This window comes from Triturus cristatus, chromosome 10 (genome assembly GCF_964204655.1).
Source record: "Triturus cristatus chromosome 10, aTriCri1.1, whole genome shotgun sequence".
Lineage (NCBI taxonomy): Eukaryota > Metazoa > Chordata > Amphibia > Caudata > Salamandridae > Triturus > Triturus cristatus.
This window is the reverse complement of record NC_140593.1, coordinates 591,251,592-591,323,680: the sequence shown is the minus strand read 5'-3', so window position 1 is coordinate 591,323,680 and position 72,089 is coordinate 591,251,592.

The following is a 72,089-nucleotide window of genomic DNA, read 5'->3' as shown; positions in this document are numbered from 1 at the left end:
GAGGCATAGGATTGAGAGAAGTGTGCTAGGTTGAAATTAAACTGGAGAATAGAATTTTTAGGGAACTTTGAATTTTTACAATATTACAGACGCTATTGTACTAATTATTAATGCTTTATGAAAATAATGTTATTTTGTAGTGTTGTCTTTAGTTTGGAAATATTCAAGTTCTAATAATGGACTAACAGTGGACTTTTCCATCTGCAGATTATATTGAATGGCCAGCAGAGGCAGTGTTGCAGAGGAGAATCTCTCTGCGTTGCTGAGACAAAAAAAAAGAAATCAAATTCATCAGCCTTCTCCATGCCTCTATCAATTTATATGGTAAGTTAAACTCACGTTTTATCATTTTGCTCTCATTAAAAGAAGTTCATAACATCTGATGGCTTTCAGGACCTTTTAGTGGGGTCTTCCGCATAAATATAAATTTTCAAGACGCTAGCAATATAGACTAACTGATGGGGATGTGCTAAAATAAAGAGGTTAGAATCTGTTACTCATAGTTTTTATTATTTCCACTATACTGTAGCATAAATCTTCCTCCCTTAACTTATCAGATCACTGAATTGCTATTGGTGTACCATAACCTAAAAGAATTCCAGTGAGTAGGGTACGCTGTCACTTGGCTGCTAAAGAGTTCTTTCTATCTATGTCCTCATATAGGTGCTAGAGTTTTGTAGAGAGTCGTAGCCAATGAGGCATAGGATTGAGAGAAGTATGCTAGGTTGAAATTAAACTGGAGAATAGAATTTTTAGTGAACTTTACATTTTCACAATATTACAGACGCTATTCTACTAATTATTAATGCTTTATGAAAATAATGTTATTTTGTAGTGTTGGCTTTAGTTTGGAAATATTCAAGTTCTAATAATGGACTAACAGTGGATTTTTCCATCTGCAGATTATATTGAATTGCCAGCTGAGGCAGTGTTGCAGAGGAGAATCTCTCTGCGTTGCTGAGACAAGAAAAAAAAGAAATCAAATTCATCAGCCTTCTCCATGCCTCTATCAATTTATATGGTAAGTTAAACTCGCGTTTAATCATTTTGCTCTCATTAAAAGAAGTTCATAACATCTGATGGCTCTCAGGACCTTTTAGGGGGGTCTTCCGCATAAATATAACTTTTCAAGACGGTAGCAATATAGGTTAACTGATAGGGATGTGCTAAAATGAAGAGGTTAGAATCTGTTACTCATAGTCTTTATTTCCACTATACTGTAGCATAAATCTTCCTCCCTTAACTTATCAGATCACTGAATTGCTATTGGTGTACCATAACCTAAAAGAATTCCAGTGAGTAGGGTACGCTGTCACTTGGCTGCTAAAGAGTTCTTTCTATCTACGTCCTCATATAGGTGCTATAGTTGTGTAGAGAGTCGTAGCCAATGAGGCATAGGATTGAGAGAAGTGTGCTAGGTTGAAATTAAACTGGAGAATAGAATTTTTAGGGAACTTTGAATTTTTACAATATTACAGACGCTATTGTACTAATTATTAATGCTTTATGAAAATAATGTTATTTTGTAGTGTTGTCTTTAGTTTGGAAATATTCAAGTTCTAATAATGGACTAACAGTGGACTTTTCCATCTGCAGATTATATTGAATGGCCAGCAGAGGCAGTGTTGCAGAGGAGAATCTCTCTGCGTTGCTGAGACAAAAAAAAAGAAATCAAATTCATCAGCCTTCTCCATGCCTCTATCAATTTATATGGTAAGTTAAACTCACGTTTTATCATTTTGCTCTCATTAAAAGAAGTTCATAACATCTGATGGCTTTCAGGACCTTTTAGTGGGGTCTTCCGCATAAATATAAATTTTCAAGACGCTAGCAATATAGACTAACTGATGGGGATGTGCTAAAATAAAGAGGTTAGAATCTGTTACTCATAGTTTTTATTATTTCCACTATACTGTAGCATAAATCTTCCTCCCTTAACTTATCAGATCACTGAATTGCTATTGGTGTACCATAACCTAAAAGAATTCCAGTGAGTAGGGTACGCTGTCACTTGGCTGCTAAAGAGTTCTTTCTATCTATGTCCTCATATAGGTGCTAGAGTTTTGTAGAGAGTCGTAGCCAATGAGGCATAGGATTGAGAGAAGTATGCTAGGTTGAAATTAAACTGGAGAATAGAATTTTTAGTGAACTTTACATTTTCACAATATTACAGACGCTATTCTACTAATTATTAATGCTTTATGAAAATAATGTTATTTTGTAGTGTTGGCTTTAGTTTGGAAATATTCAAGTTCTAATAATGGACTAACAGTGGATTTTTCCATCTGCAGATTATATTGAATGGCCAGCAGAGGCAGTGTTGCAGAGGAGAATCTCTCTGCGTTGCTGAGACAAAAAAAAAGAAATCAAATTCATCAGCCTTCTCCATGCCTCTATCAATTTATATGGTAAGTTAAACTCACGTTTAATCAGTTTGCTCTCATTAAAAGAAGTTCATAATATCTGATGGCTCTCAGGACCTTTTAGGGGGGTCTTCCTCATAAATATAACTTTTCAAGACGGTAGCAATATAGGTTAACTGATAGGGATGTGCTAAAATGAAGAGGTTAGAATCTGTTACTCATAGTTTTTATTATTTCCACTATACTGTAGCATAAATCTTCCTCCCTTAACTTATCAGATCACTGAATTGCTATTGGTGTACCATAACCTAAAAGAATTCCAGTGAGTAGGGTACGCTGTCACTTGGCTGCTAAAGAGTTCTTTCTATCTACGTCCTCATATAGGTGCTAGAGTTGTGTAGAGAGTCGTAGCCAATGAGGCATAGGATTGAGAGAAGTGTGCTAGGTTGAAATTAAACTGGAGAATAGAATTTTTAGTGAACTTTGAATTTTTACAATATTACAGACGCTATTGTACTAATTATTAATGCTTTATGAAAATAATGTTATTTTGTAGTGTTGTCTTTAGTTTGGAAATATTCAAGTTCTAATAATGGACTAACGGTGGACTTTTCCATCTGCAGATTATATTGAATGGCTAGCAGAGGCAGTGTTGCAGAGGAGAATCTCTCTGCGTTGCTGAGACAAAAAAAAAGAAATCAAATTCATCAGCCTTCTCCATGCCTCTATCAATTTATATGGTAAGTTAAACTCGCGTTTAATCATTTTGCTCTCATTAAAAGAAGTTCATAACATCTGATGGCTCTCAGGACCTTTTAGTGGGGTCTTCCGCATAAATATAACTTTTCAAGACGCTAGCAATATAGGTTAACTGATGGGGATGTGCTAAAATGAAGAGGTTAGAATCTGTTACTCATAGTTTTTATTATTTCCACTATACTGTAGCATAAATCTTCCTCCCTTAACTTATCAGATCACTGAATTGCTATTGGTGTACCATAACCTAAAAGAATTCCAGTGAGTAGGGTACGCTGTCACTTGGCTGCTAAAGAGTTCTTTCTATCTATGTCCTCATATAGGTGCTAGAGTTGTGTAGAGAGTCGTAGCCAATGAGGCATAGGATTGAGAGAAGTGTGCTAGGTTGAAATTAAACTGGAGAATAGAATTTTTAGGGAACTTTGAATTTTTACAATATTACAGACGCTATTGTACTAATTATTAATGCTTTATGAAAATAATGTTATTTTCTAGTGTTGTCTTTAGTTTGGAAATATTCAAGTTCTAATAATGGACTAACAGTGGACTTTTCCATCTGCAGATTATATTGAATGGCCAGCAGAGGCAGTGTTGCAGAGGAGAATCTCTCTGCGTTGCTGAGACAAAAAAAAAAAGAAATCAAATTCATCAGCCTTCTCCATGCCTCTATCAATTTATATGGTAAGTTAAACTCGCGTTTAATCATTTTGCTCTCATTAAAAGAAGTTCATAACATCTGATGGCTCTCAGGACCTTTTAGTGGGGTCTTCCGCATAAATATAACTTTTCAAGACGCTAGCAATATAGGTTAACTGATGGGGATGGGCTAAAATGAAGAGGTTAGAATCTGTTACTCATAGTTTTTATTATTTCCACTATACTGTAGCATAAATATTCCTCCCTTAACTTATCAGATCACTGAATTGCTATTGGTGTACCATAACCTAAAAGAATTCCAGTGAGTAGGGTACGCTGTCACTTGGCTGCTAAAGAGTTCTTTCTATCTATGTCCTCATATAGGTGCTAGAGTTGTGTAGAGAGTCGTAGCCAATGAGGCATAGGATTGAGAGAAGTATGCTAGGTTGAAATTAAACTGGAGAATAGAATTTTTAGTGAACTTTGAATTTTCACAATATTACAGACGCTATTGTACTAATTATTAATGCTTTATGAAAATAATGTTATTTTGTAGTGTTGGCTTTAGTTTGGAAATATTCAAGTTCTAATAATGGACTAACAGTGGATTTTTCCATCTGCAGATTATATTGAATGGCCAGCAGAGGCAGTGTTGCAGAGGAGAATCTCTCTGCGTTGCTGAGACAAAAAAAAAGAAATCAAATTCATCAGCCTTCTCCATGCCTCTATCAATTTATATGGTAAGTTAAACTCACGTTTAATCAGTTTGCTCTCATTAAAAGAAGTTCATAATATCTGATGGCTCTCAGGACCTTTTAGGGGGGTCTTCCTCATAAATATAACTTTTCAAGACGGTAGCAATATAGGTTAACTGATAGGGATGTGCTAAAATGAAGAGGTTAGAATCTGTTACTCATAGTTTTTATTATTTCCACTATACTGTAGCATAAATCTTCCTCCCTTAACTTATCAGATCACTGAATTGCTATTGGTGTACCATAACCTAAAAGAATTCCAGTGAGTAGGGTACGCTGTCACTTGGCTGCTAAAGAGTTCTTTCTATCTACGTCCTCATATAGGTGCTAGAGTTGTGTAGAGAGTCGTAGCCAATGAGGCATAGGATTGAGAGAAGTGTGCTAGGTTGAAATTAAACTGGAGAATAGAATTTTTAGTGAACTTTGAATTTTCACAATATTACAGACGCTATTGTACTAATTATTAATGCTTTATGAAAATAATGTTATTTTGTAGTGTTGTCTTTAGTTTGGAAATATTCAAGTTCTAATAATGGACTAACGGTGGACTTTTCCAACTGCAGATTATATTGAATTGCCAGCTGAGGCAGTGTTGCAGAGGAGAATCTCTCTGCGTTGCTGAGACAAAAAAAAAAAGAAATCAAATTCATCAGCCTTCTCCATGCCTCTATCAATTTATATGGTAAGTTAAACTCGCGTTTAATCATTTTGCTCTCATTAAAAGAAGTTCATAACATCTGATGGCTCTCAGGACCTTTTAGGGGGGTCTTCCGCATAAATATAACTTTTCAAGACGGTAGCAATATAGGTTAACTGATAGGGATGTGCTAAAATGAAGAGGTTAGAATCTGTTACTCATAGTCTTTATTTCCACTATACTGTAGCATAAATCTTCCTCCCTTAACTTATCAGATCACTGAATTGCTATTGGTGTACCATAACCTAAAAGAATTCCAGTGAGTAGGGTACGCTGTCACTTGGCTGCTAAAGAGTTCTTTCTATCTACGTCCTCATATAGGTGCTATAGTTGTGTAGAGAGTCGTAGCCAATGAGGCATAGGATTGAGAGAAGTGTGCTAGGTTGAAATTAAACTGGAGAATAGAATTTTTAGGGAACTTTGAATTTTTACAATATTACAGACGCTATTGTACTAATTATTAATGCTTTATGAAAATAATGTTATTTTGTAGTGTTGTCTTTAGTTTGGAAATATTCAAGTTCTAATAATGGACTGACAGTGGACTTTTCCATCTGCAGATTATATTGAATGGCCAGCAGAGGCAGTGTTGCAGAGGAGAATCTCTCTGCGTTGCTGAGACAAAAAAAAAAGAAATCAAATTCATCAGCCTTCTCCATGCCTCTATCAATTTATATGGTAAGTTAAACTCGCGTTTAATCATTTTGCTCTCATTAAAAGAAGTTCATAACATCTGATGGCTCTCAGGACCTTTTAGTGGGGTCTTCCGCATAAATATAACTTTTCAAGACGGTAGCAATATAGGTTAACTGATGGGGATGTGCTAAAATGAAGAGGTTAGAATCTGTTACTCATAGTTTTTATTATTTCCACTATACTGTAGCATAAATCTTCCTCCCTTAACTTATCAGATCACTGAATTGCTATTGGTGTACCATAACCTAAAAGAATTCCAGTGAGTAGGGTAAGCTGTCACTTGGCTGCTAAAGAATTCTTTCTATCTATGTCCTCATATAGGTGCTAGAGTTGTGTAGAGAGTCGTAGCCAATGAGGCATAGGATTGAGAGAAGTATGCTAGGTTGAAATTAAACTGGAGAATAGAATTTTTAGTGAACTTTACATTTTCACAATATTACAGACGCTATTCTACTAATTATTAATGCTTTATGAAAATAATGTTATTTTGTAGTGTTGTCTTTAGTTTGGAAATATTCAAGTTCTAATAATGGACTAACAGTGGACTTTTCCATCTGCAGATTATATTGAATGGCCAGCAGAGGCAGTGTTGCAGAGGAGAATCTCTCTGCGTTGCTGAGACAAAAAAAAAGAAATCAAATTCATCAGCCTTCTCCATGCCTCTATCAATTTATATGGTAAGTTAAACTCACGTTTTATCATTTTGCTCTCATTAAAAGAAGTTCATAACATCTGATGGCTTTCAGGACCTTTTAGTGGGGTCTTCCGCATAAATATAAATTTTCAAGACGCTAGCAATATAGACTAACTGATGGGGATGTGCTAAAATAAAGAGGTTAGAATCTGTTACTCATAGTTTTTATTATTTCCACTATACTGTAGCATAAATCTTCCTCCCTTAACTTATCAGATCACTGAATTGCTATTGGTGTACCATAACCTAAAAGAATTCCAGTGAGTAGGGTACGCTGTCACTTGGCTGCTAAAGAGTTCTTTCTATCTATGTCCTCATATAGGTGCTAGAGTTTTGTAGAGAGTCGTAGCCAATGAGGCATAGGATTGAGAGAAGTATGCTAGGTTGAAATTAAACTGGAGAATAGAATTTTTAGTGAACTTTACATTTTCACAATATTACAGACGCTATTCTACTAATTATTAATGCTTTATGAAAATAATGTTATTTTGTAGTGTTGGCTTTAGTTTGGAAATATTCAAGTTCTAATAATGGACTAACAGTGGATTTTTCCATCTGCAGATTATATTGAATGGCCAGCAGAGGCAGTGTTGCAGAGGAGAATCTCTGCGTTGCTGAGACAAAAAAAAAGAAATCAAATTCATCAGCCTTCTCCATGCCTCTATCAATTTATATGGTAAGTTAAACTCACGTTTAATCAGTTTGCTCTCATTAAAAGAAGTTCATAATATCTGATGGCTCTCAGGACCTTTTAGGGGGGTCTTCCTCATAAATATAACTTTTCAAGACGGTAGCAATATAGGTTAACTGATAGGGATGTGCTAAAATGAAGAGGTTAGAATCTGTTACTCATAGTTTTTATTATTTCCACTATACTGTAGCATAAATCTTCCTCCCTTAACTTATCAGATCACTGAATTGCTATTGGTGTACCATAACCTAAAAGAATTCCAGTGAGTAGGGTACGCTGTCACTTGGCTGCTAAAGAGTTCTTTCTATCTACGTCCTCATATAGGTGCTAGAGTTGTGTAGAGAGTCGTAGCCAATGAGGCATAGGATTGAGAGAAGTGTGCTAGGTTGAAATTAAACTGGAGAATAGAATTTTTAGTGAACTTTGAATTTTTACAATATTACAGACGCTATTGTACTAATTATTAATGCTTTATGAAAATAATGTTATTTTGTAGTGTTGTCTTTAGTTTGGAAATATTCAAGTTCTAATAATGGACTAACGGTGGACTTTTCCATCTGCAGATTATATTGAATGGCTAGCAGAGGCAGTGTTGCAGAGGAGAATCTCTCTGCGTTGCTGAGACAAAAAAAAAGAAATCAAATTCATCAGCCTTCTCCATGCCTCTATCAATTTATATGGTAAGTTAAACTCGCGTTTAATCATTTTGCTCTCATTAAAAGAAGTTCATAACATCTGATGGCTCTCAGGACCTTTTAGTGGGGTCTTCCGCATAAATATAACTTTTCAAGACGCTAGCAATATAGGTTAACTGATGGGGATGTGCTAAAATGAAGAGGTTAGAATCTGTTACTCATAGTTTTTATTATTTCCACTATACTGTAGCATAAATCTTCCTCCCTTAACTTATCAGATCACTGAATTGCTATTGGTGTACCATAACCTAAAAGAATTCCAGTGAGTAGGGTACGCTGTCACTTGGCTGCTAAAGAGTTCTTTCTATCTATGTCCTCATATAGGTGCTAGAGTTGTGTAGAAAGTCGTAGCCAATGAGGCATAGGATTGAGAGAAGTGTGCTAGGTTGAAATTAAACTGGAGAATAGAATTTTTAGGGAACTTTGAATTTTTACAATATTACAGACGCTATTGTACTAATTATTAATGCTTTATGAAAATAATGTTATTTTCTAGTGTTGTCTTTAGTTTGGAAATATTCAAGTTCTAATAATGGACTAACAGTGGACTTTTCCATCTGCAGATTATATTGAATGGCCAGCAGAGGCAGTGTTGCAGAGGAGAATCTCTCTGCGTTGCTGAGACAAAAAAAAAAAGAAATCAAATTCATCAGCCTTCTCCATGCCTCTATCAATTTATATGGTAAGTTAAACTCGCGTTTAATCATTTTGCTCTCATTAAAAGAAGTTCATAACATCTGATGGCTCTCAGGACCTTTTAGTGGGGTCTTCCGCATAAATATAACTTTTCAAGACGCTAGCAATATAGGTTAACTGATGGGGATGGGCTAAAATGAAGAGGTTAGAATCTGTTACTCATAGTTTTTATTATTTCCACTATACTGTAGCATAAATATTCCTCCCTTAACTTATCAGATCACTGAATTGCTATTGGTGTACCATAACCTAAAAGAATTCCAGTGAGTAGGGTACGCTGTCACTTGGCTGCTAAAGAGTTCTTTCTATCTATGTCCTCATATAGGTGCTAGAGTTGTGTAGAGAGTCGTAGCCAATGAGGCATAGGATTGAGAGAAGTATGCTAGGTTGAAATTAAACTGGAGAATAGAATTTTTAGTGAACTTTGAATTTTCACAATATTACAGACGCTATTGTACTAATTATTAATGCTTTATGAAAATGTTATTTTGTAGTGTTGGCTTTAGTTTGGAAATATTCAAGTTCTAATAATGGACTAACAGTGGATTTTTCCATCTGCAGATTATATTGAATGGCCAGCAGAGGCAGTGTTGCAGAGGAGAATCTCTCTGCGTTGCTGAGACAAAAAAAAAGAAATCAAATTCATCAGCCTTCTCCATGCCTCTATCAATTTATATGGTAAGTTAAACTCACGTTTAATCAGTTTGCTCTCATTAAAAGAAGTTCATAATATCTGATGGCTCTCAGGACCTTTTAGGGGGGTCTTCCTCATAAATATAACTTTTCAAGACGGTAGCAATATAGGTTAACTGATAGGGATGTGCTAAAATGAAGAGGTTAGAATCTGTTACTCATAGTTTTTATTATTTCCACTATACTGTAGCATAAATCTTCCTCCCTTAACTTATCAGATCACTGAATTGCTATTGGTGTACCATAACCTAAAAGAATTCCAGTGAGTAGGGTACGCTGTCACTTGGCTGCTAAAGAGTTCTTTCTATCTACGTCCTCATATAGGTGCTAGAGTTGTGTAGAGAGTCGTAGCCAATGAGGCATAGGATTGAGAGAAGTGTGCTAGGTTGAAATTAAACTGGAGAATAGAATTTTTAGTGAACTTTGAATTTTCACAATATTACAGACGCTATTGTACTAATTATTAATGCTTTATGAAAATAATGTTATTTTGTAGTGTTGTCTTTAGTTTGGAAATATTCAAGTTCTAATAATGGACTGACAGTGGACTTTTCCATCTGCAGATTATATTGAATGGCCAGCAGAGGCAGTGTTGCAGAGGAGAATATCTCTGCGTTGCTGAGACAAAAAAAAAAGAAATCAAATTCATCAGCCTTCTCCATGCCTCTATCAATTTATATGGTAAGTTAAACTCGCGTTTAATCATTTTGCTCTCATTAAAAGAAGTTCATGACATCTGATGGCTCTCAGGACCTTTTAGTGGGGTCTTGCGCATAAATATAAATTTTCAAGACGCTAGCAATATAGGTTAACTGATGGGGATGTGCTAAAATAAAGAGGTTAGAATCTGTTACTCATATTTTTTATTATTTCCACTATACTGTAGCATAAATCTTCCTCCCTTAACTTATCAGATCACTGAATTGCTATTGGTGTACCATAACTTAAAAGAATTCCAGTGAGTAGGGTACGCTGTCACTTGGCTGCTAAAGAGTTCTTTCTATCTACGTCCTCATTTAGGTGCTAGAGTTGTGTAGAGAGTCGTAGCCAATGAGGCATAGGATTGAGAGAAGTATGCTAGGTTGAAATTAAACTGGAGAATAGAATTTTTAGTGAACTTTACATTTTCACAATATTAAAGACGCTATTGTACTAATTATTAATGCTTTATGAAAATAATGTTATTTTGTAGTGTTGGCTTTAGTTTGGAAATATTCAAGTTCTAATAATGGACTAACAGTGGATTTTTCCATCTGCAGATTATATTGAATGGCCAGCAGAGGCAGTGTTGCAGAGGAGAATCTCTCTGCGTTGCTGAGACAAAAAAAAAGAAATCAAATTCATCAGCCTTCTCCATGCCTCTATCAATTTATATGGTAAGTTAAACTCACGTTTAATCAGTTTGCTCTCATTAAAAGAAGTTCATAATATCTGATGGCACCTCAGGACCTTTTAGGGGGGTCTTCCTCATAAATATAACTTTTCAAGACGGTAGCAATATAGGTTAACTGATAGGGATGTGCTAAAATGAAGAGGTTAGAATCTGTTACTCATAGTTTTTATTATTTCCACTATACTGTAGCATACATCTTCCTCCCTTAACTTATCAGATCACTGAATTGCTATTGGTGTACCATAACCTAAAAGAATTCCAGTGAGTAGGGTACGCTGTCACTTGGCTGCTAAAGAGTTCTTTCTATCTACGTCCTCATATAGGTGCTAGAGTTGTGTAAAGAGTCGTAGCCAATGAGGCATAGGATTGAGAGAAGTGTGCTAGGTTGAAATTAAACTGGAGAATAGAATTTTTAGTGAACTTTGAATTTTTACAATATTACAGACGCTATTGTACTAATTAATAATGCTTTATGAAAATAATGTTATTTTGTAGTGTTGTCTTTAGTTTGGAAATATTCAAGTTCTAATAATGGACTAACGGTGGACTTTTCCATCTGCAGATTATATTGAATGGCTAGCAGAGGCAGTGTTGCAGAGGAGAATCTCTCTGTGTTGCTGAGACAAAAAAAAAGAAATCAAATTCATCAGCCTTCTCCATGCCTCTATCAATTTATATGGTAAGTTAAACTCGCGTTTAATCATTTTGCTCTCATTAAAAGAAGTTCATAACATCTGATGGCTCTCAGGACCTTTTAGTGGGGTCTTCCGCATAAATATAACTTTTCAAGACGCTAGCAATATAGGTTAACTGATGGGGATGTGCTAAAATGAAGAGGTTAGAATCTGTTACTCATAGTTTTTATTATTTCCACTATACTGTAGCATAAATCTTCCTCCCTTAACTTATCAGATCACTGAATTGCTATTGGTGTACCATAACCTAAAAGAATTCCAGTGAGTAGGGTACGCTGTCACTTGGCTGCTAAAGAGTTCTTTCTATCTATGTCCTCATATAGGTGCTAGAGTTGTGTAGAGAGTCGTAGCCAATGAGGCATAGGATTGAGAGAAGTGTGCTAGGTTGAAATTAAACTGGAGAATAGAATTTTTAGGGAACTTTGAATTTTTACAATATTACAGACGCTATTGTACTAATTATTAATGCTTTATGAAAATAATGTTATTTTCTAGTGTTGTCTTTAGTTTGGAAATATTCAAGTTCTAATAATGGACTAACAGTGGACTTTTCCATCTGCAGATTATATTGAATGGCCAGCAGAGGCAGTGTTGCAGAGGAGAATCTCTCTGCGTTGCTGAGACAAAAAAAAAAAAGAAATCAAATTCATCAGCCTTCTCCATGCCTCTATCAATTTATATGGTAAGTTAAACTCGCGTTTAATCATTTTGCTCTCATTAAAAGAAGTTCATAACATCTGATGGCTCTCAGGACCTTTTAGTGGGGTCTTCCGCATAAATATAACTTTTCAAGACGCTAGCAATATAGGTTAACTGATAGGGATGGGCTAAAATGAAGAGGTTAGAATCTGTTACTCATAGTTTTTATTATTTCCACTATACTGTAGCATAAATCTTCCTCCCTTAACTTATCAGATCACTGAATTGCTATTGGTGTACCATAACCTAAAAGAATTCCAGTGAGTAGGGTACGCTGTCACTTGGCTGCTAAAGAGTTCTTTCTATCTATGTCCTCATATAGGTGCTAGAGTTGTGTAGAGAGTCGTAGCCAATGAGGCATAGGATTGAGAGAAGTATGCTAGGTTGAAATTAAACTGGAGAATAGAATTTTTAGTGAACTTTGAATTTTCACAATATTACAGACGCTATTGTACTAATTATTAATGCTTTATGAAAATAATGTTATTTTGTAGTGTTGGCTTTAGTTTGGAAATATTCAAGTTCTAATAATGGACTGACAGTGGACTTTTCCATCTGCAGATTATATTGAATGGCCAGCAGAGGCAGTGTTGCAGAGGAGAATCTCTCTGCGTTGCTGAGACAAAAAAAAAAGAAATCAAATTCATCAGCCTTCTCCATGCCTCTATCAATTTAAATGGTAAGTTAAACTCGCGTTTAATCATTTAGCTCTCATTAAAAGAAGTTCATAACATCTGATGGCTCTCAGGACCTTTTAGTGGGGTCTTCCGCATAAATATAACTTTTCAAGACGCTAGCAATATAGACTAACTGATGGGGATGTGCTAAAATAAAGAGGTTAGAATCTGTTACTCATAGTTTTTATTATTTCCACTATACTGTAGCATAAATCTTCCTCCCTTAACTTATCAGATCACTGAATTGCTATTGGTGTACCATAACCTAAAAGAATTCCAGTGAGTAGGGTACGCTGTCACTTGGCTGCTAAAGAGTTCTTTCTATCTATGTCCTCATATAGCTGCTAGAGTTGTGTAGAGAGTCGTAGCCAATGAGGCATAGGATTGAGAGAAGTATGCTAGGTTGAAATTAAACTGGAGAATAGAATTTTTAGTGAACTTTGAATTTTCACAATATTACAGACGCTATTGTACTAATTATTAATGCTTTATGAAAATAATGTTATTTTGTAGTGTTGGCTTTAGTTTGGAAATATTCAAGTTCTAATAATGGACTAACAGTGGATTTTTCCATCTGCAGATTATATTGAATGGCCAGCAGAGGCAGTGTTGCAGAGGAGAATCTCTCTGCGTTGCTGAGACAAAAAAAAAGAAATCAAATTCATCAGCCTTCTCCATGCCTCTATCAATTTATATGGTAAGTTAAACTCACGTTTAATCAGTTTGCTCTCATTAAAAGAAGTTCATAATATCTGATGGCTCTCAGGACCTTTTAGGGGGGTCTTCCTCATAAATATAACTTTTCAAGACGGTAGCAATATAGGTTAACTGATAGGGATGTGCTAAAATGAAGAGGTTAGAATCTGTTACTCATAGTTTTTATTATTTCCACTATACTGTAGCATAAATCTTCCTCCCTTAACTTATCAGATCACTGAATTGCTATTGGTGTACCATAACCTAAAAGAATTCCAGTGAGTAGGGTACGCTGTCACTTGGCTGCTAAAGAGTTCTTTCTATCTACGTCCTCATATAGGTGCTAGAGTTGTGTAGAGAGTCGTAGCCAATGAGGCATAGGATTGAGAGAAGTGTGCTAGGTTGAAATTAAACTGGAGAATAGAATTTTTAGTGAACTTTGAATTTTCACAATATTACAGACGCTATTGTACTAATTATTAATGCTTTATGAAAATAATGTTATTTTCTAGTGTTGTCTTTAGTTTGGAAATATTCAAGTTCTAATAATGGACTAACAGTGGACTTTTCCATCTGCAGATTATATTGAATGGCCAGCAGAGGCAGTGTTGCAGAGGAGAATCTCTCTGCGTTGCTGAGACAAAAAAAAAAAAGAAATCAAATTCATCAGCCTTCTCCATGCCTCTATCAATTTATATGGTAAGTTAAACTCACGTTTAATCAGTTTGCTCTCATTAAAAGAAGTTCATAATATCTGATGGCACCTCAGGACCTTTTAGGGGGGTCTTCCTCATAAATATAACTTTTCAAGACGGTAGCAATATAGGTTAACTGATAGGGATGTGCTAAAATGAAGAGGTTAGAATCTGTTACTCATAGTTTTTATTATTTCCACTATACTGTAGCATACATCTTCCTCCCTTAACTTATCAGATCACTGAATTGCTATTGGTGTACCATAACCTAAAAGAATTCCAGTGAGTAGGGTACGCTGTCACTTGGCTGCTAAAGAGTTCTTTCTATCTACGTCCTCATATAGGTGCTAGAGTTGTGTAAAGAGTCGTAGCCAATGAGGCATAGGATTGAGAGAAGTGTGCTAGGTTGAAATTAAACTGGAGAATAGAATTTTTAGTGAACTTTGAATTTTTACAATATTACAGACGCTATTGTACTAATTAATAATGCTTTATGAAAATAATGTTATTTTGTAGTGTTGTCTTTAGTTTGGAAATATTCAAGTTCTAATAATGGACTAACGGTGGACTTTTCCATCTGCAGATTATATTGAATGGCTAGCAGAGGCAGTGTTGCAGAGGAGAATCTCTCTGTGTTGCTGAGACAAAAAAAAAGAAATCAAATTCATCAGCCTTCTCCATGCCTCTATCAATTTATATGGTAAGTTAAACTCGCGTTTAATCATTTTGCTCTCATTAAAAGAAGTTCATAACATCTGATGGCTCTCAGGACCTTTTAGTGGGGTCTTCCGCATAAATATAACTTTTCAAGACGCTAGCAATATAGGTTAACTGATGGGGATGTGCTAAAATGAAGAGGTTAGAATCTGTTACTCATAGTTTTTATTATTTCCACTATACTGTAGCATAAATCTTCCTCCCTTAACTTATCAGATCACTGAATTGCTATTGGTGTACCATAACCTAAAAGAATTCCAGTGAGTAGGGTACGCTGTCACTTGGCTGCTAAAGAGTTCTTTCTATCTATGTCCTCATATAGGTGCTAGAGTTGTGTAGAGAGTCGTAGCCAATGAGGCATAGGATTGAGAGAAGTGTGCTAGGTTGAAATTAAACTGGAGAATAGAATTTTTAGGGAACTTTGAATTTTTACAATATTACAGACGCTATTGTACTAATTATTAATGCTTTATGAAAATAATGTTATTTTCTAGTGTTGTCTTTAGTTTGGAAATATTCAAGTTCTAATAATGGACTAACAGTGGACTTTTCCATCTGCAGATTATATTGAATGGCCAGCAGAGGCAGTGTTGCAGAGGAGAATCTCTCTGCGTTGCTGAGACAAAAAAAAAAAAGAAATCAAATTCATCAGCCTTCTCCATGCCTCTATCAATTTATATGGTAAGTTAAACTCGCGTTTAATCATTTTGCTCTCATTAAAAGAAGTTCATAACATCTGATGGCTCTCAGGACCTTTTAGTGGGGTCTTCCGCATAAATATAACTTTTCAAGACGCTAGCAATATAGGTTAACTGATAGGGATGGGCTAAAATGAAGAGGTTAGAATCTGTTACTCATAGTTTTTATTATTTCCACTATACTGTAGCATAAATCTTCCTCCCTTAACTTATCAGATCACTGAATTGCTATTGGTGTACCATAACCTAAAAGAATTCCAGTGAGTAGGGTACGCTGTCACTTGGCTGCTAAAGAGTTCTTTCTATCTATGTCCTCATATAGGTGCTAGAGTTGTGTAGAGAGTCGTAGCCAATGAGGCATAGGATTGAGAGAAGTATGCTAGGTTGAAATTAAACTGGAGAATAGAATTTTTAGTGAACTTTGAATTTTCACAATATTACAGACGCTATTGTACTAATTATTAATGCTTTATGAAAATAATGTTATTTTGTAGTGTTGGCTTTAGTTTGGAAATATTCAAGTTCTAATAATGGACTGACAGTGGACTTTTCCATCTGCAGATTATATTGAATGGCCAGCAGAGGCAGTGTTGCAGAGGAGAATCTCTCTGCGTTGCTGAGACAAAAAAAAAAGAAATCAAATTCATCAGCCTTCTCCATGCCTCTATCAATTTAAATGGTAAGTTAAACTCGCGTTTAATCATTTAGCTCTCATTAAAAGAAGTTCATAACATCTGATGGCTCTCAGGACCTTTTAGTGGGGTCTTCCGCATAAATATAACTTTTCAAGACGCTAGCAATATAGACTAACTGATGGGGATGTGCTAAAATAAAGAGGTTAGAATCTGTTACTCATAGTTTTTATTATTTCCACTATACTGTAGCATAAATCTTCCTCCCTTAACTTATCAGATCACTGAATTGCTATTGGTGTACCATAACCTAAAAGAATTCCAGTGAGTAGGGTACGCTGTCACTTGGCTGCTAAAGAGTTCTTTCTATCTATGTCCTCATATAGCTGCTAGAGTTGTGTAGAGAGTCGTAGCCAATGAGGCATAGGATTGAGAGAAGTATGCTAGGTTGAAATTAAACTGGAGAATAGAATTTTTAGTGAACTTTGAATTTTCACAATATTACAGACGCTATTGTACTAATTATTAATGCTTTATGAAAATAATGTTATTTTGTAGTGTTGGCTTTAGTTTGGAAATATTCAAGTTCTAATAATGGACTAACAGTGGATTTTTCCATCTGCAGATTATATTGAATGGCCAGCAGAGGCAGTGTTGCAGAGGAGAATCTCTCTGCGTTGCTGAGACAAAAAAAAAGAAATCAAATTCATCAGCCTTCTCCATGCCTCTATCAATTTATATGGTAAGTTAAACTCACGTTTAATCAGTTTGCTCTCATTAAAAGAAGTTCATAATATCTGATGGCTCTCAGGACCTTTTAGGGGGGTCTTCCTCATAAATATAACTTTTCAAGACGGTAGCAATATAGGTTAACTGATAGGGATGTGCTAAAATGAAGAGGTTAGAATCTGTTACTCATAGTTTTTATTATTTCCACTATACTGTAGCATAAATCTTCCTCCCTTAACTTATCAGATCACTGAATTGCTATTGGTGTACCATAACCTAAAAGAATTCCAGTGAGTAGGGTACGCTGTCACTTGGCTGCTAAAGAGTTCTTTCTATCTACGTCCTCATATAGGTGCTAGAGTTGTGTAGAGAGTCGTAGCCAATGAGGCATAGGATTGAGAGAAGTGTGCTAGGTTGAAATTAAACTGGAGAATAGAATTTTTAGTGAACTTTGAATTTTCACAATATTACAGACGCTATTGTACTAATTATTAATGCTTTATGAAAATAATGTTATTTTCTAGTGTTGTCTTTAGTTTGGAAATATTCAAGTTCTAATAATGGACTAACAGTGGACTTTTCCATCTGCAGATTATATTGAATGGCCAGCAGAGGCAGTGTTGCAGAGGAGAATCTCTCTGCGTTGCTGAGACAAAAAAAAAAAAGAAATCAAATTCATCAGCCTTCTCCATGCCTCTATCAATTTATATGGTAAGTTAAACTCACGTTTAATCAGTTTGCTCTCATTAAAAGAAGTTCATAATATCTGATGGCACCTCAGGACCTTTTAGGGGGGTCTTCCTCATAAATATAACTTTTCAAGACGGTAGCAATATAGGTTAACTGATAGGGATGTGCTAAAATGAAGAGGTTAGAATCTGTTACTCATAGTTTTTATTATTTCCACTATACTGTAGCATACATCTTCCTCCCTTAACTTATCAGATCACTGAATTGCTATTGGTGTACCATAACCTAAAAGAATTCCAGTGAGTAGGGTACGCTGTCACTTGGCTGCTAAAGAGTTCTTTCTATCTACGTCCTCATATAGGTGCTAGAGTTGTGTAAAGAGTCGTAGCCAATGAGGCATAGGATTGAGAGAAGTGTGCTAGGTTGAAATTAAACTGGAGAATAGAATTTTTAGTGAACTTTGAATTTTTACAATATTACAGACGCTATTGTACTAATTAATAATGCTTTATGAAAATAATGTTATTTTGTAGTGTTGTCTTTAGTTTGGAAATATTCAAGTTCTAATAATGGACTAACGGTGGACTTTTCCATCTGCAGATTATATTGAATGGCTAGCAGAGGCAGTGTTGCAGAGGAGAATCTCTCTGTGTTGCTGAGACAAAAAAAAAGAAATCAAATTCATCAGCCTTCTCCATGCCTCTATCAATTTATATGGTAAGTTAAACTCGCGTTTAATCATTTTGCTCTCATTAAAAGAAGTTCATAACATCTGATGGCTCTCAGGACCTTTTAGTGGGGTCTTCCGCATAAATATAACTTTTCAAGACGCTAGCAATATAGACTAACTGATGGGGATGTGCTAAAATAAAGAGGTTAGAATCTGTTACTCATAGTTTTTATTATTTCCACTATACTGTAGCATAAATCTTCCTCTCTTAACTTATCAGATCACTGAATTGCTATTGGTGTACCATAACCTAAAAGAATTCCAGTGAGTAGGGTACGCTGTCACTTGGCTGCTAAAGAGTTCTTTCTATCTATGTCCTCATATAGCTGCTAGAGTTGTGTAGAGAGTCGTAGCCAATGAGGCATAGGATTGAGAGAAGTATGCTAGGTTGAAATTAAACTGGAGAATAGAATTTTTAGTGAACTTTGAATTTTCACAATATTACAGACCCTATTGTACTAATTATTAATGCTTTATGAAAATAATGTTATTTTGTAGTGTTGGCTTTAGTTTGGAAATATTCAAGTTCTAATAATGGACTAACAGTGGATTTTTCCATCTGCAGATTATATTGAATGGCCAGCAGAGGCAGTGTTGCAGAGGAGAATCTCTCTGCGTTGCTGAGACAAAAAAAAAGAAATCAAATTCATCAGCCTTCTCCATGCCTCTATCAATTTATATGGTAAGTTAAACTCACGTTTAATCAGTTTGCTCTCATTAAAAGAAGTTCATAATATCTGATGGCTCTCAGGACCTTTTAGGGGGGTCTTCCTCATAAATATAACTTTTCAAGACGGTAGCAATATAGGTTAACTGATAGGGATGTGCTAAAATGAAGAGGTTAGAATCTGTTACTCATAGTTTTTATTATTTCCACTATACTGTAGCATAAATCTTCCTCCCTTAACTTATCAGATCACTGAATTGCTATTGGTGTACCATAACCTAAAAGAATTCCAGTGAGTAGGGTACGCTGTCACTTGGCTGCTAAAGAGTTCTTTCTATCTACGTCCTCATATAGGTGCTAGAGTTGTGTAGAGAGTCGTAGCCAATGAGGCATAGGATTGAGAGAAGTGTGCTAGGTTGAAATTAAACTGGAGAATAGAATTTTTAGTGAACTTTGAATTTTCACAATATTACAGACGCTATTGTACTAATTATTAATGCTTTATGAAAATAATGTTATTTTCTAGTGTTGTCTTTAGTTTGGAAATATTCAAGTTCTAATAATGGACTAACAGTGGACTTTTCCATCTGCAGATTATATTGAATGGCCAGCAGAGGCAGTGTTGCAGAGGAGAATCTCTCTGCGTTGCTGAGACAAAAAAAAAAAAGAAATCAAATTCATCAGCCTTCTCCATGCCTCTATCAATTTATATGGTAAGTTAAACTCGCGTTTAATCATTTTGCTCTCATTAAAAGAAGTTCATAACATCTGATGGCTCTCAGGACCTTTTAGTGGGGTCTTCCGCATAAATATAACTTTTCAAGACGCTAGCAATATAGGTTAACTGATAGGGATGGGCTAAAATGAAGAGGTTAGAATCTGTTACTCATAGTTTTTATTATTTCCACTATACTGTAGCATAAATCTTCCTCCCTTAACTTATCAGATCACTGAATTGCTATTGGTGTACCATAACCTAAAAGAATTCCAGTGAGTAGGGTACGCTGTCACTTGGCTGCTAAAGAGTTCTTTCTATCTATGTCCTCATATAGGTGCTAGAGTTGTGTAGAGAGTCGTAGCCAATGAGGCATAGGATTGAGAGAAGTATGCTAGGTTGAAATTAAACTGGAGAATAGAATTTTTAGTGAACTTTGAATTTTCACAATATTACAGACGCTATTGTACTAATTATTAATGCTTTATGAAAATAATGTTATTTTGTAGTGTTGGCTTTAGTTTGGAAATATTCAAGTTCTAATAATGGACTGACAGTGGACTTTTCCATCTGCAGATTATATTGAATGGCCAGCAGAGGCAGTGTTGCAGAGGAGAATCTCTCTGCGTTGCTGAGACAAAAAAAAAAGAAATCAAATTCATCAGCCTTCTCCATGCCTCTATCAATTTAAATGGTAAGTTAAACTCGCGTTTAATCATTTAGCTCTCATTAAAAGAAGTTCATAACATCTGATGGCTCTCAGGACCTTTTAGTGGGGTCTTCCGCATAAATATAACTTTTCAAGACGCTAGCAATATAGACTAACTGATGGGGATGTGCTAAAATAAAGAGGTTAGAATCTGTTACTCATAGTTTTTATTATTTCCACTATACTGTAGCATAAATCTTCCTCCCTTAACTTATCAGATCACTGAATTGCTATTGGTGTACCATAACCTAAAAGAATTCCAGTGAGTAGGGTACGCTGTCACTTGGCTGCTAAAGAGTTCTTTCTATCTATGTCCTCATATAGCTGCTAGAGTTGTGTAGAGAGTCGTAGCCAATGAGGCATAGGATTGAGAGAAGTATGCTAGGTTGAAATTAAACTGGAGAATAGAATTTTTAGTGAACTTTGAATTTTCACAATATTACAGACGCTATTGTACTAATTATTAATGCTTTATGAAAATAATGTTATTTTGTAGTGTTGGCTTTAGTTTGGAAATATTCAAGTTCTAATAATGGACTAACAGTGGATTTTTCCATCTGCAGATTATATTGAATGGCCAGCAGAGGCAGTGTTGCAGAGGAGAATCTCTCTGCGTTGCTGAGACAAAAAAAAAGAAATCAAATTCATCAGCCTTCTCCATGCCTCTATCAATTTATATGGTAAGTTAAACTCACGTTTAATCAGTTTGCTCTCATTAAAAGAAGTTCATAATATCTGATGGCTCTCAGGACCTTTTAGGGGGGTCTTCCTCATAAATATAACTTTTCAAGACGGTAGCAATATAGGTTAACTGATAGGGATGTGCTAAAATGAAGAGGTTAGAATCTGTTACTCATAGTTTTTATTATTTCCACTATACTGTAGCATAAATCTTCCTCCCTTAACTTATCAGATCACTGAATTGCTATTGGTGTACCATAACCTAAAAGAATTCCAGTGAGTAGGGTACGCTGTCACTTGGCTGCTAAAGAGTTCTTTCTATCTACGTCCTCATATAGGTGCTAGAGTTGTGTAGAGAGTCGTAGCCAATGAGGCATAGGATTGAGAGAAGTGTGCTAGGTTGAAATTAAACTGGAGAATAGAATTTTTAGTGAACTTTGAATTTTCACAATATTACAGACGCTATTGTACTAATTATTAATGCTTTATGAAAATAATGTTATTTTGTAGTGTTGTCTTTAGTTTGGAAATATTCAAGTTCTAATAATGGACTGACAGTGGACTTTTCCATCTGCAGATTATATTGAATGGCCAGCAGAGGCAGTGTTGCAGAGGAGAATCTCTCTGCGTTGCTGAGACAAAAAAAAAAAGAAATCAAATTCATCAGCCTTCTCCATGCCTCTATCAATTTATATGGTAAGTTAAACTCGCGTTTAATCATTTAGCTCTCATTAAAAGAAGTTCATAACATCTGATGGCTCTCAGGACCTTTTAGTGGGGTCTTCCGCATAAATATAACTTTTCAAGACGCTAGCAATATAGGTTAACTGATGGGGATGTGCTTAAACGAAGGTTAGAATCTGTTACTCATAGTTTTTATTATTTCCACTATACTGTAGCATAAATCTTCCTCCCTTAACTTATCAGATCACTGAATTGCTATTGGTGTACCATAACCTAAAAGAATTCCAGTGAGTAGGGTACGCTGTCACTTGGCTGCTAAAGAGTTCTTTCTATCTACGTCCTCATATAGGTGCTAGAGTTGTGTAGAGAGTCGTAGCCAATGAGGCATAGGATTGAGAGAAGTGTGCTAGGTTGAAATTAAACTGGAGAATAGAATTTTTAGTGAACTTTGAATTTTCACAATATTACAGACGCTATTGTACTAATTATTAATGCTTTATGAAAATAATGTTATTTTGTAGTGTTGTCTTTAGTTTGGAAATATTCAAGTTCTAATAATGGACTAACAGTGGACTTTTCCATCTGCCGATTATATTGAATGGCCAGCAGAGGCAGTGTTGCAGAGGACAATCTCTCTGCGTTGCTGAGACAAAAAAAAAGAAATCAAATTCATCAGCCTTCTCCATGCCTCTATCAATTTATATGGTAAGTTAAACTCACGTTTAATCATTTTGCTCTCATTAAAAGAAGTTCATAACATCTGATGGCTCTCAGGACCTTTTAGTGGGGTCTTCCGCATAAATATAAATTTTCAAGACGCTAGCAATATAGACTAACTGATGGGGATGTGCTAAAATAAAGAGGTTAGAATCTGTTACTCATAGTTTTTATTATTTCCACTATACTGTAGCATAAATCTTCCTCCCTTAACTTATCAGGTCACTGAATTGCTATTGGTGTACCATAACCTAAAAGAATTCCAGTGAGTAGGGTACGCTGTCACTTGGCTGCTAAAGAGTTCTTTCTATCTATGTCCTCATATAGGTGCTAGAGTTGTGTAGAGAGTCGTAGCCAATGAGGCATAGGATTGAGAGAAGTATGCTAGGTTGAAATTAAACTGGAGAATAGAATTTTTAGTGAACTTTGAATTTTCACAATATTACAGACGCTATTGTACTAATTATTAATGCTTTATGAAAATAATGTTATTTTGTAGTGTTGGCTTTAGTTTGGAAATATTCAAGTTCTAATAATGGACTAACAGTGGATTTTTCCATCTGCAGATTATATTGAATGGCCAGCAGAGGCAGTGTTGCAGAGGAGAATCTCTCTGCGTTGCTGAGACAAAAAAAAAAAAAGAAATCAAATTCATCAGCCTTCTCCATGCCTCTATCAATTTATATGGTAAGTTAAACTTGCGTTTAATCATTTTGCTCTCATTAAAAGAAGTTCATAACATCTGATGGCTCTCAGGATCTTTTAGTGGGGTCTTCCGCATGAATATAACTTTTCAAGACGCTAGCAATATAGGTTAACTGATGGGGATGTGCTTAAATGAAGAGGTTAGAATCTGTTACTCATAGTTTTTATTATTTCCACTATACTGTAGCATAAATCTTCCTCCCTTAACTTATCAGATCACTGAATTGCTATTGGTGTACCATAAGCTAAAAGAATTCCAGTGAGTAGGGTACGCTGTCACTTGGCTGCTAAAGAGTTCTTTCTATCTACGTCCTCATATAGGTGCTAGAGTTGTGTAGAGAGTCGTAGCCAATGAGGCATAGGATTGAGAGAAGTGTGCTAGGTTGAAATTAAACTGGAGAATAGAATTTTTAGTGAACTTTGAATTTTCACAATATTACAGACGCTATTGTACTAATTATTAATGCTTTATGAAAATAATGTTATTTTGTAGTGTTGTCTTTAGTTTGGAAATATTCAAGTTCTAATAATGGACTAACAGTGGACTTTCCATCTGCAGATTATATTGAATGGCCAGCAGAGGCAGTGTTGCAGAGGAGAATCTCTCTGCGTTGCTGAGACAAAAAAAAAGAAATCAAATTCATCAGCCTTCTCCATGCCTCTATCAATTTATATGGTAAGTTAAACTTGCGTTTAATCATTTTGCTCTCATTAAAAGAAGTTCATAACATCTGATGGCTCTCAGGACCTTTTAGTGGGGTCTTCCGCATAAATATAACTTTTCAAGGCGCTAGCAATATTGGTTAACTGATGGGGATGTGCTTAAATGAAGAGGTTAGAATCTGTTACTCATAGTTTTTATTATTTCCACTATACTGTAGCATAAATCTTCCTCCCTTAACTTATCAGATCACTGAATTGCTATTGGTGTACCATAACCTAAAAGAATTCCAGTGAGTAGGGTACGCTGTCACTTGGCTGCTAAAGAGTTCTTTCCATCTATGTCCTCATATAGGTGCTAGAGTTGTGTAGAGAGTCGTAGCCAATGAGGCATAGGATTGAGAGAAGTGTGCTAGGTTGAAATTAAACTGGAGAATAGAATTTTTAGTGAACTTTGAATTTTCACAATATTACAGACGCTATTGTACTAATTATTAATGCTTTATGAAAATAATGTTATTTTGTAGTGTTGTCTTTAGTTTGGAAATATTCAAGTTCTAATAATGGACTGACAGTGGACTTTTCCATCTGCAGATTATATTGAATGGCCAGCAGAGGCAGTGTTGCAGAGCAGAATCTCTCTGCGTTGCTGAGACAAAAAAATAAAGAAATCAAATTCATCAGCCTTCTCTATGCCTCTATCAATTTATATGGTAAGTTAAACTCACGTTTAATCAGTTTGCTCTCATTAAAAGAAGTTCATAACATCTGATGGCTCTCAGGACCTTTTAGTGGGGTCTTCCTCATAAATATACATTTTCAAGATGCTAGCAATATAGGTTAACTGATGGGGATGTGCTAAAATAAAGAGGTTAGAATCTGTTACTCATAGTTTTTATTATTTCCACATATACTGTAGCATAAATCGTCCTCCCTTAACTTATCAGATCACTGAATTGCTATTGGTGTACCATAACTTAAAAGAATTCCAGTGAGTAGGGTACGCTGTCACTTGGCTGCTAAAGAGTTCTTTCTATCTATGTCCTCATATAGGTGCTAGAGTTGTGTAGAGAGTCGTAGCCAATGAGGCATAGGATTGAGAGAAGTGTGCTAGGTTGAAATTAAACTGGAGAATAGAATTTTTAGTGAACTTTGAATTTTCACAATATTACAGACGCTATTGTACTAATTATTAATGCTTTATGAAAATAATGGTATTTTGTAGTGTTGTCTTTAGTTTGGAAATATTCAAGTTCTAATAAAGGACTAACAGTGGACTTTTCCATCTGCAGATTATATCGAATGGCCAGCAGAGGCAGTGTTGCAGAGGAGAATCTCTCTGCATTGTTGAGACAAAAAAAAAAAAGAAATCAAATTCATCAGCCTTCTCCATGCCTCTATCAATTTATATGGTAAGTTAAACTCGCGTTTAATCATTTAGCTCTCATTAAAAGAAGTTCATAACATCTGATGGCTCTCAGGACCTTTTAGTGGGGTCTTCCGCATAAATATAACTTTTCAAGACGCTAGCAATATAGGTTAACTGATGGGGATGTGCTTAAACGAAGGTTAGAATCTGTTACTCATAGTTTTTATTATTTCCACTATACTGTAGCATAAATCTTCCTCCCTTAACTTATCAGATCACTGAATTGCTATTGGTGTACCATAACCTAAAAGAATTCCAGTGAGTAGGGTACGCTGTCACTTGGCTGCTAAAGAGTTCTTTCTATCTACGTCCTCATATAGGTGCTAGAGTTGTGTAGAGAGTCGTAGCCAATGAGGCATAGGATTGAGAGAAGTGTGCTAGGTTGAAATTAAACTGGAGAATAGAATTTTTAGTGAACTTTGAATTTTCACAATATTACAGACGCTATTGTACTAATTATTAATGCTTTATGAAAATAATGTTATTTTGTAGTGTTGTCTTTAGTTTGGAAATATTCAAGTTCTAATAATGGACTAACAGTGGACTTTTCCATCTGCCGATTATATTGAATGGCCAGCAGAGGCAGTGTTGCAGAGGACAATCTCTCTGCGTTGCTGAGACAAAAAAAAAGAAATCAAATTCATCAGCCTTCTCCATGCCTCTATCAATTTATATGGTAAGTTAAACTCACGTTTAATCATTTTGCTCTCATTAAAAGAAGTTCATAACATCTGATGGCTCTCAGGACCTTTTAGTGGGGTCTTCCGCATAAATATAAATTTTCAAGACGCTAGCAATATAGACTAACTGATGGGGATGTGCTAAAATAAAGAGGTTAGAATCTGTTACTCATAGTTTTTATTATTTCCACTATACTGTAGCATAAATCTTCCTCCCTTAACTTATCAGGTCACTGAATTGCTATTGGTGTACCATAACCTAAAAGAATTCCAGTGAGTAGGGTACGCTGTCACTTGGCTGCTAAAGAGTTCTTTCTATCTATGTCCTCATATAGGTGCTAGAGTTGTGTAGAGAGTCATAGCCAATGAGGCATAGGATTGAGAGAAGTATGCTAGGTTGAAATTAAACTGGAGAATAGAATTTTTAGTGAACTTTGAATTTTCACAATATTACAGACGCTATTGTACTAATTATTAATGCTTTATGAAAATAATGTTATTTTGTAGTGTTGGCTTTAGTTTGGAAATATTCAAGTTCTAATAATGGACTAACAGTGGATTTTTCCATCTGCAGATTATATTGAATGGCCAGCAGAGGCAGTGTTGCAGAGGAGAATCTCTCTGCGTTGCTGAGACAAAAAAAAAGAAATCAAATTCATCAGCCTTCTCCATGCCTCTATCAATTTATATGGTAAGTTAAACTCACGTTTAATCAGTTTGCTCTCATTAAAGAAGTTCATAACATCTGATGGCTCTCAGGACCTTTTAGTGGGGTCTTCCGCATAAATATACATTTTCAAGACGCTAGCAATATAGGTTAACTGATGGGGATGTGCTAAAATAAAGAGGTTAGAATCTGTTACTCATAGTTTTCATTATTTCCACTATACTGTAGCATAAATCTTCCTCCCTTAACTTATCAGATCACTGAATGGCTATTGGTGTACCATAACCTAAAAGAATTCCAGTGAGTAGGGTACGCTGTCACTTGGCTGCTAAAGAGTTCTTTCTATCTACGTCCTCATATAGGTGCTAGAGTTGTGTAGAGAGTCGTAGCCAATGAGGCATAGGATTGAGAGAAGTGTGCTAGGTTGAAATTAAACTGGAGAATAGAATTTTTAGTGAACTTTGAATTTTCACAATATTACAGACGCTATTGTACTAATTATTAATGCTTTATGAAAATAATGTTATTTTGTAGTGTTGTCTTTAGTTTGGAAATATTCAAGTTCTAATAATGGACTGACAGTGGACTTTTCCATCTGCAGATTATATTGAATGGCCAGCAGAGGCAGTGTTGCAGAGGAGAATCTCTCTGCGTTGTTGAGACAAAAAAAAAAAAGAAATCAAATTCATCAGCCTTCTCCATGCCTCTATCAATTTATATGGTAAGTTAAACTCGCGTTTAATCATTTAGCTCTCATTAAAAGAAGTTCATAACATCTGATGGCTCTCAGGACCTTTTAGTGGGGTCTTCCGCATAAATATAACTTTTCAAGACGCTAGCAATATAGGTTAACTGATGGGGATGTGCTTAAACGAAGGTTAGAATCTGTTACTCATAGTTTTTATTATTTCCACTATACTGTAGCATAAATCTTCCTCCCTTAACTTATCAGATCACTGAATTGCTATTGGTGTACCATAACCTAAAAGAATTCCAGTGAGTAGGGTACGCTGTCACTTGGCTGCTAAAGAGTTCTTTCTATCTACGTCCTCATATAGGTGCTAGAGTTGTGTAGAGAGTCGTAGCCAATGAGGCATAGGATTGAGAGAAGTGTGCTAGGTTGAAATTAAACTGGAGAATAGAATTTTTAGTGAACTTTGAATTTTCACAATATTACAGACGCTATTGTACTAATTATTAATGCTTTATGAAAATAATGTTATTTTGTAGTGTTGTCTTTAGTTTGGAAATATTCAAGTTCTAATAATGGACTAACAGTGGACTTTTCCATCTGCAGATTATATTGAATGGCCAGCAGAGGCAGTGTTGCAGAGGAGAATCTCTCTGCGTTGCTGAGACAAAAAAAAAGAAATCAAATTCATCAGCCTTCTCCATGCCTCTATCAATTTATATGGTAAGTTAAACTCACGTTTAATCAGTTTGCTCTCATTAAAAGAAGTTCATAACATCTGATGGCTCTCAGGACCTTTTAGTGGGGTCTTCCGCATAAATATAACTTTTCAAGACGCTAGCAATATAGGTTAACTGATGGGGATGTGCTTAAACGAAGGTTAGAATCTGTTACTCATAGTTTTTATTATTTCCACTATACTGTAGCATAAATCTTCCTCCCTTAACTTATCGGATCACTGAATTGCTATTGGTGTACCATAACCTAAAAGAATTCCAGTGAGTAGGGTACGCTGTCACTTGGCTGCTAAAGAGTTCTTTCTATCTACGTCCTCATATAGGTGCTAGAGTTGTGTAGAGAGTCGTAGCCAATGAGGCATAGGATTGAGAGAAGTGTGCTAGGTTGAAATTAAACTGGAGAATAGAATTTTTAGTGAACTTTGAATTTTCACAATATTACAGACGCTATTGTACTAATTATTAATGCTTTATGAAAATAATGTTATTTTGTAGTGTTGTCTTTAGTTTGGAAATATTCAAGTTCTAATAATGGACTAACAGTGGACTTTTCCATCTGCCGATTATATTGAATGGCCAGCAGAGGCAGTGTTGCAGAGGACAATCTCTCTGCGTTGCTGAGACAAAAAAAAAGAAATCAAATTCATCAGCCTTCTCCATGCCTCTATCAATTTATATGGTAAGTTAAACTCACGTTTAATCATTTTGCTCTCATTAAAAGAAGTTCATAACATCTGATGGCTCTCAGGACCTTTTAGTGGGGTCTTCCGCATAAATATAAATTTTCAAGACGCTAGCAATATAGACTAACTGATGGGGATGTGCTAAAATAAAGAGGTTAGAATCTGTTACTCATAGTTTTTATTATTTCCACTATACTGTAGCATAAATCTTCCTCCCTTAACTTATCAGATCACTGAATTGCTATTGGTGTACCATAACTTAAAAGAATTCCAGTGAGTAGGGTACGCTGTCACTTGGCTGCTAAAGAGTTCTTTCTATCTATGTCCTCATATAGGTGCTAGAGTTGTGTAGAGAGTCGTAGCCAATGAGGCATAGGATTGAGAGAAGTGTGCTAGGTTGAAATTAAACTGGAGAATAGAATTTTTAGTGAACTTTGAATTTTCACAATATTACAGACGCTATTGTACTAATTATTAATGCTTTATGAAAATAATGTTATTTTGTAGTGTTGTCTTTAGTTTGGAAATATTCAAGTTCTAATAATGGACTAACAGTGGACTTTTCCATCTGCAGATTATATTGAATGGCCAGCAGAGGCAGTGTTGCAGAGGACAATCTCTCTGCGTTGCTGAGACAAAAAAAAAGAAATCAAATTCATCAGCCTTCTCCATGCCTCTATCAATTTATATGGTAAGTTAAACTCACGTTTAATCATTTTGCTCTCATTAAAAGAAGTTCATAACATCTGATGGCTCTCAGGACCTTTTAGTGGGGTCTTCCGCATAAATATAAATTTTCAAGACGCTAGCAATATAGACTAACTGATGGGGATGTGCTAAAATAAAGAGGTTAGAATCTGTTACTCATAGTTTTTATTATTTCCACTATACTGTAGCATAAATCTTCCTCCCTTAACTTATCAGGTCACTGAATTGCTATTGGTGTACCATAACCTAAAAGAATTCCAGTGAGTAGGGTACGCTGTCACTTGGCTGCTAAAGAGTTCTTTCTATCTATGTCCTCATATAGGTGCTAGAGTTGTGTAGAGAGTCGTAGCCAATGAGGCATAGGATTGAGAGAAGTATGCTAGGTTGAAATTAAACTGGAGAATAGAATTTTTAGTGAACTTTGAATTTTCACAATATTACAGACGCTATTGTACTAATTATTAATGCTTTATGAAAATAATGTTATTTTGTAGTGTTGGCTTTAGTTTGGAAATATTCAAGTTCTAATAATGGACTAACAGTGGATTTTTCCATCTGCAGATTATATTGAATGGCCAGCAGAGGCAGTGTTGCAGAGGAGAATCTCTCTGCGTTGCTGAGACAAAAAAAAAGAAATCAAATTCATCAGCCTTCTCCATGCCTCTATCAATTTATATGGTAAGTTAAACTCACGTTTAATCATTTTGCTCTCATTAAAAGAAGTTCATAACATCTGATGGCTCTCAGGACCTTTTAGTGGGGTCTTCCGCATAAATATAAATTTTCAAGACGCTAGCAATATAGACTAACTGATGGGGATGTGCTAAAATAAAGAGGTTAGAATCTGTTACTCATAGTTTTTATTATTTCCACTATACTGTAGCATAAATCTTCCTCCCTTAACTTATCAGATCACTGAATTGCTATTGGTGTACCATAACTTAAAAGAATTCCAGTGAGTAGGGTACGCTGTCACTTGGCTGCTAAAGAGTTCTTTCTATCTATGTCCTCATATAGGTGCTAGAGTTGTGTAGAGAGTCGTAGCCAATGAGGCATAGGATTGAGAGAAGTGTGCTAGGTTGAAATTAAACTGGAGAATAGAATTTTTAGTGAACTTTGAATTTTCACAATATTACAGACGCTATTGTACTAATTATTAATGCTTTATGAAAATAATGTTATTTTGTAGTGTTGTCTTTAGTTTGGAAATATTCAAGTTCTAATAATGGACTAACAGTGGACTTTTCCATCTGCAGATTATATCGAATGGCCAGCAGAGGCAGTGTTGCAGAGGAGAATCTCTCTGCGTTGTTGAGACAAAAAAAAAAAAAGAAATCAAATTCATCAGCCTTCTCCATGCCTCTATCAATTTATATGGTAAGTTAAACTCGCGTTTAATCATTTAGCTCTCATTAAAAGAAGTCCATAACATCTGATGGCTCTCAGGACCTTTTAGTGGGGTCTTCCGCATAAATATAACTTTTCAAGACGCTAGCAATATAGGTTAACTGATGGGGATGTGCTTAAACGAAGGTTAGAATCTGTTACTCATAGTTTTTATTATTTCCACCATACTGTAGCATAAATCTTCCTCCCTTAACTTATCAGATCACTGAATTGCTATTGGTGTACCATAACCTAAAAGAATTCCAGTGAGTAGGGTACGCTGTCACTTGGCTGCTAAAGAGTTCTTTCAATCTACGTCCTCATATAGGTGCTAGAGTTGTGTAGAGAGTCGTAGCCAATGAGGCATAGGATTGAGAGAAGTGTGCTAGGTTGAAATTAAACTGGAGAATAGAATTTTTAGTGAACTTTGAATTTTCACAATATTACAGACGCTATTGTACTAATTATTAATGCTTTATGAAAATAATGTTATTTTGTAGTGTTGTCTTTAGTTTGGAAATATTCAAGTTCTAATAATGGACTAACAGTGGACTTTTCCATCTGCAGATTATATTGAATGGCCAGCAGAGGCAGTGTTGCAGAGGAGAATCTCTCTGCGTTGCTGAGACAAAAAAAAAGAAATCAAATTCATCAGCCTTCTCCATGCCTCTATCAATTTATATGGTAAGTTAAACTCACGTTTAATCAGTTTGCTCTCATTAAAAGAAGTTCATAACATCTGATGGCTCTCAGGACCTTTTAGTGGGGTCTTCCGCATAAATATAACTTTTCAAGACGCTAGCAATATAGGTTAACTGATGGGGATGTGCTTAAACGAAGGTTAGAATCTGTTACTCATAGTTTTTATTATTTCCACTATACTGTAGCATAAATCTTCCTCCCTTAACTTATCGGATCACTGAATTGCTATTGGTGTACCATAACCTAAAAGAATTCCAGTGAGTAGGGTACGCTGTCACTTGGCTGCTAAAGAGTTCTTTCTATCTACGTCCTCATATAGGTGCTAGAGTTGTGTAGAGAGTCGTAGCCAATGAGGCATAGGATTGAGAGAAGTGTGCTAGGTTGAAATTAAACTGGAGAATAGAATTTTTAGTGAACTTTGAATTTTCACAATATTACAGACGCTATTGTACTAATTATTAATGCTTTATGAAAATAATGTTATTTTGTAGTGTTGTCTTTAGTTTGGAAATATTCAAGTTCTAATAATGGACTAACAGTGGACTTTTCCATCTGCCGATTATATTGAATGGCCAGCAGAGGCAGTGTTGCAGAGGACAATCTCTCTGCGTTGCTGAGACAAAAAAAAAGAAATCAAATTCATCAGCCTTCTCCATGCCTCTATCAATTTATATGGTAAGTTAAACTCACGTTTAATCATTTTGCTCTCATTAAAAGAAGTTCATAACATCTGATGGCTCTCAGGACCTTTTAGTGGGGTCTTCCGCATAAATATAAATTTTCAAGACGCTAGCAATATAGACTAACTGATGGGGATGTGCTAAAATAAAGAGGTTAGAATCTGTTACTCATAGTTTTTATTATTTCCACTATACTGTAGCATAAATCTTCCTCCCTTAACTTATCAGATCACTGAATTGCTATTGGTGTACCATAACCTAAAAGAATTCCAGTGAGTAGGGTACGCTGTCACTTGGCTGCTAAAGAGTTCTTTCTATGTCCTCATATAGGTGCTAGAGTTGTGTAGAGAGTCGTAGCCAATGAGGCATAGGATTGAGAGAAGTATGCTAGGTTGAAATTAAACTGGAGAATAGAATTTTTAGTGAACTTTGAATTTTCACAATATTACAGACGCTATTGTACTAATTATTAATGCTTTATGAAAATAATGTTATTTTGTAGTGTTGGCTTTAGTTTGGAAATATTCAAGTTCTAATAATGGACTAACAGTGGATTTTTCCATCTGCAGATTATATTGAATGGCCAGCAGAGGCAGTGTTGCAGAGGAGAATCTCTCTGCGTTGCTGAGACAAAAAAAAAGAAATCAAATTCATCAGCCTTCTCCATGCCTCTATCAATTTATATGGTAAGTTAAACTCACGTTTAATCAGTTTGCTCTCATTAAAAGAAGTTCATAACATCTGATGGCTCTCAGGACCTTTTAGTGGGGTCTTCCTCATAAATATACATTTTCAAGACGCTAGCAATATAGGTTAACTGATGGGGATGTGCTAAAATAAAGAGGTTAGAATCTGTTACTCATAGTTTTTATTATTTCCACTATACTGTAGCATAAATCTTCCTCCCTTAACTTATCAGATCACTGAATTGCTATTGGTGTACCATAACTTAAAAGAATTCCAGTGAGTAGGGTACGCTGTCACTTGGCTGCTAAAGAGTTCTTTCTATCTATGTCCTCATATAGGTGCTAGAGTTGTGTAGAGAGTCGTAGCCAATGAGGCATAGGATTGAGAGAAGTGTGCTAGGTTGAAATTAAACTGGAGAATAGAATTTTTAGTGAACTTTGAATTTTCACAATATTACAGACGCTATTGCACTAATTATTAATGCTTTATGAAAATAATGTTATTTTGTAGTGTTGTCTTTAGTTTGGAAATATTCAAGTTCTAATAATGGACTAACAGTGGACTTTTCCATCTGCAGATTATATCGAATGGCCAGCAGAGGCAGTGTTGCAGAGGAGAATCTCTCTGCGTTGTTGAGACAAAAAAAAAAAAAGAAATCAAATTCATCAGCCTTCTCCATGCCTATATCAATTTATATGGTAAGTTAAACTCGTGTTTAATCATTTAGCTCTCATTAAAAGAAGTTCATAACATCTGATGGCTCTCAGGACCTTTTAGTGGGGTCTTCCGCATAAATATAACTTTTCAAGACGCTAGCAATATAGGTTAACTGATGGGGATGTGCTTAAACGAAGGTTAGAATCTGTTACTCATAGTTTTTATTATTTCCACTATACTGTAGCATAAATCTTCCTCCCTTAACTTATCAGGTCACTGAATTGCTATTGGTGTACCATAACCTAAAAGAATTCCAGTGAGTAGGGTACGCTGTCACTTGGCTGCTAAAGAGTTCTTTCTATCTATGTCCTCATATAGGTGCTAGAGTTGTGTAGAGAGTCGTAGCCAATGAGGCATAGGATTGAGAGAAGTATGCTAGGTTGAAATTAAACTGGAGAATAGAATTTTTAGTGAACTTTGAATTTTCACAATATTACAGACGCTATTGTACTAATTATTAATGCTTTATGAAAATAATGTTATTTTGTAGTGTTGGCTTTAGTTTGGAAATATTCAAGTTCTAATAATGGACTAACAGTGGATTTTTCCATCTGCAGATTATATTGAATGGCCAGCAGAGGCAGTGTTGCAGAGGAGAATCTCTCTGCGTTGCTGAGACAAAAAAAAAGAAATCAAATTCATCAGCCTTCTCCATGCCTCTATCAATTTATATGGTAAGTTAAACTCACGTTTAATCAGTTTGCTCTCATTAAAAGAAGTTCATAACATCTGATGGCTCTCAGGACCTTTTAGTGGGGTCTTCCGCATAAATATACATTTTCAAGACGCTAGCAATATAGGTTAACTGATGGGGATGTGCTAAAATAAAGAGGTTAGAATCTGTTACTCATAGTTTTCATTATTTCCACTATACTGTAGCATAAATCTTCCTCCCTTAACTTATCAGATCACTGAATGGCTATTGGTGTACCATAACTTAAAAGAATTCCAGTGAGTAGGGTACGCTGTCACTTGGCTGCTAAAGAGTTCTTTCTATCTACGTCCTCATATAGGTGCTAGAGTTGTGTAGAGAGTCGTAGCCAATGAGGCATAGGATTGAGAGAAGTGTGCTAGGTTGAAATTAAACTGGAGAATAGAATTTTTAGTGAACTTTGAATTTTCACAATATTACAGACGCTATTGTACTAATTATTAATGCTTTATGAAAATAATGTTATTTTGTAGTGTTGGCTTTAGTTTGGAAATATTCAAGTTCTAATAATGGACTGACAGTGGACTTTTCCATCTGCAGATTATATTGAATGGCCAGCAGAGGCAGTGTTGCAGAGGAGAATCTCTCTGCGTTGCTGAGACAAAAAAAAAAAGAAATCAAATTCATCAGCCTTCTCCATGCCTCTATCAATTTATATGGTAAGTTAAACTCGCGTTTAATCATTTAGCTCTCATTAAAATAAGTTCATAACATCTGATGGCTCTCAGGACCTTTTAGTGGGGTCTTCCGCATAAATATAACTTTTCAAGACGCTAGCAATATAGGTTAACTGATGGGGATGTGCTTAAACGAAGGTTAGAATCTGTTACTCATAGTTTTTATTATTTCCACTATACTGTAGCATAAATCTTCTTCCCTTAACTTATCAGATCACTGAATTGCTATTGGTGTACCATAACCTAAAAGAATTCAAGTGAGTAGGGTACGCTGTCACTTGGCTGCTAAAGAGTTCTTTCTATCTACGTCCTCATATAGGTGCTAGAGTTGTGTAGAGAGTCGTAGCCAATGAGGCATAGGATTGAGAGAAGTGTGCTAGGTTGAAATTAAACTGGAGAATAGAATTTTTAGTGAATTTTGAATTTTCACAATATTACAGACGCTATTGTACTAATTATTAATGCTTTATGAAAATAATGTTATTTTGTAGTGTTGTCTTTAGTTTGGAAATATTCAAGTTCTAATAATGGACTAACAGTGGACTTTTCCATCTGCAGATTATATTGAATGGCCAGCAGAGGCAGTGTTGCAGAGGACAATCTCTCTGCGTTGCTGAGACAATGAAAAAGAAATCAAATTCATCAGCCTTCTCCATGCCTTTATCAATTTATATGGTAAGTTAAACTCACGTTTAATCATTTTGCTCTCATTAAAAGAAGTTCATAACATCTGATGGCTCTCAGGACCTTTTAGTGGGGTCTTCCGCATAAATATAAATTTTCAAGACGCTAGCAATATAGACTAACTGATGGGGATGTGCTAAAATAAAGAGGTTAGAATCTGTTACTCATAGTTTTTATTATTTCCACTATACTGTAGCATAAATCTTCCTCCCTTAACTTATCAGGTCACTGAATTGCTATTGGTGTACCATAACCTAAAAGAATTCCAGTGAGTAGGGTACGCTGTCACTTGGCTGCTAAAGAGTTCTTTCTATCTATGTCCTCATATAGGTGCTAGAGTTGTGTAGAGAGTCGTAGCCAATGAGGCATAGGATTGAGAGAAGTATGCTAGGTTGAAATTAAACTGGAGAATAGAATTTTTAGTGAACTTTGAATTTTCACAATATTACAGACGCTATTGTACTAATTATTAATGCTTTATGAAAATAATGTTATTTTGTAGTGTTGTCTTTAGTTTGGAAATATTCAAGTTCTAATAATGGACTAACAGTGGACTTTTCCATCTGCAGATTATATTGAATGGCCAGCAGAGGCAGTGTTGCAGAGGACAATCTCTCTGCGTTGCTGAGACAAAAAAAAAGAAATCAAATTCATCAGCCTTCTCCATGCCTCTATCAATTTATATGGTAAGTTAAACTCACGTTTAATCATTTTGCTCTCATTAAAAGAAGTTCATAACATCTGATGGCTCTCAGGACCTTTTAGTGGGGTCTTCCGCATAAATATAAATTTTCAAGACGCTAGCAATATAGACTAACTGATGGGGATGTGCTAAAATAAAGAGGTTAGAATCTGTTACTCATAGTTTTTATTATTTCCACTATACTGTAGCATAAATCTTCCTCCCTTAACTTATCAGGTCACTGAATTGCGATTGGTGTACCATAACCTAAAAGAATTCCAGTGAGTAGGGTACGCTGTCACTTGGCTGCTAAAGAGTTCTTTCTATCTATGTCCTCATATAGGTGCTAGAGTTGTGTAGAGAGTCGTAGCCAATGAGGCATAGGATTGAGAGAAGTATGCTAGGTTGAAATTAAACTGGAGAATAGAATTTTTAGTGAACTTTGAATTTTCACAATATTACAGACGCTATTGTACTAATTATTAATGCTTTATGAAAATAATGTTATTTTGTAGTGTTGGCTTTAGTTTGGAAATATTCAAGTTCTAATAATGGACTAACAGTGGATTTTTCCATCTGCAGATTATATTGAATGGCCAGCAGAGGCAGTGTTGCAGAGGAGAATCTCTCTGCGTTGCTGAGACAAAAAAAAAAAATCAAATTCATCAGCCTTCTCCATGCCTCTATCAATTTATATGGTAAGTTAAACTCACGTTTAATCAGTTTGCTCTCATTAAAAGAAGTTCATAACATCTGATGGCTCTCAGGACCTTTTAGTGGGGTCTTCCGCATAAATATACATTTTCAAGACGCTAGCAATATAGGTTAACTGATGGGGATGTGCTAAAATGAAGAGGTTAGAATCTGTTACTCATAGTTTTCATTATTTCCACTATACTGTAGCATAAATCTTCCTCCCTTAACTTATCAGATCACTGAATGGCTATTGGTGTACCATAACTTAAAAGAATTCCAGTGAGTAGGGTACGCTGTCACTTGGCTGCTAAAGAGTTCTTTCTATCTACGTCCTCATATAGGTGCTAGAGTTGTGTAGAGAGTCGTAGCCAATGAGGCATAGGATTGAGAGAAGTGTGCTAGGTTGAAATTAAACTGGAGAATAGAATTTTTAGTGAACTTTGAATTTTCACAATATTACAGACGCTATTGTACTAATTATTAATGCTTTATGAAAATAATGTTATTTTGTAGTGTTGGCTTTAGTTTGGAAATATTCAAGTTCTAATAATGGACTAACAGTGGACTTTTCCATCTGCAGATTATATTGAATGGCCAGCAGAGGCAGTGTTGCAGAGGACAATCTCTCTGCGTTGCTGAGACAAAAAAAAGAAATCAAATTCATCAGCCTTCTCCATGCCTCTATCAATTTATATGGTAAGTTAAACTCACGTTTAATCAGTTTGCTCTCATTAAAAGAAGTTCATAACATCTGATGGCTCTCAGGACCTTTTAGTGGGGTCTTCCGCATAAATATACATTTTCAAGACGCTAGCAATATAGGTTAACTGATGGGGATGTGCTAAAATAAAGAGGTTAGAATCTGTTACTCATAGTTTTCATTATTTCCACTATACTGTAGCATAAATCTTCCTCCCTTAACTTATCAGATCACTGAATGGCTATTGGTGTACCATAACTTAAAAGAATTCCAGTGAGTAGGGTACGCTGTCACTTGGCTGCTAAAGAGTTCTTTCCATCTATGTCCTCATATAGGTGCTAGAGTTGTGTAGAGAGTCGTAGCCAATGAGGCATAGGATTGAGAGAAGTGTGCTAGGTTGAAATTAAACTGGAGAATAGAATTTTTAGTGAACTTTGAATTTTCACAATATTACAGACGCTATTGTACTAATTATTAATGCTTTATGAAAATAATGTTATTTTGTAGTGTTGGCTTTAGTTTGGAAATATTCAAGTTCTAATAATGGACTGACAGTGGACTTTTCCATCTGCAGATTATATTGAATGGCCAGCAGAGGCAGTGTTGCAGAGGAGAATCTCTCTGCGTTGCTGAGAAAAAAAAAAAGAAATCAAATTCATCAGCCTTCTCCATGCCTCTATCAATTTATATGGTAAGTTAAACTCACGTTTAATCAGTTTGCTCTCATTAAAAGAAGTTCATAACATCTGATGGCTCTCAGGACCTTTTAGTGGGGTCTTCCGCATAAATATAACTTTTCAAGACGCTAGCAATATAGGTTAACTGATGGGGATGTGCTAAAATGAAGAGGTTAGAATCTGTTACTCATAGTTTTTATTATTTCCACTATACTGTAGCATAAATCTTCCTCCCTTAACTTATCAGATCACTGAATTGCTATTGGTGTACCATAACCTAAAAGAATTCCAGTGAGTAGGGTACGCTGTCACTTGGCTGCTAAAGAGTTCTTTCTATCTAAGTCCTCATATAGGTGCTAGAGTTGTGTAGAGAGTCCTAGCCAATGAGGCATAGGATTGAGAGAAGTGTGCTAGGTTGAAATAAAACTGGAGAATAGAATTTTTAGTGAACTTTGAATTTTCACAATATTACAGACGCTATTGTACTAATTATTAATTCTTTATGAAAATAATGTTATTTTGTAGTGTTGTCTTTAGTTTGGAAATATTCAAGTTCTAATAATGGACTAACAGTGGACTTTTCCATCTGCAGATTATATCGAATGGCCAGCAGAGGCAGTGTTGCAGAGGAGAATCTCTCTGCGTTGTTGAGACAAAAAAAAAAAAAGAAATCAAATTCATCAGCCTTCTCCATGCCTCTATCAATTTATATGGTAAGTTAAACTCACGTTTAATCATTTAGCTCTCATTAAAAGAAGTTCATAACATCTGATGGCTCTCAGGACCTTTTAGTGGGGTCTTCCGCATAAATATAACTTTTCAAGACGCTAGCAGTATAGGTTAACTGATGGGGATGTGCTTAAACGAAGGTTAGAATCTGTTACTCATAGTTTTTATTATTTGCACTATACTGTAGCATAAATCTTCCTCCCTTAACTTATCAGATCACTGAATTGCTATTGGTGTACCATAACCTAAAAGAATTCCAGTGAGTAGGGTACGCTGTCACTTGGCTGCTAAAGAGTTCTTTCTATCTACGTCCTCATATAGGTGCTAGAGTTGTGTAGAGAGTCGTAGCCAATGAGGCATAGGATTGAGAGAAGTGTGCTAGGTTGAAATTAAACTGGAGAATAGAATTTTTAGTGAACTTTGAATTTTCACAATATTACAGACGCTATTGTACTAATTATTAATGCTTTATGAAAATAATGTTATTTTGTAGTGTTGTCTTTAGTTTGGAAATATTCAAGTTCTAATAATGGACTAACAGTGGACTTTTCCATCTGCAGATTATATTGAATGGCCAGCAGAGGCAGTGTTGCAGAGGACAATCTCTCTGCGTTGCTGAGACAAAAAAAAAGAAATCAAATTCATCAGCCTTCTCCATGCCTCTATCAATTTATATGGTAAGTTAAACTCACGTTTAATCATTTTGCTCTCATTAAAAGAAGTTCATAACATCTGATGGCTCTCAGGACCTTTTAGTGGGGTCTTCCGCATAAATATAAATTTTCAAGACGCTAGCAATATAGACTAACTGATGGGGATGTGCTAAAATAAAGAGGTTAGAATCTGTTACTCATAGTTTTTATTATTTCCACTATACTGTAGCATAAATCTTCCTCCCTTAACTTATCAGGTCACTGAATTGCTATTGGTGTACCATAACCTAAAAGAATTCCAGTGAGTAGGGTACGCTGTCACTTGGCTGCTAAAGAGTTCTTTCTATCTATGTCCTCATATAGGTGCTAGAGTTGTGTAGAGAGTCGTAGCCAATGAGGCATAGGATTGAGAGAAGTATGCTAGGTTGAAATTAAACTGGAGAATAGAATTTTTAGTGAACTTTGAATTTTCACAATATTACAGACGCTATTGTACTAATTATTAATGCTTTATGAAAATAATGTTATTTTGTAGTGTTGGCTTTAGTTTGGAAATATTCAAGTTCTAATAATGGACTAACAGTGGATTTTTCCATCTGCAGATTATATTGAATGGCCAGCAGAGGCAGTGTTGCAGAGGAGAATCTCTCTGCGTTGCTGAGACAAAAAAAAAGAAATCAAATTCATCAGCCTTCTCCATGCCTCTATCAATTTATATGGTAAGTTAAACTCACGTTTAATCAGTTTGCTCTCATTAAAAGAAGTTCATAACATCTGATGGCTCTCAGGACCTTTTAGTGGGGTCTTCCGCATAAATATAACTTTTCAAGATGCTAGCAATATAGGTTAACTGATGGGGATGTGCTTAAACGAAGGTTAGAATCTGTTACTCATAGTTTTTATTATTTCCACTATACTGTAGCATAAATCTTCCTCCCTTAACTTATCAGATCACTGAATTGCTATTGGTGTACCATAACCTAAAAGAATTCCAGTGAGTAGGGTACGCTGTCACTTGGCTGCTAAAGAGTTCTTTCTATCTACGTCCTCATATAGGTGCTAGAGTTGTGTAGAGAGTCGTAGCCAATGAGGCATAGGATTGAGAGAAGTGTGCTAGGTTGAAATTAAACTGGAGAATAGAATTTTTAGTGAACTTTGAATTTTCACAATATTACAGACGCTATTGTACTAATTATTAATGCTTTATGAAAATAATGTTATTTTGTAGTGTTGTCTTTAGTTTGGAAATATTCAAGTTCTAATAATGGACTAACAGTGGACTTTTCCATCTGCAGATTATATTGAATGGCCAGCAGAGGCAGTGTTGCAGAGGACAATCTCTCTGCGTTGCTGAGACAAAAAAAAAGAAATCAAATTCATCAGCCTTCTCCATGCCTCTATCAATTTATATGGTAAGTTAAACTCACGTTTAATCAGTTTGCTCTCATTAAAAGAAGTTCATAACATCTGATGGCTCTCAGGACCTTTTAGTGGGGTCTTCCGCATAAATATACATTTTCAAGACGCTAGCAATATAGGTTAACTGATGGGGATGTGCTAAAATAAAGAGGTTAGAATCTGTTACTCATAGTTTTCATTATTTCCACTATACTGTAGCATAAATCTTCCTCCCTTAACTTATCAGATCACTGAATGGCTATTGGTGTACCATAACTTAAAAGAATTCCAGTGAGTAGGGTACGCTGTCACTTGGCTGCTAAAGAGTTCTTTCCATCTATGTCCTCATATAGGTGCTAGAGTTGTGTAGAGAGTCGTAGCCAATGAGGCATAGGATTGAGAGAAGTGTGCTAGGTTGAAATTAAACTGGAGAATAGAATTTTTAGTGAACTTTGAATTTTCACAATATTACAGACGCTATTGTACTAATTATTAATGCTTTATGAAAATAATGTTATTTTGTAGTGTTGTCTTTAGTTTGGAAATATTCAAGTTCTAATAATGGACTGACAGTGGACTTTTCCATCTGCAGATTATATTGAATGGCCAGCAGAGGCAGTGTTGCAGAGGAGAATCTCTCTGCGTTGCTGAGACAAAAAAAAAAGAAATCAAATTCATCAGCCTTCTCCATGCCTCTATCAATTTATATGGTAAGTTAAACTCGCGTTTAATCATTTTGCTCTCATTAAAAGAAGTTCATAACATCTGATGGCTCTCAGGATCTTTTAGTGGGGTCTTCCGCATAAATATAACTTTTCAAGACGCTAGCAATATAGGTTAACTGATGGGGATGTGCTTAAATGAAGAGGTTAGAATCTGTTACTCATAGTTTTTATTATTTCCACTATACTGTAGCATAAATCTTCCTCCCTTAACTTATCAGATCACTGAATTGCTATTGGTGTACCATAACCTAAAAGAATTCCAGTGAGTAGGGTACGCTGTCACTTGGCTGCTAAAGAGTTCTTTCTATCTACGTCCTCATATAGGTGCTAGAGTTGTGTAGAGAGTCGTAGCCAATGAGGCATAGGATTGAGAGAAGTGTGCTAGGTTGAAATTAAACTGGAGAATAGAATTTTTAGTGAACTTTGAATTTTCACAATATTACAGACGCTATTGTACTAATTATTAATGCTTTATGAAAATAATGTTATTTTGTAGTGTTGGCTTTAGTTTGGAAATATTCAAGTTCTAATAATGGACTGACAGTGGACTTTTCCATCTGCAGATTATATTGAATGGCCAGCAGAGGCAGTGTTGCAGAGGAGAATCTCTCTGCGTTGCTGAGACAAAAAAAAAGAAATCAAATTCATCAGCCTTCTCCATGCCTCTATCAATTTATATGGTAAGTTAAACTCACGTTTAATCAGTTTGCTCTCATTAAAAGAAGTTCATAACATCTGATGGCTCTCAGGACCTTTTAGTGGGGTCTTCCGCATAAATATAACTTTTCAAGACGCTAGCAATATAGGTTAACTGATGGGGATGTGCTAAAATGAAGAGGTTAGAATCTGTTACTCATAGTTTTTATTATTTCCACTATACTGTAGCATAAATCTTCCTCCCTTAACTTATCAGATCACTGAATTGCTATTGGTGTACCATAACCTAAAAGAATTCCAGTGAGTAGGGTACGCTGTCACTTGGCTGCTAAAGAGTTCTTTCTATCTAAGTCCTCATATAGGTGCTAGAGTTGTGTAGAGAGTCCTAGCCAATGAGGCATAGGATTGAGAGAAGTGTGCTAGGTTGAAATAAAACTGGAGAATAGAATTTTTAGTGAACTTTGAATTTTCACAATATTACACACGCTATTGTACTAATTATTAATGCTTTATGAAAATAATGTTATTTTGTAGTGTTGTCTTTAGTTTGGAAATATTCAAGTTCTAATAATGGACTAACAGTGGACTTTTCCATCTGCAGATTATATCGAATGGCCAGCAGAGGCAGTGTTGCAGAGGAGAATCTCTCTGCGTTGTTGAGACAAAAAAAAAAAAAGAAATCAAATTCATCAGCCTTCTCCATGCCTCTATCAATTTATATGGTAAGTTAAACTCACGTTTAATCATTTAGCTCTCATTAAAAGAAGTTCATAACATCTGATGGCTCTCAGGACCTTTTAGTGGGGTCTTCCGCATAAATATAACTTTTCAAGACGCTAGCAGTATAGGTTAACTGATGGGGATGTGCTTAAACGAAGGTTAGAATCTGTTACTCATAGTTTTTATTATTTGCACTATACTGTAGCATAAATCTTCCTCCCTTAACTTATCAGATCACTGAATTGCTATTGGTGTACCATAACCTAAAAGAATTCCAGTGAGTAGGGTACGCTGTCACTTGGCTGCTAAAGAGTTCTTTCTATCTACGTCCTCATATAGGTGCTAGAGTTGTGTAGAGAGTCGTAGCCAATGAGGCATAGGATTGAGAGAAGTGTGCTAGGTTGAAATTAAACTGGAGAATAGAATTTTTAGTGAACTTTGAATTTTCACAATATTACAGACGCTATTGTACTAATTATTAATGCTTTATGAAAATAATGTTATTTTGTAGTGTTGTCTTTAGTTTGGAAATATTCAAGTTCTAATAATGGACTAACAGTGGACTTTTCCATCTGCAGATTATATTGAATGGCCAGCAGAGGCAGTGTTGCAGAGGACAATCTCTCTGCGTTGCTGAGACAAAAAAAAAGAAATCAAATTCATCAGCCTTCTCCATGCCTCTATCAATTTATATGGTAAGTTAAACTCACGTTTAATCATTTTGCTCTCATTAAAAGAAGTTCATAACATCTGATGGCTCTCAGGACCTTTTAGTGGGGTCTTCCGCATAAATATAAATTTTCAAGACGCTAGCAATATAGACTAACTGATGGGGATGTGCTAAAATAAAGAGGTTAGAATCTGTTACTCATAGTTTTTATTATTTCCACTATACTGTAGCATAAATCTTCCTCCCTTAACTTATCAGGTCACTGAATTGCTATTGGTGTACCATAACCTAAAAGAATTCCAGTGAGTAGGGTACGCTGTCACTTGGCTGCTAAAGAGTTCTTTCTATCTATGTCCTCATATAGGTGCTAGAGTTGTGTAGAGAGTCGTAGCCAATGAGGCATAGGATTGAGAGAAGTATGCTAGGTTGAAATTAAACTGGAGAATAGAATTTTTAGTGAACTTTGAATTTTCACAATATTACAGACGCTATTGTACTAATTATTAATGCTTTATGAAAATAATGTTATTTTGTAGTGTTGGCTTTAGTTTGGAAATATTCAAGTTCTAATAATGGACTAACAGTGGATTTTTCCATCTGCAGATTATATTGAATGGCCAGCAGAGGCAGTGTTGCAGAGGAGAATCTCTCTGCGTTGCTGAGACAAAAAAAAAGAAATCAAATTCATCAGCCTTCTCCATGCCTCTATCAATTTATATGGTAAGTTAAACTCACGTTTAATCAGTTTGCTCTCATTAAAAGAAGTTCATAACATCTGATGGCTCTCAGGACCTTTTAGTGGGGTCTTCCGCATAAATATAACTTTTCAAGATGCTAGCAATATAGGTTAACTGATGGGGATGTGCTTAAACGAAGGTTAGAATCTGTTACTCATAGTTTTTATTATTTCCACTATACTGTAGCATAAATCTTCCTCCCTTAACTTATCAGATCACTGAATTGCTATTGGTGTACCATAACCTAAAAGAATTCCAGTGAGTAGGGTACGCTGTCACTTGGCTGCTAAAGAGTTCTTTCTATCTACGTCCTCATATAGGTGCTAGAGTTGTGTAGAGAGTCGTAGCCAATGAGGCATAGGATTGAGAGAAGTGTGCTAGGTTGAAATTAAACTGGAGAATAGAATTTTTAGTGAACTTTGAATTTTCACAATATTACAGACGCTATTGTACTAATTATTAATGCTTTATGAAAATAATGTTATTTTGTAGTGTTGTCTTTAGTTTGGAAATATTCAAGTTCTAATAATGGACTAACAGTGGACTTTTCCATCTGCAGATTATATTGAATGGCCAGCAGAGGCAGTGTTGCAGAGGACAATCTCTCTGCGTTGCTGAGACAAAAAAAAAGAAATCAAATTCATCAGCCTTCTCCATGCCTCTATCAATTTATATGGTAAGTTAAACTCACGTTTAATCAGTTTGCTCTCATTAAAAGAAGTTCATAACATCTGATGGCTCTCAGGACCTTTTAGTGGGGTCTTCCGCATAAATATACATTTTCAAGACGCTAGCAATATAGGTTAACTGATGGGGATGTGCTAAAATAAAGAGGTTAGAATCTGTTACTCATAGTTTTTATTATTTCCACTATACTGTAGCATAAATCTTCCTCCCTTAACTTATCAGATCACTGAATTGCTATTGGTGTACCATAACCTAAAAGAATTCCAGTGAGTAGGGTACGCTGTCACTTGGCTGCTAAAGAGTTCTTTCTATCTACGTCCTCATATAGGTGCTAGAGTTGTGTAGAGAGTCGTAGCCAATGAGGCATAGGATTGAGAGAAGTGTGCTAGGTTGAAATTAAACTGGAGAATAGAATTTTTAGTGAACTTTGAATTTTCACAATATTACAGACGCTATTGTACTAATTATTAATGCTTTATGAAAATAATGTTATTTTGTAGTGTTGTCTTTAGTTTGGAAATATTCAAGTTCTAATAATGGACTAACAGTGGACTTTTCCATCTGCAGATTATATTGAATGGCCAGCAGAGGCAGTGTTGCAGAGGACAATCTCTCTGCGTTGCTGAGACAAAAAAAAAGAAATCAAATTCATCAGCCTTCTCCATGCCTCTATCAATTTATATGGTAAGTTAAACTCACGTTTAATCATTTTGCTCTCATTAAAAGAAGTTCATAACATCTGATGGCTCTCAGGACCTTTTAGTGGGGTCTTCCGCATAAATATAAATTTTCAAGACGCTAGCAATATAGACTAACTGATGGGGATGTGCTAAAATAAAGAGGTTAGAATCTGTTACTCATAGTTTTTATTATTTCCACTATACTGTAGCATAAATCTTCCTCCCTTAACTTATCAGGTCACTGAATTGCTATTGGTGTACCATAACCTAAAAGAATTCCAGTGAGTAGGGTACGCTGTCACTTGGCTGCTAAAGAGTTCTTTCTATCTATGTCCTCATATAGGTGCTAGAGTTGTGTAGAGAGTCGTAGCCAATGAGGCATAGGATTGAGAGAAGTGTGCTAGGTTGAAATTAAACTGGAGTATAGAATTTTTAGTGAACTTTGAATTTTCACAATATTACAGACGCTATTGTACTAATTATTAATGCTTTATGAAAATAATGTTATTTTGTAGTGTTGGCTTTAGTTTGGAAATATTCAAGTTCTAATAATGGACTGACAGTGGACTTTTCCATCTGCAGATTATATTGAATGGCCAGCAGAGGCAGTGTTGCAGAGGAGAATCTCTCTGCGTTGCTGAGACAAAAAAAAAAAGAAATCAAATTCATCAGCCTTCTCCATGCCTCTATCAATTTATATGGTAAGTTAAACTCGCGTTTAATCATTTAGCTCTCATTAAAAGAAGTTCATAACATCTGATGGCTCTCAGGACCTTTTAGTGGGGTCTTCCGCATAAATATACATTTTCAAGACGCTAGCAATATAGGTTAACTGATGGGGATGTGCTAAAATAAAGAGGTTAGAATCTGTTACTCATAGTTTTCATTATTTCCACTATACTGTAGCATAAATCTTCCTCCCTTAACTTATCAGATCACTGAATGGCTATTGGTGTACCATAACTTAAAAGAATTCCAGTGAGTAGGGTACGCTGTCACTTGGCTGCTAAAGAGTTCTTTCCATCTATGTCCTCATATAGGTGCTAGAGTTGTGTAGAGAGTCGTAGCCAATGAGGCATAGGATTGAGAGAAGTGTGCTAGGTTGAAATTAAACTGGAGAATAGAATTTTTAGTGAACTTTGAATTTTCACAATATTACAGACGGTATTGTACTAATTATTAATGCTTTATGAAAATAATGTTATTTTGTAGTGTTGTCTTTAGTTTGGAAATATTCAAGTTCTAATAATGGACTAACAGTGGACTTTTCCATCTGCAGATTATATCGAATGGCCAGCAGAGGCAGTGTTGCAGAGGAGAATCTCTCTGCGTTGTTGAGACAAAAAAAAAAAAAGAAATCAAATTCATCAGCCTTCTCCATGCCTCTATCAATTTATATGGTAAGTTAAACTCGCGTTTAATCATTTAGCTCTCATTAAAAGAAGTTCATAACATCTGATGGCTCTCAGGACCTTTTAGTGGGGTCTTCCGCATAAATATAAATTTTCAAGACGCTAGCAATATAGACTAACTGATGGGGATGTGCTAAAATAAAGAGGTTAGAATCTGTTACTCATAGTTTTTATTATTTCCACTATACTGTAGCATAAATCTTCCTCCCTTAACTTATCAGGTCACTGAATTGCTATTGGTGTACCATAACCTAAAAGAATTCCAGTGAGTAGGGTACGCTGTCACTTGGCTGCTAAAGAGTTCTTTCTATCTATGTCCTCATATAGGTGCTAGAGTTGTGTAGAGAGTCGTAGCCAATGAGGCATAGGATTGAGAGAAGTATGCTAGGTTGAAATTAAACTGGAGAATAGAATTTTTAGTGAACTTTGAATTTTCACAATATTACAGACGCTATTGTACTAATTATTAATGCTTTATGAAAATAATGTTATTTTGTAGTGTTGGCTTTAGTTTGGAAATATTCAAGTTCTAATAATGGACTAACAGTGGATTTTTCCATCTGCAGATTATATTGAATGGCCAGCAGAGGCAGTGTTGCAGAGGAGAATCTCTCTGCGTTGCTGAGACAAAAAAAAAAAGAAATCAAATTCATCAGCCTTCTCCATGCCTCTATCAATTTATATGGTAAGTTAAACTCGCGTTTAATCATTTTGCTCTCATTAAAAGAAGTTCATAACATCTGATGGCTCTCAGGATCTTTTAGTGGGGTCTTCCGCATAAATATAACTTTTCAAGACGCTAGCAATATAGGTTAACTGATGGGGATGTGCTTAAATGAAGAGGTTAGAATCTGTTACTCATAGTTTTTATTATTTCCACTATACTGTAGCATAAATCTTCCTCCCTTAACTTATCAGATCACTGAATTGCTATTGGTGTACCATAACCTAAAAGAATTCCAGTGAGTAGGGTACGCTGTCACTTGGCTGCTAAAGAGTTCTTTCTATCTACGTCCTCATATAGGTGCTAGAGTTGTGTAGAGAGTCGTAGCCAATGAGGCATAGGATTGAGAGAAGTGTGCTAGGTTGAAATTAAACTGGAGAATAGAATTTTTAGTGAACTTTGAATTTTCACAATATTACAGACGCTATTGTACTAATTATTAATGCTTTATGAAAATAATGTTATTTTGTAGTGTTGTCTTTAGTTTGGAAATATTCAAGTTCTAATAATGGACTAACAGTGGACTTTCCATCTGCAGATTATATTGAATGGCCAGCAGAGGCAGTGTTGCAGAGGAGAATCTCTCTGCGTTGCTGAGACAAAAAAAAAGAAATCAAATTCATCAGCCTTCTCCATGCCTCTATCAATTTATATGGTAAGTTAAACTCATGTTTAATCAGTTTGCTCTCATTAAAAGAAGTTCATAACATCTGATGGCTCTCAGGACCTTTTAGTGGGGTCTTCCGCATAAATATAACTTTTCAAGACGCTAGCAATATAGGTTAACTGATGGGGATGTGCTAAAATGAAGAGGTTAGAATCTGTTACTCATAGTTTTTATTATTTCCACTATACTGTAGCATAAATCTTCCTCCCTTAACTTATCAGATCACTGAATTGCTATTGGTGTACCATAACCTAAAAGAATTCCAGTGAGTAGGGTACGCTGTCACTTGGCTGCTAAAGAGTTCTTTCTATCTAAGTCCTCATATAGGTGCTAGAGTTGTGTAGAGAGTCCTAGCCAATGAGGCATAGGATTGAGAGAAGTGTGCTAGGTTGAAATAAAACTGGAGAATAGAATTTTTAGTGAACTTTGAATTTTCACAATATTACAGACGCTATTGTACTAATTATTAATGCTTTATGAAAATAATGTTATTTTGTAGTGTTGTCTTTAGTTTGGAAATATTCAAGTTCTAATAATGGACTAACAGTGGACTTTTCCATCTGCAGATTATATCGAATGGCCAGCAGAGGCAGTGTTGCAGAGGAGAATCTCTCTGCGTTGTTGAGACAAAAAAAAAAAAAGAAATCAAATTCATCAGCCTTCTCCATGCCTCTATCAATTTATATGGTAAGTTAAACTCACGTTTAATCATTTAGCTCTCATTAAAAGAAGTTCATAACATCTGATGGCTCTCAGGACCTTTTAGTGGGGTCTTCCGCATAAATATAACTTTTCAAGACGCTAGCAGTATAGGTTAACTGATGGGGATGTGCTTAAACGAAGGTTAGAATCTGTTACTCATAGTTTTTATTATTTCCACTATACTGTAGCATAAATCTTCCTCCCTTAACTTATCAGATCACTGAATTGCTATTGGTGTACCATAACCTAAAAGAATTCCAGTGAGTAGGGTACGCTGTCACTTGGCTGCTAAAGAGTTCTTTCTATCTACGTCCTCATATAGGTGCTAGAGTTGTGTAGAGAGTCGTAGCCAATGAGGCATAGGATTGAGAGAAGTGTGCTAGGTTGAAATTAAACTGGAGAATAGAATTTTTAGTGAACTTTGAATTTTCACAATATTACAGACGCTATTGTACTAATTATTAATGCTTTATGAAAATAATGTTATTTTGTAGTGTTGTCTTTAGTTTGGAAATATTCAAGTTCTAATAATGGACTAACAGTGGACTTTTCCATCTGCAGATTATATTGAATGGCCAGCAGAGGCAGTGTTGCAGAGGACAATCTCTCTGCGTTGCTGAGACAAAAAAAAAGAAATCAAATTCATCAGCCTTCTCCATGCCTCTATCAATTTATATGGTAAGTTAAACTCACGTTTAATCAGTTTGCTCTCATTAAAAGAAGTTCATAACATCTGATGGCTCTCAGGACCTTTTAGTGGGGTCTTCCGCATAAATATACATTTTCAAGACGCTAGCAATATAGGTTAACTGATGGGGATGTGCTAAAATAAAGAGGTTAGAATCTGTTACTCATAGTTTTTATTATTTCCACTATACTGTAGCATAAATCTTCCTCCCTTAACTTATCAGATCACTGAATTGCTATTGGTGTACCATAACCTAAAAGAATTCCAGTGAGTAGGGTACGCTGTCACTTGGCTGCTAAAGAGTTCTTTCTATCTACGTCCTCATATAGGTGCTAGAGTTGTGTAGAGAGTCGTAGCCAATGAGGCATAGGATTGAGAGAAGTGTGCTAGGTTGAAATTAAACTGGAGAATAGAATTTTTAGTGAACTTTGAATTTTCACAATATTACAGACGCTATTGTACTAATTATTAATGCTTTATGAAAATAATGTTATTTTGTAGTGTTGTCTTTAGTTTGGAAATATTCAAGTTCTAATAATGGACTAACAGTGGACTTTTCCATCTGCAGATTATATTGAATGGCCAGCAGAGGCAGTGTTGCAGAGGACAATCTCTCTGCGTTGCTGAGACAAAAAAAAAGAAATCAAATTCATCAGCCTTCTCCATGCCTCTATCAATTTATATGGTAAGTTAAACTCACGTTTAATCATTTTGCTCTCATTAAAAGAAGTTCATAACATCTGATGGCTCTCAGGACCTTTTAGTGGGGTCTTCCGCATAAATATAAATTTTCAAGACGCTAGCAATATAGACTAACTGATGGGGATGTGCTAAAATAAAGAGGTTAGAATCTGTTACTCATAGTTTTTATTATTTCCACTATACTGTAGCATAAATCTTCCTCCCTTAACTTATCAGGTCACTGAATTGCTATTGGTGTACCATAACCTAAAAGAATTCCAGTGAGTAGGGTACGCTGTCACTTGGCTGCTAAAGAGTTCTTTCTATCTACGTCCTCATATAGGTGCTAGAGTTGTGTAGAGAGTCGTAGCCAATGAGGCATAGGATTGAGAGAAGTGTGCTAGGTTGAAATTAAACTGGAGTATAGAATTTTTAGTGAACTTTGAATTTTCACAATATTACAGACGCTATTGTACTAATTATTAATGCTTTATGAAAATAATGTTATTTTGTAGTGTTGGCTTTAGTTTGGAAATATTCAAGTTCTAATAATGGACTGACAGTGGACTTTTCCATCTGCAGATTATATTGAATGGCCAGCAGAGGCAGTGTTGCAGAGGAGAATCTCTCTGCGTTGCTGAGACAAAAAAAAAAAGAAATCAAATTCATCAGCCTTCTCCATGCCTCTATCAATTTATATGGTAAGTTAAACTCGCGTTTAATCATTTAGCTCTCATTAAAAGAAGTTCATAACATCTGATGGCTCTCAGGACCTTTTAGTGGGGTCTTCCGCATAAATATACATTTTCAAGACGCTAGCAATATAGGTTAACTGATGGGGATGTGCTAAAATAAAGAGGTTAGAATCTGTTACTCATAGTTTTCATTATTTCCACTATACTGTAGCATAAATCTTCCTCCCTTAACTTATCAGATCACTGAATGGCTATTGGTGTACCATAACTTAAAAGAATTCCAGTGAGTAGGGTACGCTGTCACTTGGCTGCTAAAGAGTTCTTTCCATCTATGTCCTCATATAGGTGCTAGAGTTGTGTAGAGAGTCGTAGCCAATGAGGCATAGGATTGAGAGAAGTGTGCTAGGTTGAAATTAAACTGGAGAATAGAATTTTTAGTGAACTTTGAATTTTCACAATATTACAGACGGTATTGTACTAATTATTAATGCTTTATGAAAATAATGTTATTTTGTAGTGTTGTCTTTAGTTTGGAAATATTCAAGTTCTAATAATGGACTAACAGTGGACTTTTCCATCTGCAGATTATATCGAATGGCCAGCAGAGGCAGTGTTGCAGAGGAGAATCTCTCTGCGTTGTTGAGACAAAAAAAAAAAAAAGAAATCAAATTCATCAGCCTTCTCCATGCCTCTATCAATTTATATGGTAAGTTAAACTCGCGTTTAATCATTTAGCTCTCATTAAAAGAAGTTCATAACATCTGATGGCTCTCAGGACCTTTTAGTGGGGTCTTCCGCATAAATATAAATTTTCAAGACGCTAGCAATATAGACTAACTGATGGGGATGTGCTAAAATAAAGAGGTTAGAATCTGTTACTCATAGTTTTTATTATTTCCACTATACTGTAGCATAAATCTTCCTCCCTTAACTTATCAGATCACTGAATTGCTATTGGTGTACCATAACCTAAAAGAATTCCAGTGAGTAGGGTACGCTGTCACTTGGCTGCTAAAGAGTTCTTTCTATCTACGTCCTCATATAGGTGCTAGAGTTGTGTAGAGAGTCGTAGCCAATGAGGCATAGGATTGAGAGAAGTGTGCTAGGTTGAAATTAAACTGGAGAATAGAATTTTTAGTGAACTTTGAATTTTCACAATATTACAGACGCTATTGTACTAATTATTAATGCTTTATGAAAATAATGTTATTTTGTAGTGTTGTCTTTAGTTTGGAAATATTCAAGTTCTAATAATGGACTAACAGTGGACTTTCCATCTGCAGATTATATTGAATGGCCAGCAGAGGCAGTGTTGCAGAGGAGAATCTCTCTGCGTTGCTGAGACAAAAAAAAAGAAATCAAATTCATCAGCCTTCTCCATGCCTCTATCAATTTATATGGTAAGTTAAACTTGCGTTTAATCATTTTGCTCTCATTAAAAGAAGTTCATAACATCTGATGGCTCTCAGGACCTTTTAGTGGGGTCTTCCGCATAAATATAACTTTTCAAGACGCTAGCAATATAGGTTAACTGATGGGGATGTGCTTAAATGAAGAGGTTAGAATCTGTTACTCATAGTTTTTATTATTTCCACTATACTGTAGCATAAATCTTCCTCCCTTAACTTATCAGGTCACTGAATTGCTATTGGTGTACCATAACCTAAAAGAATTCCAGTGAGTAGGGTACGCTGTCACTTGGCTGCTAAAGAGTTCTTTCTATCTATGTCCTCATATAGGTGCTAGAGTTGTGTAGAGAGTCGTAGCCAATGAGGCATAGGATTGAGAGAAGTATGCTAGGTTGAAATTAAACTGGAGAATAGAATTTTTAGTGAACTTTGAATTTTCACAATATTACAGACGCTATTGTACTAATTATTAATGCTTTATGAAAATAATGTTATTTTGTAGTGTTGGCTTTAGTTTGGAAATATTCAAGTTCTAATAATGGACTAACAGTGGATTTTTCCATCTGCAGATTATATTGAATGGCCAGCAGAGGCAGTGTTGCAGAGGAGAATCTCTCTGCGTTGCTGAGACAAAAAAAAAAGAAATCAAATTCATCAGCCTTCTCCATGCCTCTATCAATTTATATGGTAAGTTAAACTCGCGTTTAATCATTTTGCTCTCATTAAAAGAAGTTCATAACATCTGATGGCTCTCAGGATCTTTTAGTGGGGTCTTCCGCATAAATATAACTTTTCAAGACGCTAGCAATATAGGTTAACTGATGGGGATGTGCTTAAATGAAGAGGTTAGAATCTGTTACTCATAGTTTTTATTATTTCCACTATACTGTAGCATAAATCTTCCTCCCTTAACTTATCAGATCACTGAATTGCTATTGGTGTACCATAACCTAAAAGAATTCCAGTGAGTAGGGTACGCTGTCACTTGGCTGCTAAAGAGTTCTTTCTATCTACGTCCTCATATAGGTGCTAGAGTTGTGTAGAGAGTCGTAGCCAATGAGGCATAGGATTGAGAGAAGTGTGCTAGGTTGAAATTAAACTGGAGAATAGAATTTTTAGTGAACTTTGAATTTTCACAATATTACAGACGCTATTGTACTAATTATTAATGCTTTATGAAAATAATGTTATTTTGTAGTGTTGTCTTTAGTTTGGAAATATTCAAGTTCTAATAATGGACTAACAATGGACTTTCCATCTGCAGATTATATTGAATGGCCAGCAGAGGCAGTGTTGCAGAGGAGAATCTCTCTGCGTTGCTGAGACAAAAAAAAAGAAATCAAATTCATCAGCCTTCTCCATGCCTCTATCAATTTATATGGTAAGTTAAACTTGCGTTTAATCATTTTGCTCTCATTAAAAGAAGTTCATAACATCTGATGGCTCTCAGGACCTTTTAGTGGGGTCTTCCGCATAAATATAACTTTTCAAGACGCTAGCAATATAGGTTAACTGATGGGGATGTGCTAAAATAAAGAGGTTAGAATCTGTTACTCATAGTTTTTATTATTTCCACTATACTGTAGCATAAATCTTCCTCCCTTAACTTATCAGATCACTGAATTGCTATTGGTGTACCATAACTTAAAAGAATTCCAGTGAGTAGGGTACGCTGTCACTTGGCTGCTAAAGAGTTCTTTCTATCTATGTCCTCATATAGGTGCTAGAGTTGTGTAGAGAGTCGTAGCCAATGAGGCATAGGATTGAGAGAAGTGTGCTAGGTTGAAATTAACCTGGAGAATAGAATTTTTAGTGAACTTTGAATTTTCATAATATTACAGACGCTATTGTACTAATTATTAATGCTTTATGAAAATAATGTTATTTTGTAGTGTTGTCTTTAGTTTGGAAATATTCAAGTTCTAATAATGGACTAACAGTGGACTTTTCCATCTGCAGATTATATCGAATGGCCAGCAGAGGCAGTGTTGCAGAGGAGAATCTCTCTGCGTTGTTGAGACAAAAAAAAAAAAAGAAATCAAATTCATCAGCCTTCTCCATGCCTCTATCAATTTATATGGTAAGTTAAACTCGCGTTTAATCATTTAGCTCTCATTAAAAGAAGTTCATAACATCTGATGGCTCTCAGGACCTTTTAGTGGGGTCTTCCGCATAAATATAACTTTTCAAGACGCTAGCAATATAGGTTAACTGATGGGGATGTGCTTAAACGAAGGTTAGAATCTGTTACTCATAGTTTTTATTATTTCCACTATACTGTAGCATAAATCTTCCTCCCTTAACTTATCAGATCACTGAATTGCTATTGGTGTACCATAACCTAAAAGAATTCCAGTGAGTAGGGTACGCTGTCACTTGGCTGCTAAAGAGTTCTTTCTATCTACGTCCTCATATAGGTGCTAGAGTTGTGTAGAGAGTCGTAGCCAATGAGGCATAGGATTGAGAGAAGTGTGCTAGGTTGAAATTAAACTGGAGAATAGAATTTTTAGTGAACTTTGAATTTTCACAATATTACAGACGCTATTGTACTAATTATTAATGCTTTATGAAAATAATGTTATTTTGTAGTGTTGTCTTTAGTTTGGAAATATTCAAGTTCTAATAATGGACTAACAGTGGACTTTTCCATCTGCAGATTATATTGAATGGCCAGCAGAGGCAGTGTTGCAGAGGACAATCTCTCTGCGTTGCTGAGACAAAAAAAAAGAAATCAAATTCATCAGCCTTCTCCATGCCTCTATCAATTTATATGGTAAGTTAAACTCACGTTTAATCATTTTGCTCTCATTAAAAGAAGTTCATAACATCTGATGGCTCTCAGGACCTTTTAGTGGGGTCTTCCGCATAAATATAACTTTTCAAGACGCTAGCAATATCGGTTAACTGATGGGGATGTGCTAAAATAAAGAGGTTAGAATCTGTTACTCATAGTTTTTATTATGTCCACTATACTGTAGCATAAATCTTCCTCCCTTAACTTATCAGATCACTGAATTGCTATTGGTGTACCATAACCTAAAAGAATTCCAGTGAGTAGGGTACGCTGTCACTTGGCTGCTAAAGAGTTCTTTCTATCTACGTCCTCATATAGGTGCTAGAGTTGTGTAGAGAGTCGTAGCCAATGAGGCATAGGATTGAGAGAAGTGTGCTAGGTTGAAATTAAACTGGAGAATAGAATTTTTAGTGAACTTTGAATTTTCACAATATTACAGACGCTATTGTACTAATTATTAATGCTTTATGAAAATAATGTTATTTTGTAGTGTTGGCTTTAGTTTGGAAATATTCAAGTTCTAATAATGGACTAACAGTGGATTTTTCCATCTGCAGATTATATTGAATGGCCAGCAGAGGCAGTGTTGCAGAGGAGAATCTCTCTGCGTTGCTGAGACAAAAAAAAAAAGAAATCAAATTCATCAGCCTTCTCCATGCCTCTATCAATTTATATGGTAAGTTAAACTCGCGTTTAATCATTTTGCTCTCATTAAAAGAAGTTCATAACATCTGATGGCTCTCAGGATCTTTTAGTGGGGTCTTCCGCATAAATATAACTTTTCAAGACGCTAGCAATATAGGTTAACTGATGGGGATGTGCTTAAATGAAGAGGTTAGAATCTGTTACTCATAGTTTTTATTATTTCCACTATACTGTAGCATAAATCTTCCTCCCTTAACTTATCAGATCACTGAATTGCTATTGGTGTACCATAACTTAAAAGAATTCCAGTGAGTAGGGTACGCTGTCACTTGGCTGCTAAAGAGTTCTTTCTATCTATGTCCTCACACAGGTGCTAGAGTTGTGTAGAGAGTCGTAGCCAATGAGGCATAGGATTGAGAGAAGTATGCTAGGTTGAAATTAAACTGGAGAATAGAATTTTTAGTGAACTTTGAATTTTCACAATATTACAGACGCTATTGTACTAATTATTAATGCTTTATGAAAATAATGTTATTTTGTAGTGTTGTCTTTAGTTTGGAAATATTCAAGTTCTAATAATGGACTAACAGTGGACTTTTCCATCTGCAGATTATATTGAATGGCCAGCAGAGGCAGTGTTGCAGAGGACAATCTCTCTGCGTTGCTGAGACAAAAAAAAAGAAATCAAATTCATCAGCCTTCTCCATGCCTCTATCAATTTATATGGTAAGTTAAACTCACGTTTAATCATTTTGCTCTCATTAAAAGAAGTTCATAACATCTGATGGCTCTCAGGACCTTTTAGTGGGGTCTTCCGCATAAATATAAATTTTCAAGACGCTAGCAATATAGACTAACTGATGGGGATGTGCTAAAATAAAGAGGTTAGAATCTGTTACTCATAGTTTTTATTATTTCCACTATACTGTAGCATAAATCTTCCTCCCTTAACTTATCAGGTCACTGAATTGCTATTGGTGTACCATAACCTAAAAGAATTCCAGTGAGTAGGGTACGCTGTCACTTGGCTGCTAAAGAGTTCTTTCTATCTATGTCCTCATATAGGTGCTAGAGTTGTGTAGAGAGTCGTAGCCAATGAGGCATAGGATTGAGAGAAGTATGCTAGGTTGAAATTAAACTGGAGAATAGAATTTTTAGTGAACTTTGAATTTTCACAATATTACAGACGCTATTGTACTAATTATTAATGCTTTATGAAAATAATGTTATTTTGTAGTGTTGTCTTTAGTTTGGAAATATTCAAGTTCTAATAATGGACTGACAGTGGACTTTTCCATCTGCAGATTATATTGAATGGCCAGCAGAGGCAGTGTTGCAGAGGAGAATCTCTCTGCGTTGCTGAGACAAAAAAAAAAAGAAATCAAATTCATCAGCCTTCTCCATGCCTCTATCAATTTATATGGTAAGTTAAACTCGCGTTTAATCATTTTGCTCTCATTAAAAGAAGTTCATAACATCTGATGGCTCTCAGGATCTTTTAGTGGGGTCTTCCGCATAAATATAACTTTTCAAGACGCTAGCAATATAGGTTAACTGATAGGGATGTGCTTAAATGAAGAGGTTAGAATCTGTTACTCATAGTTTTTATTATTTCCACTATACTGTAGCATAAATCTTCCTCCCTTAACTTATCAGATCACTGAATTGCTATTGGTGTACCATAACCTAAAAGAATTCCAGTGAGTAGGGTACGCTGTCACTTGGCTGCTAAAGAGTTCTTTCTATCTACGTCCTCATATAGGTGCTAGAGTTGTGTAGAGAGTCGTAGCCAATGAGGCATAGGATTGAGAGAAGTGTGCTAGGTTGAAATTAAACTGGAGAATAGAATTTTTAGTGAACTTTGAATTTTCACAATATTACAGACGCTATTGTACTAATTATTAATGCTTTATGAAAATAATGTTATTTTGTAGTGTTGGCTTTAGTTTGGAAATATTCAAGTTCTAATAATGGACTGACAGTGGACTTTTCCATCTGCAGATTATATTGAATGGCCAGCAGAGGCAGTGTTGCAGAGGAGAATCTCTCTGCGTTGCTGAGACAAAAAAAAAAAGAAATCAAATTCATCAGCCTTCTCCATGCCTCTATCAATTTATATGGTAAGTTAAACTCGCGTTTAATCATTTTGCTCTCATTAAAAGAAGTTCATAACATCTGATGGCTCTCAGGACCTTTTAGTGGGGTCTTCCGCATAAATATAACTTTTCAAGACGCTAGCAATATAGGTTAACTGATGGGGATGTGCTTAAATGAAGAGGTTAGAATCTGTTACTCATAGTTTTTATTATTTCCACTATACTGTAGCATAAATCTTCCTCCCTTAACTTATCAGATCACTGAATTGCTATTGGTGTACCATAACTTAAAAGAATTCCAGTGAGTAGGGTACGCTGTCACTTGGCTGCTAAAGAGTTCTTTCTATCTATGTCCTCATATAGGTGCTAGAGTTGTGTAGAGAGTCGTAGCCAATGAGGCATAGGATTGAGAGAAGTGTGCTAGGTTGAAATTAAACTGGAGAATAGAATTTTTAGTGAACTTTGAATTTTCACAATATTACAGACGCTATTGTACTAATTATTAATGCTTTATGAAAATAATGTTATTTTGTAGTGTTGTCTTTAGTTTGGAAATATTAAAGTTCTAATAATGGACTAACAGTGGATTTTTCCATCTGCAGATTATATTGAATGGCCAGCAGAGGCAGTGTTGCAGAGGAGAATCTCTCTGCGTTGCTGAGACAAAAAAAAAAAGAAATCAAATTCATCAGCCTTCTCCATGCCTCTATCAATTTATATGGTAAGTTAAACTCGCGTTTAATCATTTTGCTCTCATTAAAAGAAGTTCATAACATCTGATGGCTCTCAGGATCTTTTAGTGGGGTCTTCCGCATAAATATAACTTTTCAAGACGCTAGCAATATAGGTTAACTGATGGGGATGTGCTTAAATGAAGAGGTTAGAATCTGTTACTCATAGTTTTTATTATTTCCACTATACTGTAGCATAAATCTTCCTCCCTTAACTTATCAGATCACTGAATTGCTATTGGTGTACCATAACCTAAAAGAATTCCAGTGAGTAGGGTACGCTGTCACTTGGCTGCTAAAGAGTTCTTTCTATCTACGTCCTCATATAGGTGCTAGAGTTGTGTAGAGAGTCGTAGCCAATGAGGCATAGGATTGAGAGAAGTGTGCTAGGTTGAAATTAAACTGGAGAATAGAATTTTTAGTGAACTTTGAATTTTCACAATATTACAGACGCTATTGTACTAATTATTAATGCTTTATGAAAATAATGTTATTTTGTAGTGTTGTCTTTAGTTTGGAAATATTCAAGTTCTAATAATGGACTAACAGTGGACTTTCCATCTGCAGATTATATTGAATGGCCAGCAGAGGCAGTGTTGCAGAGGAGAATCTCTCTGCGTTGCTGAGACAAAAAAAAAGAAATCAAATTCATCAGCCTTCTCCATGCCTCTATCAATTTATATGGTAAGTTAAACTTGCGTTTAATCATTTTGCTCTCATTAAAAGAAGTTCATAACATCTGATGGCTCTCAGGACCTTTTAGTGGGGTCTTCCGCATAAATATAACTTTTCAAGACGCTAGCAATATAGGTTAACTGATGGGGATGTGCTAAAATAAAGAGGTTAGAATCTGTTACTCATAGTTTTTATTATTTCCACTATACTGTAGCATAAATCTTCCTCCCTTAACTTATCAGATCACTGAATTGCTATTGGTGTACCATAACTTAAAAGAATTCCAGTGAGTAGGGTACGCTGTCACTTGGCTGCTAAAGAGTTCTTTCTATCTATGTCCTCATATAGGTGCTAGAGTTGTGTAGAGAGTCGTAGCCAATGAGGCATAGGATTGAGAGAAGTGTGCTAGGTTGAAATTAAACTGGAGAATAGAATTTTTAGTGAACTTTGAATTTTCATAATATTACAGACGCTATTGTACTAATTATTAATGCTTTATGAAAATAATGTTATTTTGTAGTGTTGTCTTTAGTTTGGAAATATTCAAGTTCTAATAATGGACTAACAGTGGACTTTTCCATCTGCAGATTATATTGAATGGCCAGCAGAGGCAGTGTTGCAGAGGAGAATCTCTCTGCGTTGCTGAGACAAAAAAAAAAAGAAATCAAATTCATCAGCCTTCTCCATGCCTCTATCAATTTATATGGTAAGTTAAACTCGCGTTTAATCATTTAGCTCTCATTAAAAGAAGTTCATAACATCTGATGGCTCTCAGGACCTTTTAGTGGGGTCTTCCGCATAAATATAAATTTTCAAGACGCTAGCAATATAGACTAACTGATGGGGATGTGCTAAAATAAAGAGGTTAGAATCTGTTACTCATAGTTTTTATTATTTCCACTATACTGTAGCATAAATCTTCCTCCCTTAACTTATCAGGTCACTGAATTGCTATTGGTGTACCATAACCTAAAAGAATTCCAGTGAGTAGGGTACGCTGTCACTTGGCTGCTAAAGAGTTCTTTCTATCTATGTCCTCATATAGGTGCTAGAGTTGTGTAGAGAGTCGTAGCCAATGAGGCATAGGATTGAGAGAAGTATGCTAGGTTGAAATTAAACTGGAGAATAGAATTTTTAGTGAACTTTGAATTTTCACAATATTACAGACGCTATTGTACTAATTATTAATGCTTTATGAAAATAATGTTATTTTGTAGTGTTGGCTTTAGTTTGGAAATATTCAAGTTCTAATAATGGACTAACAGTGGATTTTTCCATCTGCAGATTATATTGAATGGCCAGCAGAGGCAGTGTTGCAGAGGAGAATCTCTCTGCGTTGCTGAGACAAAAAAAAAAGAAATCAAATTCATCAGCCTTCTCCATGCCTCTATCAATTTATATGGTAAGTTAAACTCGCGTTTAATCATTTTGCTCTCATTAAAAGAAGTTCATAACATCTGATGGCTCTCAGGATCTTTTAGTGGGGTCTTCCGCATAAATATAACTTTTCAAGACGCTAGCAATATAGGTTAACTGATGGGGATGTGCTTAAATGAAGAGGTTAGAATCTGTTACTCATAGTTTTTATTATTTCCACTATACTGTAGCATAAATCTTCCTCCCTTAACTTATCAGATCACTGAATTGCTATTGGTGTACCATAACCTAAAAGAATTCCAGTGAGTAGGGTACGCTGTCACTTGGCTGCTAAAGAGTTCTTTCTATCTACGTCCTCATATAGGTGCTAGAGTTGTGTAGAGAGTCGTAGCCAATGAGGCATAGGATTGAGAGAAGTGTGCTAGGTTGAAATTAAACTGGAGAATAGAATTTTTAGTGAACTTTGAATTTTCACAATATTACAGACGCTATTGTACTAATTATTAATGCTTTATGAAAATAATGTTATTTTGTAGTGTTGTCTTTAGTTTGGAAATATTCAAGTTCTAATAATGGACTAACAATGGACTTTCCATCTGCAGATTATATTGAATGGCCAGCAGAGGCAGTGTTGCAGAGGAGAATCTCTCTGCGTTGCTGAGACAAAAAAAAAGAAATCAAATTCATCAGCCTTCTCCATGCCTCTATCAATTTATATGGTAAGTTAAACTTGCGTTTAATCATTTTGCTCTCATTAAAAGAAGTTCATAACATCTGATGGCTCTCAGGACCTTTTAGTGGGGTCTTCCGCATAAATATAACTTTTCAAGACGCTAGCAATATAGGTTAACTGATGGGGATGTGCTAAAATAAAGAGGTTAGAATCTGTTACTCATAGTTTTTATTATTTCCACTATACTGTAGCATAAATCTTCCTCCCTTAACTTATCAGATCACTGAATTGCTATTGGTGTACCATAACTTAAAAGAATTCCAGTGAGTAGGGTACGCTGTCACTTGGCTGCTAAAGAGTTCTTTCTATCTATGTCCTCATATAGGTGCTAGAGTTGTGTAGAGAGTCGTAGCCAATGAGGCATAGGATTGAGAGAAGTGTGCTAGGTTGAAATTAACCTGGAGAATAGAATTTTTAGTGAACTTTGAATTTTCATAATATTACAGACGCTATTGTACTAATTATTAATGCTTTATGAAAATAATGTTATTTTGTAGTGTTGTCTTTAGTTTGGAAATATTCAAGTTCTAATAATGGACTAACAGTGGACTTTTCCATCTGCAGATTATATCGAATGGCCAGCAGAGGCAGTGTTGCAGAGGAGAATCTCTCTGCGTTGTTGAGACAAAAAAAAAAAAAGAAATCAAATTCATCAGCCTTCTCCATGCCTCTATCAATTTATATGGTAAGTTAAACTCGCGTTTAATCATTTAGCTCTCATTAAAAGAAGTTCATAACATCTGATGGCTCTCAGGACCTTTTAGTGGGGTCTTCCGCATAAATATAACTTTTCAAGACGCTAGCAATATAGGTTAACTGATGGGGATGTGCTTAAACGAAGGTTAGAATCTGTTACTCATAGTTTTTATTATTTCCACTATACTGTAGCATAAATCTTCCTCCCTTAACTTATCAGATCACTGAATTGCTATTGGTGTACCATAACCTAAAAGAATTCCAGTGAGTAGGGTACGCTGTCACTTGGCTGCTAAAGAGTTCTTTCTATCTACGTCCTCATATAGGTGCTAGAGTTGTGTAGAGAGTCGTAGCCAATGAGGCATAGGATTGAGAGAAGTGTGCTAGGTTGAAATTAAACTGGAGAATAGAATTTTTAGTGAACTTTGAATTTTCACAATATTACAGACGCTATTGTACTAATTATTAATGCTTTATGAAAATAATGTTATTTTGTAGTGTTGTCTTTAGTTTGGAAATATTCAAGTTCTAATAATGGACTAACAGTGGACTTTTCCATCTGCAGATTATATTGAATGGCCAGCAGAGGCAGTGTTGCAGAGGACAATCTCTCTGCGTTGCTGAGACAAAAAAAAAGAAATCAAATTCATCAGCCTTCTCCATGCCTCTATCAATTTATATGGTAAGTTAAACTCACGTTTAATCATTTTGCTCTCATTAAAAGAAGTTCATAACATCTGATGGCTCTCAGGACCTTTTAGTGGGGTCTTCCGCATAAATATAACTTTTCAAGACGCTAGCAATATCGGTTAACTGATGGGGATGTGCTAAAATAAAGAGGTTAGAATCTGTTACTCATAGTTTTTATTATGTCCACTATACTGTAGCATAAATCTTCCTCCCTTAACTTATCAGATCACTGAATTGCTATTGGTGTACCATAACCTAAAAGAATTCCAGTGAGTAGGGTACGCTGTCACTTGGCTGCTAAAGAGTTCTTTCTATCTACGTCCTCATATAGGTGCTAGAGTTGTGTAGAGAGTCGTAGCCAATGAGGCATAGAATTGAGAGAAGTGTGCTAGGTTGAAATTAAACTGGAGAATAGAATTTTTAGTGAACTTTGAATTTTCACAATATTACAGACGCTATTGTACTAATTATTAATGCTTTATGAAAATAATGTTATTTTGTAGTGTTGGCTTTAGTTTGGAAATATTCAAGTTCTAATAATGGACTAACAGTGGATTTTTCCATCTGCAGATTATATTGAATGGCCAGCAGAGGCAGTGTTGCAGAGGAGAATCTCTCTGCGTTGCTGAGACAAAAAAAAAAGAAATCAAATTCATCAGCCTTCTCCATGCCTCTATCAATTTATATGGTAAGTTAAACTCGCGTTTAATCATTTTGCTCTCATTAAAAGAAGTTCATAACATCTGATGGCTCTCAGGATCTTTTAGTGGGGTCTTCCGCATAAATATAACTTTTCAAGACGCTAGCAATATAGGTTAACTGATGGGGATGTGCTTAAATGAAGAGGTTAGAATCTGTTACTCATAGTTTTTATTATTTCCACTATACTGTAGCATAAATCTTCCTCCCTTAACTTATCAGATCACTGAATTGCTATTGGTGTACCATAACTTAAAAGAATTCCAGTGAGTAGGGTACGCTGTCACTTGGCTGCTAAAGAGTTCTTTCTATCTATGTCCTCACACAGGTGCTAGAGTTGTGTAGAGAGTCGTAGCCAATGAGGCATAGGATTGAGAGAAGTGTGCTAGGTTGAAATTAAACTGGAGAATAGAATTTTTAGTGAACTTTGAATTTTCATAATATTACAGACGCTATTGTACTAATTATTAATGCTTTATGAAAATAATGTTATTTTGTAGTGTTGTCTTTAGTTTGGAAATATTCAAGTTCTAATAATGGACTAACAGTGGACTTTTCCATCTGCAGATTATATCGAATGGCCAGCAGAGGCAGTGTTGCAGAGGAGAATCTCTCTGCGTTGTTGAGACAAAAAAAAAAAAAGAAATCAAATTCATCAGCCTTCTCCATGCCTCTATCAATTTATATGGTAAGTTAAACTCGCGTTTAATCATTTAGCTCTCATTAAAAGAAGTTCATAACATCTGATGGCTCTCAGGACCTTTTAGTGGGGTCTTCCGCATAAATATAACTTTTCAAGACGCTAGCAATATAGGTTAACTGATGGGGATGTGCTTAAATGAAGAGGTTAGAATCTGTTACTCATAGTTTTTATTATTTCCACTATACTGTAGCATAAATCTTCCTCCCTTAACTTATCAGATCACTGAATTGCTATTGGTGTACCATAACTTAAAAGAATTCCAGTGAGTAGGGTACGCTGTCACTTGGCTGCTAAAGAGTTCTTTCTATCTATGTCCTCATATAGGTGCTAGAGTTGTGTAGAGAGTCGTAGCCAATGAGGCATAGGATTGAGAGAAGTGTGCTAGGTTGAAATTAAACTGGAGAATAGAATTTTTAGTGAACTTTGAATTTTCACAATATTACAGACGCTATTGTACTAATTATTAATGCTTTATGAAAATAATGTTATTTTGTAGTGTTGGCTTTAGTTTGGAAATATTCAAGTTCTAATAATGGACTAACAGTGGATTTTTCCATCTGCAGATTATATTGAATGGCCAGCAGAGGCAGTGTTGCAGAGGAGAATCTCTCTGCGTTGCTGAGACAAAAAAAAAGAAATCAAATTCATCAGCCTTCTCCATGCCTCTATCAATTTATATGGTAAGTTAAACTCACGTTTAATCAGTTTGCTCTCATTAAAAGAAGTTCATAACATCTGATGGCTCTCAGGACCTTTTAGTGGGGTCTTCCGCATAAATATACATTTTCAAGACGCTAGCAATATAGGTTAACTGATGGGGATGTGCTAAAATAAAGAGGTTAGAATCTGTTACTCATAGTTTTCATTATTTCCACTATACTGTAGCATAAATCTTCCTCCCTTAACTTATCAGATCACTGAATGGCTATTGGTGTACCATAACTTAAAAGAATTCCAGTGAGTAGGGTACGCTGTCACTTGGCTGCTAAAGAGTTCTTTCCATCTATGTCCTCATATAGGTGCTAGAGTTGTGTAGAGAGTAGGGGTGGGCGGAATTTGCGGAATTAACCTTCGCAAATTATCGCGAGAATGTTTAAAATTATCGCAAACAAGCAGAAATATCGCGAAGATGCGGAAGTTTTTTTCCGGCATGTTCGCGCGATTTTCTGCATGGTTGCGGGTCGCCAACTTACCCATGTGGCTGCTTGCGGGCGCGGCCATCTTGTTTTGAGTTGTTCTCGCGGTGCATGATCGCGAGAAGAAAGACGTGATCGCGCGACGCATGACGTCACTGCGGGCGCGAACTGTCGCGAGACAGCGCAAATGGCTAAAAACAATACAACATCTCATGGAGAACGCGACCGGATCAAGAAAACTTGTCGGCGAACGCAGGGATTCAGGTAAGGCGATCGCGCGCGCGCGAGAATGTATCATTTTACAGCGCGAGCAAGAAACAAATTATCGCCAAGCTGCGGAAACCGGAATTTTTGACATTTTCGCGCTCTCCGCGGAACGCAAAAATGTCAAAATATCGCAATTTCCGCGAACGGAACGAAATTTTTGCCCAGGCCTAGTAGAGAGTCGTAGCCAATGAGGCATAGGATTGAGAGAAGTGTGCTAGGTTGAAATTAAACTGGAGAATAGAATTTTTAGTGAACTTTGAATTTTCACAATATTACAGACGCTATTGTACTAATTATTAATGCTTTATGAAAATAATGTTATTTTGTAGTGTTGTCTTTAGTTTGGAAATATTCAAGTTCTAATAATGGACTGACAGTGGACTTTTCCATCTGCAGATTATATTGAATGGCCAGCAGAGGCAGTGTTGCAGAGGAGAATCTCTCTGCGTTGCTGAGACAAAAAAAAAAAGAAATCAAATTCATCAGCCTTCTCCATGCCTCTATCAATTTATATGGTAAGTTAAACTCGCGTTTAATCATTTTGCTCTCATTAAAAGAAGTTCATAACATCTGATGGCTCTCAGGATCTTTTAGTGGGGTCTTCCGCATAAATATAACTTTTCAAGACGCTAGCAATATAGGTTAACTGATGGAGATGTGCTTAAATGAAGAGGTTAGAATCTGTTACTCATAGTTTTTATTATTTCCACTATACTGTAGCATAAATCTTCCTCCCTTAACTTATCAGATCACTGAATTGCTATTGGTGTACCATAACCTAAAAGAATTCCAGTGAGTAGGGTACGCTGTCACTTGGCTGCTAAAGAGTTCTTTCTATCTACGTCCTCATATAGGTGCTAGAGTTGTGTAGAGAGTCGTAGCCAATGAGGCATAGGATTGAGAGAAGTGTGCTAGGTTGAAATTAAACTGGAGAATAGAATTTTTAGTGAACTTTGAATTTTCACAATATTACAGACGCTATTGTACTAATTATTAATGCTTTATGAAAATAATGTTATTTTGTAGTGTTGGCTTTAGTTTGGAAATATTCAAGTTCTAATAATGGACTGACAGTGGACTTTTCCATCTGCAGATTATATTGAATGGCCAGCAGAGGCAGTGTTGCAGAGGAGAATCTCTCTGCGTTGCTGAGACAAAAAAAAAAAGAAATCAAATTCATCAGCCTTCTCCATGCCTCTATCAATTTATATGGTAAGTTAAACTCGCGTTTAATCATTTTGCTCTCATTAAAAGAAGTTCATAACATCTGATGGCTCTCAGGACCTTTTAGTGGGGTCTTCCGCATAAATATAACTTTTCAAGACGCTAGCAATATAGGTTAACTGATGGGGATGTGCTTAAATGAAGAGGTTAGAATCTGTTACTCATAGTTTTTATTATTTCCACTATACTGTAGCATAAATCTTCCTCCCTTAACTTATCAGATCACTGAATTGCTATTGGTGTACCATAACTTAAAAGAATTCCAGTGAGTAGGGTACGCTGTCACTTGGCTGCTAAAGAGTTCTTTCTATCTATGTCCTCATATAGGTGCTAGAGTTGTGTAGAGAGTCGTAGCCAATGAGGCATAGGATTGAGAGAAGTGTGCTAGGTTGAAATTAAACTGGAGAATAGAATTTTTAGTGAACTTTGAATTTTCACAATATTACAGACGCTATTGTACTAATTATTAATGCTTTATGAAAATGTTATTTTGTAGTGTTGTCTTTAGTTTGGAAATATTCAAGTTCTAATAATGGACTAACAGTGGACTTTTCCATCTGCAGATTATATTGAATGGCCAGCAGAGGCAGTGTTGCAGAGGAGAATCTCTCTGCGTTGCTGAGACAAAAAAAAAGAAATCAAATTCATCAGCCTTCTCTATGCCTCTATCAATTTATATGGTAAGTTAAACTCACGTTTAATCAGTTTGCTCTCATTAAAAGAAGTTCATAACATCTGATGGCTCTCAGGACCTTTTAGTGGGGTCTTCCTCATAAATATACATTTTCAAGACGCTAGCAATATAGGTTAACTGATGGGGATGTGCTAAAATAAAGAGGTTAGAATCTGTTACTCATAGTTTTTATTATTTCCACTATACTGTAGCATAAATCTTCCTCCCTTAACTTATCAGATCACTGAATTGCTATTGGTGTACCATAACCTAAAAGAATTCCAGTGAGTAGGGTACGCTGTCACTTGGCTGCTAAAGAGTTCTTTCTATCTACGTCCTCATATAGGTGCTAGAGTTGTGTAGAGAGTCGTAGCCAATGAGGCATAGGATTGAGAGAAGTGTGCTAGGTTGAAATTAAACTGGAGAATAGAATTTTTAGTGAACTTTGAATTTTCACAATATTACAGACGCTATTGTACTAATTATTAATGCTTTATGAAAATAATGTTATTTTGTAGTGTTGTCTTTAGTTTGGAAATATTCAAGTTCTAATAATGGACTAACAGTGGACTTTTCCATCTGCAGATTATATTGAATGGCCAGCAGAGGCAGTGTTGCAGAGGAGAATCTCTCTGCGTTGCTGAGACAAAAAAAAAAAGAAATCAAATTCATCAGCCTTCTCCATGCCTCTATCAATTTATATGGTAAGTTAAACTCGCGTTTAATCATTTTGCTCTCATTAAAAGAAGTTCATAACATCTGATGGCTCTCAGGACCTTTTAGTGGGGTCTTCCGCATAAATATAACTTTTCAAGACGCTAGCAATATAGGTTAACTGATGGGGATGTGCTTAAATGAAGAGGTTAGAATCTGTTACTCATAGTTTTTATTATTTCCACTATACTGTAGCATAAATCTTCCTCCCTTTACTTATCAGATCACTGAATTGCTATTGGTGTACCATAACTTAAAAGAATTCCAGTGAGTAGGGTACGCTGTCACTTGGCTGCTAAAGAGTTCTTTCTATCTATGTCCTCATATAGGTGCTGGAGTTGTGTAGAGAGTCGTAGCCAATGAGGCATAGGATTGAGAGAAGTGTGCTAGGTTGAAATTAAACTGGAGAATAGAATTTTTAGTGAACTTTGAATTTTCACAATATTACAGACGCTATTGTACTAATTATTAATGCTTTATGAAAATAATGTTATTTTGTAGTGTTGTCTTTAGTTTGGAAATATTCAAGTTCTAATAATGGACTAACAGTGGACTTTTCCATCTGCAGATTATATTGAATGGCCAGCAGAGGCAGTGTTGCAGAGGACAATCTCTCTGCGTTGCTGAGACAAAAAAAAAGAAATCAAATTCATCAGCCTTCTCCATGCCTCTATCAATTCATATGGTAAGTTAAACTCACGTTTAATCATTTTGCTCTCATTAAAAGAAGTTCATAACATCTGATGGCTCTCAGGACCTTTTAGTGGGGTCTTCCTCATAAATATAAATTTTCAAGACGCTAGCAATATAGGTTAACTGATGGGGATGTGCTAAAATAAAGAGGTTAGAATCTGTTACTCATAGTTTTTATTATTTCCACTATACTGTAGCATAAATCTTCCTCCCTTAACTTATCAGATCACTGAATTGCTATTGGTGTACCATAACTTAAAAGAATTCCAGTGAGTAGGGTACGCTGTCACTTGGCTGCTAAAGAGTTCTTTCTATCTATGTCCTCATATAGGTGCTAGAGTTGTGTAGAGAGTCGTAGCCAATGAGGCATAGGATTGAGAGAAGTGTGCTAGGTTGAAATTAAACTGGAGAATAGAATTTTTAGTGAACTTTGAATTTTCACAATATTACAGACGCTATTGTACTAATTATTAATACTTTATGAAAATAATGTTATTTTGTAGTGTTGTCTTTAGTTTGGAAATATTCAAGTTCTAATAATGGACTAACAGTGGACTTTTCCATCTGCAGATTATATCGAATGGCCAGCAGAGGCAGTGTTGCAGAGGAGAATCTCTCTGCGTTGTTGAGACAAAAAAAAAAAGAAATCAAATTCATCAGCCTTCTCCATGCCTCTATCAATTTATATGGTAAGTTAAACTCGCATTTAATCATTTTCCTCTCATTAAAAGAAGTTCATAACATCTGATGGCTCTCAGGACCTTTTAGTGGGGTCTTCTGCATAAATATACATTTTCAAGACGCTAGCAATATAGGTTAACTGATGGGGATGTGCTAAAATAAAGAGGTTATAATCTGTTACTCATAGTTTTTATTATTTCCACTATACTGTAGCATAAATCTTCCTCCCTTAACTTATCGGATCACTGAATTGCTATTGGTGTACCATAACTTAAAAGAATTCCAGTGAGTAGGGTACGCTGTCACTTGGCTGCTAAAGAGTTCTTTCTATCTATGTCCTCATATAGGTGCTGGAGTTGTGTAGAGAGTCGTAGCCAATGAGGCATAGGATTGAGAGAAGTGTGCTAGGTTGAAATTAAACTGGAGAATAGAATTTTTAGTGAACTTTGAATTTTCACAATATTACAGACGCTATTGTACTAATTATTAATGCTTTATGAAAATAATGTTATTTTCTAGTGTTGTCTTTAGTTTGGAAATATTCAAGTTCTAATAATGGACTAACAGTGGACTTTTCCATCTGCAGATTATATTGAATGGCCAGCAGAGGCAGTGTTGCAGAGGACAATCTCTCTGCGTTGCTGAGACAAAAAAAAAGAAATCAAATTCATCAGCCTTCTCCATGCCTCTATCAATTCATATGGTAAGTTAAACTCACGTTTAATCATTTTGCTCTCATTAAAAGAAGTTCATAACATCTGATGGCTCTCAGGACCTTTTAGTGGGGTCTTCCTCATAAATATAAATTTTCAAGACGCTAGCAATATAGGTTAACTGATGGGGATGTGCTAAAATAAAGAGGTTAGAATCTGTTACTCATAGTTTTTATTATTTCCACTATACTGTAGCATAAATCTTCCTCCCTTAACTTATCAGATCACTGAATTGCTATTGGTGTACCATAACTTAAAAGAATTCCAGTGAGTAGGGTACGCTGTCACTTGGCTGCTAAAGAGTTCTTTCTATCTATGTCCTCATATAGGTGCTAGAGTTGTGTAGAGAGTCGTAGCCAATGAGGCATAGGATTGAGAGAAGTGTGCTAGGTTGAAATTAAACTGGAGAATAGAATTTTTAGTGAACTTTGAATTTTCACAATATTACAGACGCTATTGTACTAATTATTAATACTTTATGAAAATAATGTTATTTTGTAGTGTTGTCTTTAGTTTGGAAATATTCAAGTTCTAATAATGGACTAACAGTGGACTTTTCCATCTGCAGATTATATCGAATGGCCAGCAGAGGCAGTGTTGCAGAGGAGAATCTCTCTGCGTTGTTGAGACAAAAAAAAAAAAGAAATCAAATTCATCAGCCTTCTCCATGCCTCTATCAATTTATATGGTAAGTTAAACTCGCGTTTAATCATTTTCCTCTCATTAAAAGAAGTTCATAACATCTGATGGCTCTCAGGACCTTTTAGTGGGGTCTTCTGCATAAATATACATTTTCAAGACGCTAGCAATATAGGTTAACTGATGGGGATGTGCTAAAATAAAGAGGTTATAATCTGTTACTCATAGTTTTTATTATTTCCACTATACTGTAGCATAAATCTTCCTCCCTTAACTTATCGGATCACTGAATTGCTATTGGTGTACCATAACTTAAAAGA